Source organism: Cannabis sativa, chromosome 6 (genome assembly GCF_029168945.1).
Source record: "Cannabis sativa cultivar Pink pepper isolate KNU-18-1 chromosome 6, ASM2916894v1, whole genome shotgun sequence".
NCBI classification, from domain to species: domain Eukaryota; kingdom Viridiplantae; phylum Streptophyta; class Magnoliopsida; order Rosales; family Cannabaceae; genus Cannabis; species Cannabis sativa.
In genome coordinates this window covers 12,520,224-12,592,312 of record NC_083606.1, presented here as the reverse complement: position 1 = coordinate 12,592,312, position 72,089 = coordinate 12,520,224, and the positions used below count along the sequence as shown (strand labels likewise).

The following is a 72,089-nucleotide window of genomic DNA, read 5'->3' as shown; positions in this document are numbered from 1 at the left end:
AACTTTCCTTAGACTGAATAAGTACCTTTCCTGCCTTTAACATTCAGTCTCTCTGGTAGACCTAGAGACTTCAGATAGGTTTTTACACTTCTCCAAAATCACTATTCCACCCCCAGAGTAACCACCATCTTATCTGAAAGATTTACTAGCACAAAGGCAAATTTCGAAATCTGATATGGTGTAGTCTAAGAGTTTTAAACATACCCTTATAGACTAACATATAGTTCCTCTTCTTAATCTTAAAATTACTTGATTGTCTTCCAATGTTCTTCTCCTGGATTAATCTGATACCTACTCATTACTCCCACTCAACAGCAGGTGTCTGGTCTAAGGCATACAAAAGCATATCTAAGACCTCTCACTGTTGATATAAGAAATTCTTTCATGGCTTTATCTTTTCTGGAATAGTTGAAACTTTTCCTTAGATAAATAAAATCTATACCTTAGAAGTTGTGAAGCTTCTATAGATTGCCATTAGAAAGAAAATGCTTCAGCATCTTACTAAAGTAAGTTGCTTGCATTAGAGTAAGTAATTACCAGGTATACCACAAGCCATAGGTTTAGATAAACTCAAACCTATAATACTAGGAACAGGAAGTTTGTTAAGTACATTGAATGGACTTATAAACGAAATTTCCTTTTATGTCCTTGTAATAGAAAGCTTTAGGTTATTCCATGTGAATGGATTAAACCATAGTTCTATTGGCTTTCTTCTTATTTTCTTATCTTGACAATCCATTACTTGTTTAAACTCACAATGGATTTTAATCACTAGTGTCTCCCAAGTCATAAGAAGGTGAGTTCCTAGAAACTCTCCCACTACGACAAGGTACCGTGAATTATGTCGAAGAAAACTAAATGGTATTAACCTCTTTGGTTGTGACAAGACAACAGAGGCAGTGGGATCATCATATGTTATATAAGATGATAGAACACTTTTGGAATCAAGAATTAAATATCTCCTTTATTTGCTACTTGTTTTCAGACTTAGTCATTATCTTAGAAAAGTAGTATGTGTTTGAACAAACACTTTCTTATCTATTGACTATGGGATGGTCCACCCCTAATCACTTAGAATAGCTAAGAAACCATGGTTAACAGTTCTAGCTTTTCTTAAGATTTTGATTAGGTCATCCATGAATCTAGTAATGATCTACATTAAGTATACAACCATTACATCATTCTGAAATCGTATTACCATAGAAGGAATTAGGCAACGACTAGTAACTAATCATCAACATGCAACTCAAAATTTCTGGGGAGGTAAGTTTGGATATAATTCAAAAATCAATTTAATGATCTTTGAACTGCATATCTACTAACTATTTCTCCACCCCTATCAGTTCGCAAGATCTTTAACCACTTACCTTAATGGTTTTAACCATTGCTAGAAATTAATGAAATTTTTCAAACATTTCAAATTTCTTGCTAAAGGTATAATCTAGAGTTATCGTTTTAAGAATACAACGAAAAACTCATATCCACCCCTGAATGTACATCCATCTGCGAATGAGATGAACTACTTTCAGTGGATATAGGCATATTAACTCTTTGCAGAGATTGATCTTGTCAAATCCACTATGAACAAGATACAAATGCCATAGATTAAAAAAAATGGTAGTGTCTATTGATGACATAGGTTTAGTTACATGAAAGAGTTCTTAGAATACTTCAAGTGGATCCTGGTCACAGAATACCTAACTCATATTCCATACAGTTTTAATCCATTAATAGAAGATGGATATTAAACACTTGAAAAAGTGTAACTGTATTGTATTCTGGAATTAGAAATATAAGAAAATTTCTATTTGGAATCAAAAATTAAAGTCAAAGACTTAAATTTATACCAAATATAATGAGTAATTCTTTCTTGGGCCACCACTACTAATTTAAACTCTAAGTCAGATTTGCACATACAAGTAGGAGATTTCTAAGATTGAGGATTTATATCAATTGGGAATAGAATTTCGGGATTATAATCATATGCGTCATTTAATTTCTTAAGAGAAAATATAATGACATGAAATGATTTATAGACCATTCATCCAATGATATATTATGGAGCTAATTCGAAATGAATAAGCTAAGAGGAATTAGGATAATTTCGTTTATAAATAAGAATCCAACGATGCTTCGATTAGCGAAAGTCAAAGTAATCTTATTTATACAATCTTCTTGTTTCATATCGTAAAAATACTAGTCTAAGGTGTCATCAATTGATGAACAGCTAGATGTCGCATATACAATATTTATCTTTCGAGATCTAACACTATTATGTATGTCTAATGGTGAAAATCCATTAGGGATTTATCTCATTAGAAAAACAAACATGTTAGACCAACAATGAAGATTCGAAATTAAACTACAACTTAATAACAGAAAGTAACATGGTTCAATATAAATTCATACACAATTCAGAAATTATAAGCATATAGCAAGTAGGAATGACAAGTGAAAATACTAAAACATACAATCCTAAATAATTTCCAAGGTTTTTCAACAAACTGATACAGTGTCCCGTTTAGGCGAGAGTCAAAGCATCATCCATTGAATAGAGTTGTCAGCTCATCTAAAATGATAACCATTCTAGCAACCTTTTATTCGATCAAGATTAGAATTCAGCATTGTCCCGTTTAGGCGAGAGTCAAGGCAATTCTATCTTATGAGCTTCCACCATTGTTTCATAATTTGCAAGTCAAGTATGGTCGCCACCATTAGGGTGATCTATACCATACAAAACACTTACAAACTACTTATCATGCGAGGTTAAACGGTGCGAAATTGCTAATGAACGTTCCTCCATTAGGGAGGATTACTCACTAAAACAAACGCGGTGTAAAACCCACAATGGAGATCAAATATCTTAATAATAAAGCTCATTATTTAAAAAGAGTTGTATTTTCTTTGATTCTCTTTATTTATTCTATTTATTTTAAATATATATTTATTTAATTAAAATTTCCAATTTAGAATGAAAAATTCCAAATATAAATTTTAATTTAATATTTATAAATTTTACTTAGATGGATATGAAAATAACATAAATTATTTCCATCTTAGTAATAATTTCCAATAAATATTTAGAAAAATATTCAATTTAAGTTGTTACAAAATTAATTTAAATTAATTTACAACTCAAATTTAATTTTCTATAAATATATATTGCATTTCGAAAAATTAAAGTATATAAGAATACAATTTTCGAAAAATGCATATTAAAATAAAAAATAAATCCTGGAAAAATTATTCTAATTTAATGTTGGCCCAAAATTAATTTACAACAAAAAATATAATTTTCCTATTTAATTAAATATATAAGAAAAATTTCAAATATTTAAGTATGATGATGAAAATCAACTTAAATATTAATTTTCTATTTAATTAAATACACTAGAAAAATACTTCAAGCAAAAATATCATCTATCTAGATTTTTCTTTGACTAATTAATTCAATTTCTAATAATATACTTTAATTCAATTTATTTTAAATTAATCAATAAATGAAAAAATCATTGATTTAAGTTGATCCAAGAATTAATTAAAATAAATAATTAATTTACAACTTAATCTATTTTTCAAGATAAAATTCGAAATTCTAGCATTTAATAAATGCAATTTCGAAAATTGATTAATAAAATAAAGAAAAAAAATATATTTTGAAAATTATTTAAATTTAGTTGAAAAAATAAATTTCAACTAAAAATAATTTTCTATTTAATTAAATGTCATGAAAAAGAAATATTTAAGTATCATGATGAAAATCAACTTAGATATTTAATTTTTCAAATTAATTAAATGTATTAAATTCAAGAAATAAATAATTAAGTGTAGAGAAGGCTTAATTATTAATTTCTAGTTTAATACTAGGAAAAATATACTTAAAATAAATTGTACCAAAATTAATTAAATAATTAATTAATTAATTTCACAATTTATAATATTTTCCTATTTAATATTAGAAATAATAAGTAGTCTAGAAATAACTATCTAGAAAATATCTTATTTGACTAAGTATCTTTTCCACAAAATTTGAAAAAATATCTAATTTAAGTTGTATTAGAAAAAATCTAGAACCTAAATATTTTTCAAATTTAAATTTAATTAAATATCAAAAATTAAGTTGTAACCACTTAATTTGAAAATATTCCATTTTAAGTTAATATTCGAAAAGATATTAACTTAAAAAATATCTAAAGAATCTTAATAACCAATGCCTAAAATTCCTCAACTTAATTTTGAAATTTTGAATTCAAAAGATATTCAGATTTAAGTTGGTTAGTTGAAGATAACTAAATATCAACTTAAATAGGAATATTTAATGAAAAATTTAAATTAAGTTCCAGAAAGAATCTAGATGGTTATAATTCTATATTTAATTAAATACAAGAAAATACATATAGTTTAGCTTAGAATAAAGAATTCTTTAAACTATAATTTTCTTAAATTAATTTCAAAATAAATGAAATTAATTATGTTGCTAATCAATTTTATTAGGTTAAACTAGTGTAATTAACCTAGTACAGTCATTCAAATCAGGCAAATGGGCCTTCACAATTGGGGTGGTTTGTGTGAGGGAGTCTTGGAGTTCGGTATGTCGTACCCACTTCTATGGCTCCCAACTCTCACACAAGGCCCAAAAGAGAGGAATTTAACCTTAATAAGAACAACTGTTATTAATTGAATAAGCCCAATAACTAAATGGGCCTAAATAAATTCTATCAAGAACTATGATAATTTATTTTAGCAACAACAACCTATATGTATCTATAATCAAATTAAACACATAGGCTCACACAGACACACTTTGGATGGGTCCTATCATGTTGCTAGGTCATACACAGATGAAAGAAGATTGTAAATATACCTGTTACAAATTATTATCTTGACCAAGGGAGCCATCAGATCATTAGATCTGGCAAAAAGTAACCATGGCTATTTGCAATCAAGTAATAATAGGTTTTGAAAACTTACACATAAGCTAAAACACATACTCCTGCAACAAGGTTAGCTGGATAGTTGGATGTAGGATTTATTTAATTTTAAATTAAATATTTAATTTCGAAAAAAATTTAATTAAATAATAATAATAAAAAAAAATTCGAAAAATTTAAAAAAAAATTGAAAAATTCGAAATTTTTAAAAAAATTTAATTTAAAATTAAACCTACAATTTTTGAAAAATTAGGTTTCAACCAACCTAAATATCATTTCAAAAATTTGCTAACTACTTTTAAATTTTAAATGTTATTTTATAAATAAAAATTAAATAAAAAATTAGAAAAGATAAATAAATATCTTTTTCAAATTTTAAATGTAATTTAAATAAATAAAATAACAAAATTTAAAAAATTAGCAAAATATCTTACATCTATTTAAAATTACATGATTATAAATATCTTATTTTAAATTTAAATAAGGTCAAAATATCTAAAAAGATTTAAAAAAAAATCTTAAAAGATAAGATATTATTAAAAAAAATATCTTAAAAGATAAGATATTTTTAAAATATCTTAAAAGATATTATAAATATCTTAGAAAATCTGACCTTAAATTTTAAAAAAATATAATCAAATTTAAAAATAAGATAGATTTTTAAGCAAAAAGATAAATACTAATTCTATTCAAATTCAAATTACACTAATATCTTGAATTAAATTAAAAAAAAATTAAATTAATTCAAAATGATAATTAGAATTGAATTAGGAATAGTAATAGTATATATACAAAACCATACAAAAAATTAGAAATTAATTCCATGAAAAAGTATGAAAAATTGAAGAAAATAGAAAAAATTCGAAACTGTACGGACAGTTCTTCGATCGCAGGAAAATATCAGCACAGCCACGATTTTGTCAAATCTTCAAAAAATCATAACTAATTCAAATAAAATCCAAATTGAGTTCTGTAAAAGGCTAACTTGCTTAATTTTTTCCATACTATCCAATAAAAATAATTCCAGAGATGAAATCGCAATTATTTTTCACGAAAATTTCACAAACATCAATCAATCATCAAATAACACTCAATACAACATGATACCATCCAAAGAACATACAAACAATCGTTTTAAAGTCTAAATTTCTTGCAAGTAAATCAATTACCATGGCTCTGAGGCCAGTTGTTGGAATTTATTTTACCAGGATCTTAGATCTACTCACAAGTATGTTTATTAACATCCTAAATAAGAACTTTCTAAAACGATAAATTAAACACATATAAAGTTAAAGAAACCTTACATTGGGTGCAGCGGAATATAATGACTCCTTCCGTTCAGATATCTAGCCCTTGATTCCTTTCTGTAGCAGAGCATTATCAATATCTGAACCTGGATCTCTTTCTCTGAATCTTTGATGCTGAAACTCCTTCTGTTGAATGTCTTTCTTCACGATCTTCCTCACTATGATTGAGGTATCACTTGATGTGTGTGGGCACTACTCATACACTAAGGATTTCAAAATTCAAGAGGGAAGAGAAAGAAGAAGTGGCAGCTAAAGATAGGGAGAGAGAAAGATCAGGTTTTTCTCTGAAGGAAAAATAGAAAATTTAAGTGTAATTTTCCTGAAGCCTTCACTATCTATTTATAGCATTCCACTAGGGTTAGGTTTGAATTATTTGGCATTAAAATAATGAAAATATCAGTTTAAATTTCCTACAAAAGTGGCAGGCCCTATACTAGTGGATTTGGGCCTCACTTTTTGCAATTTTGCAGTTTTATCTTTTCTGCATCTGATTTTCTCAAAAATGCCAATTTTCTAATTCAACCATTTAAATGCCAATTCTAACTATTTAATAACTATAAATAATATTGTCATTTATCATATTTATTAATTGAACCATACAAAGTATCATAATTAACAAATATGCCCCTAAAAACTCTTTCTTTACAATTTCGCCCTTTACTTAGTGAAAAATTCACAAATAGACATAGTCTAATTTGAGAATTATAATTGATTAATCAAAACCAATTACATGAGTCTTACAAGCAATATTATCTCAACTAGTGGGGGGACCATGGGTCTATATAACCGAGCTTCCAATAAGTAGATCAAGAATTTAGCACTAAAATTCACTAACTTATTAATTCTTCGTTGAATCCACGCATAGAACTTAGAATTGCACTCTCAGTATATAGAATGCTCTATATGTTCCACCATATAGACACATCATTAGTTATCCATTGTTATAATCCTAATGTGATCAATGATCCTCTATATGAATGATCTACACTGTAAAGGGATTAAATTACCGTTACACCCTACAATGTATTTATTCCTTAAAACACTTGACCCCGTATAAATGATATTTCAGCTTATGTGAAATGAGTACTCCACCATTTATGTTCGTTTGGTCAAGCTCGAAGGAGATCATCCTTTGCTTACTATTTGCCAGATAGAAGCTATAGATTCCATGTTTATGATAGCGCTCCCACTCAATTGCACTACCGTGTTCCCAAAAAGTACGTATCACCCTGACCAAAAGGTAGGCTTAACTAACAATTCAAGGAACACGAATAGCCTTTCAAGATTGAGCCTAATCATAACAGGATTAAGATCATTTGATCTAGGATCAACTAGGCGATATTGACTTGAATAGATTTTACGGTAAGTTTAATTAAATCTAAGTCAAAGTTCAATATCGGTCCCTTCCGATGCATACTCCATGCATCCAACCTGAGCTTTACTTTAACCAATGCTCTGGAAAGAACATAGTATTTCTCCAAATACAAGTAAACTCTTGTTGTAGATTATCATATCAGTAAAACCCTGTGTCTGATAAATCTAGGAAACTTTATTCACATAGTCATGTTTACTTTCCAATGTGTTGACGGCACAATAAACATGATCAAGTATGTGAAAAGGGTTTCAGATGAATTTATACATTATGTACATATAATCATGAAATAAATCATGTGAACCATGCAACATTAAATGTTATTTCTGATCTATATTAATAAGTAAATCTGATTATATTGAAATGAGTTTTATTTAGGGCATAAAACCCAACAGTAGGTGGCTGCTCCATCGTACGATATGCCGAGATGACAACTCGTATCGTCTGAAAATCCCTTACGTGTTGCTCAAAGGCTTTTCCTTTTTGAATTTCTCTTGCAAATGGCCGTTGGACCATGGGTAGGTACAATGGTGTGCATGCCTTGTACTATGGCCTGACGTGGGGGACAAAACCTGGCGTCGTACCAAGAAAAGTATGGCTGTCAATCCTGTATTCTGACAGGTATGGACGGAGCTCTCTTGCGACATCGTATAGAGATACAACTCATTCTAAGTCGTTCCGCAACCCATATAGGTGTACCCAAGGAAGCCCCCAACCTCCACATGGTGCTTTACTTCTGCTCCCGAGACTTGGAGTTATCATGTATGTTGACGCTCCATGTGTCCCTGCCTTGAGTGGAGGTATCCTTCGCGAAAGCTCCTCGCGAGAGCTGGGGCTGAAGGCATTAATCAGCTGATGATTATCTCAACTTCCTTGGTTAGGTTCCATGTGTCAAGCTTACAAAAATCTAGACAACATTTACCCTCAAGCTTCCGGGTCGACTCGCAGTCTGGGAGCTTGTAGTGTTTCTTTTCTTTCTCATGATTGGTTTCTAACACGTGGTGTAGCTTCAGATTTTATTGTGTCACACAAATGGTTGTCAACTGGTATGTCATTGACAAAGGATATCATTTGCATTGTAAACTGACAGTGCTTTAAATGTCGACTCTTGTAATTCACGCGCGTGTCAGGTGCGTGTCTCGGGAGACGTCAAAATGGCCGCAAATTGATTGAATAGATTCTTTATTTAATAAACACTCTTCACGAGATATGCCATAATGAATGTTAAATGTTTGGGCTGATACAGTCTTTTTGTCTCCCTATCCGTCAGATCTTCAGATGCCATTTTGGTGAATGATCTAGGTCATTCGCTTCGCGTGGAAGGCACTCCTCCTGGTACATATTAAATACTCATAGCGTTCTCATCTCCTTTGAAGTTTCAAATTTTTTGCATGCTCTCCACACCAGAGCTTTTGCACCTTGTTTCATCCTACTTTTTGCTTTGCAAAGCTCAATCAATCGAACCATCCTCAGTCGTGCACGTATCCGAACACGACACAGTTGGGCCATTCCTCGTAACTGACAAATATACTAATATTTATTTCTAATACCTCCAATTATTTTAGTATAATTGTAAGTAAGGGTCGATCCTACGAGGACTATGTTTTTTTAATTACTCAAAAATTAGTGACAAAAGTTAGAAAATGAGGTTTTTATGTTTAGAAGAAAATAACATAAATAAAAATAAAAACAAATTAAAAGTGAGACTACAATATGAGAAAATAGTTAAAGGTTATTCACCACCCTCAACAATCATTTCTAATTTCTATTAGTGAATGTAATTTTAATTTCCAATCAAACTATTAATCTCGCAGATAAAGCTGAAGCAGTAAATTATTCATATCTCCCTATTACATGTAATCAAGGCGAATCGCTCAATAATTAACTCTTTTATCTAAGCAATAAATCTACAAAGCATGTAATTTATTTAAGTTAGATAAAACTTTGAGATTCATGGAGATAGATTAATTTAGGCAACAAATTCATGAAGCATATAATTCATTTAACCTAGGTTCTATTCTTCATCTCAACTAAAGTACCTTTGACAATATTAAAAATTATAATTTATCACAAACACTTAGAATCCTAGACTATTAGGTGAATTGTAATTCTAAGATAACGGTAGATTAAAGTAAAATCTAATTTAGCGGCTGTCTAAACAAAATTAAAACAATAATCATGACATTGAACATAGAAGAAAAGAAGCAATTTGATATATAATAGAAACTAGAAATTAACATTCAATAATGAAATTAAGAATTCATGTCTCGGGTTTCGAAATAACCCTTAACTAAAAGGAAACTACTCAGAACTAGACATTATAACGATAATCATAATAATTAGTAAGAGTTTCAGGAGAAGAAAAGAACTACAATGAAGGACACTTCGAAGCTGCGATATTCGTCTCTTCCTCGCTCTCTCTAAGTTTCTCTCTCAATTTGATAGCTCTACGGTTGTGAAATTAGCAACCTAAAAGATTCTATTTATAGTGCTTGAAAAGATAGATAAATCCCCTTAGAATTAGGATTTTTTTTTTTTAAAAAAAAGATAAGTACAGTGCTACTGATTAGTATTTTGGCCATAACTTTTTCAATACAACTCAGAATTAGACGATTTGAGATGTTCTGGAAAGCTAACAATGAGATCTAAAACTTTCATGTTGAGCTCCAAGTCCATATCTACATCTAAGGTTGTCAAAAGTTGCAATTAAGCTCTTCCTTGTAAAACCGAGCTCGCCGACTTCTACTATTTTCCACCAAAATATGCTAACATCCCTCTAAATGAAAATAAATGCATAATTAGTCTTTAAAATATTCAAAACAATTCAAATCATACTAATCAATAATTTAATGAATCAATTTAAGAATATTAATACATAAATTAATCATATTTATAAGACAATTATGGACTCATCAAATTCCCCCACACTTGACTCTTGCTCGTCCTCGAGTAAGTTAATGATAATATAAATGATACTTAAACAAATCGGTCATTATAAAAAATAATTGTAGTTTCAAAAATTGTACATCCCTTTATAATTCCAAGAAAATTCAAACTCTTTAATCATTAGAATTTCAATTCAAGATAATTACTTCAAACTCAATTTTTGGTGTGTGTGTGTGTTCAATCAACTCATCATATTACTAACATTCAAATCAATTCATGCATGCCAACAATCAATACTCATCTTAAAAGAAATGTGTATTTCAACGAAAATCTACTCCATTAACTTAATTATCAAACTATTCTCTACTAATGTAATTACACACAATCTAAAGATCGATAGGACTTTATAGGCATATATGTTAGACATTTATTTGTATAAACTGAAACATACATGAATATGAATAAAGTGCGGAATAAATAAATCATATATGCACTATATAACTTAAGGATCGAAATACCTCCAGCCATTGATTCTTGAGCTTTAATCCCACACAAGCTTTGATCTGCAAAGGAAACTGATTGATGTGGGTAATCGGGCTTCCTCGCTCTCTAAACTCTCTTTAGATGGATTTTGCTGTTACGAACAGAATGAGTGAGGAGCTCGGGGACCGAGACCCTATATTTATAGGTGAGATACTCCATCAGTATCTGCGCCACATTAATTTTCAGAATATTTTGACAATTAATTCAGGAAATCAAATCAGGTAATGAATATGAAATCTGACCATATATAGAATATTACATAATTGATTTTGTCCAGATTCAATGAATATAAAATATTCATTTAATAGAAAATCAATTATTTATTTATTTCCTTAAATAGAAATTTATTTCCTTAAATAAAATATTCTTATATTCTCCCACTTGGTCAGCATTTAGACTAAAACATTCAAACCCAAACGTTCCTCATTATATAATAAACATACGAATCATAACGACATGTCCTCATTATGAGTCGAATATTAACTTCTATGTATTACAATACATTTATTATATAACAATGTACTTTATGTGGCAATGTACTTAAGCGAATAAACCCTAACCCTTATGTTTATTCTGGTCCTCTTATGATAATTTTCTCAAACGAAATTAAGGTGCACATAAATATGAGAAAATATCAAAATTAGAGTTTCATTGAATAATTTTTGGTTGTACAAATAAAAGACTGCATATGGGTTAACTGAATCCCATATTTACTTTATGATCCTTGAATTTGTGTTGCAGCATGCCTTTAGTCAAGGATATATGCGATCGCCCAATTCAGTTTGCGTGATTAATGACCACTTATCACACCTTTTTATGACTAAATTCTTAATGTCGATATGCTAGCTTCGACCAGTACTCTTATAATTATTTAGTCATAAATATTGTAGCTGAATTTATCACAAAATTTTCTTAATGGCCTAATGAAACTGTAATTCTGAACTCTAGGCCTACTATGAAACTCTATAATACATCATACAAGATGTATCCTCAAAACAATAAATGAATCTGACTTCTATAAGATTCTCTACAATAGAACTTACTGGTAATCTTAAGGACGTAATAAAATATTGATTTACGTTACAACCAGTGAAGTACGTTAGAATCTAATTGGTTAACTATATTTCCAGATGGTCAATTCATCTTAACAAAATATGTATGAATATAATTTTTAGTATCTTAAAGACACCTCATCACTTTGTATGAAGAATAAAGTGGTCTTAACTTTAGTTATTCTGATACTACTTAACGATCCTGAAACAAATGTAATGCAAAGTCTTATTCAGACTCTTAGGCATACATTAGGCTTCTAAAATAGAAGCAAATGAATGTTCTTAATTTATTCTCATTCCAAATCTTTTTTTCAGATGTTGGTTTGAGTTGAATTTATCACACTTAAAGATAAAAGTTATATCAGATGAATAATATATAATTTTATTTAATCAGAGATGCTGTGGCTACTCTCTAATTAATTAAAATTATATATGTTATCTATATTCATTATCTCAAAATAATAATTTGAGATATAAATTATTTCACCTCATATAGAAAACTTTTATCATCATTTGCAAGTAACATATTGTCTACGTATAAAACAAATATTACTCCCACTAACCTTCTGGTATATAATTATTTCCATAATTATCTTTTCAAACCTAAAGGAAAAGATAATTTAATACCAATTTGTGAGATGTTTGTTTTAATCTATAGGTAGACACCTTAAGCTTGCATATGTTCACCACTATTAGAGAAAAATCTTTATGGCAGTGTGTATACCTTCTCCTCTAGTATACTATTAATGAACTGAAACGAGCAAGTGAGAATGTAAATCTCTTTTGTTATTGATTCTTAGTTCAAAATGAACTTCTTAGCAATGAATATTCTTTTATATCTTTATGTTTCTCAATGATGCCTAATGAATATTATTGGTGAAAAAACCTATTCTTAATTAATGTTCTCCACCCCATTAGGCAACTTTACTAAAGTTAAACTTTATTGCTCTTTAAGATATTCATTTCTTCATTCGTGGCATATTGTACTACAACTTCAATTCTTTATCATCCTATAATTTAATTTGTGTCTCAAATTAATATTGTAGTTGGACTCTTATTGTACAAAATGTAATCACTAGAAAACATTGATCTTATTGTTCTAATAAGTCATCTTAAGGATGGACCAACAAACTCTTAAAAGAGAAAATGGTTCAATATGCATGTTATTTTAGAAATTGTAAGCAATTACTAAATAACATAACTCATTAGAATTTTATCAATGACTTGTAGATTATTAATGATTAGTTATGAATTCTCAATAACCATTAATCTTAAGGGTTGTTGTGAATCATAATTAATCTAACACCTGAGGTGGAAGTTTGAGAAAATATGAATGATCTTTCTCAGAAACTAGGTCCCTAGATTGATCACTCCCACTGATCAAGTCAATTCTTAATTTCACAGTTCTAGTGTTGTGAGATAGATAATAAAATATGTAACCCTTAAACCTTATAGCTTTTCAGATGAAATATGCTCATTTATGGTTTTGGGCCCAGATCTTTTCTTTGATAATTGTACTCTAACTATATATGGGTATTTATAAAATGTGTACATGTCATTCAGTCGGTTTTCAACCTTATCACAACTCAAAATATGTTTGAGAAACAACTTTGGTCAGAACACGAATCGATATGTACACCCCATTGAAGAGTATCAATAGACAAAGATTTAGGAAAGTTTGGAGTTTGTTATGTAGGCTCCACCCCATGTCCAAAAAATGCTTAGTTTCTTAAATCTGTCACACACTATGATTTAGGTGTACCAGGCATATGTATTGGGCAATGAGCCCATACTTTTAAAGAAACTTTACAAATAATGGACTGGGAGTTTATCCATACTCACGAATTTTAATGTAGTATTCTCCATTTTATATTTGATCTTACTATCTTAATATGCAAAATGCACTATTTCTCTACTTAAGATTTAAATGTCTTTGAACCATATAAATCTATACTTTTGTAGAAAAATTATTTATGTGAGTAATCGTTAAAAAAGAGATGCAAAATTTGAGTCCATGTCTTCAAAATTAATTGACTTGTATGATTTCTAATATGATAGAATTCTAATGTGCACCGATTTTGACTTGTTGGAATACAAATTCTTAATGAATTTCACACAAGTTCTAAATAAAGTTAGTAAAATCAAGTGTAATGAATATCCCCACCATTTACTAACACTTATTCTATTTATGGAGATATGTTCCATAATCTTTGGTGCTATAATGTAGAAGAATTCTTATTGATAACACATTTCTTATTGTCAGATTGAACTTGCATATCTTTATGAGTGACATCTTTTTGTAGTAAAGACCTCTAAATGTGTCTAAATCAAGTTTCAATAGAATCTTGGAACATAAAGGTCCTTGTTAATTTTAAAACAAAGCCACTACTATATTGCTTGTTCGTTAAACTTCTAAATGTGAGAACTTATCTTGTCTGTGGATAAGATTGGCTCACAGTTACTGACTTTCTTAGGTGTGACGCCCCGATATTTTGCCTTACTTTACAAAAATACCATTTTAAATGCATAATTTGAAAAGATAAAAAAAAAATCCTTTAAATACAATAATGGATTTTAGAAATCAAAATGCAATAGAGAAGGATCCTTCATTTGAAAAAAAAAAAGATATATTAAGTAAATAATTTTAAATAATACATTTCCATTGTGTTTAGATTTTTCAACTGCTTAAAATAAAACAGGCACCACCGGCGTTCTAGATCGTTTGCCCGTCTATAGCCACTCACAGTATACGTACCAGAACTGACCCTGCTCACTATACATATTTTCCTGTCTAATACCTGTAGGGGGAAAGTAAGGGGGTGAGCTAAAAGCTCAGTAAGGAAATGCTTATCATAAAATACCATATAATATCACACATACCATTACTGTATTTATTAAGTTTTAGCAATATCATACACTTTATTTTATAACCATAACCAAATAACTGTATACATAGAAACCTTTATCATATAGATCCATAAAAATTGTTCACACCATACATATATACAGAGATCATAACTCCAGTATCACATTCATAACATAATCATATCAATACTATAAATAATAATGCCATTACCATAATATTGGCATATCATAGCCATTACTTACATAACCCGGGCCTAGCTTGGCCCTACAATATCCTGGGCCTAATCTGCCCATATAATAACTTGGGCCTATGCAGCCCTACTATTGTTATAGGATAGGGTATCTCTATATTCAACAGTAACATCACTGTATCATACCCACCATAACAATCTCATACACGACTCAGTAAAATGTAGGGTAGGGTATCTCTACATTCAACAGCCTTTTCCCGTATCATACCCCACCATGGTCCCTCACTTTACCTGAAACGTTAGCATACAACATATAACATACAACATACACCATACACCACACACCATACACCATACACCATACAACATACAATACACATCATACAACATACAACTTTATACAAGTCATAACAACCATAATTTATATATCAATTTACGAACATTGTGTCCATACCACACATTCTCAGTACCATATATAGACTTATAATAACAAATCATAACTCATATTTCTTTTTGAATAATCATAACTCATATTTCAGTACACAAAGAATCCAAATTTATGCAGATAAACACATATAAAACTATCTAATTTCCTTACCTCAAATCCCGCTGCTTAAACTTGTTATCTCGTCACTACAGACCTATAATAACACATGGGTCAAGGCCCTAACATTAAAATTCACACTCTTACAGTACAGCAGAAAGAATACTATTTTTAACTAATAAATACACGAATTCAGTAAAAGTTTCCTTCATAAAAATTATAGAAAATTCAATTATCTTTCCAATGATATATAGAGCATTAAAAATGGATTAAAACTGAGGGAGTTATGATAGTTTTACTGAAACTATTTCTGAGAAGGAATATGGAGTAACGAATCACAGTAGACATCGGAAATCCAAAGTTTTGATACTGAAATATTCCAAATCAGAGAATACTATCTTCATAAAAGTTTTAGAAAATCGAATTTCCTTTCTAATGACACTAAAATATTTAAAATCGGAGTTATAACGTAAGAGATATAGATATTATACCGAAACAGTTTTCTACAAATCCTGAAACAAATGAATTTCGAACTACAGCAATAAAACAATAATTTGACTTAGAATAATCAATAATTAGTGAATGAATTCTTCATAAAACATTTAGAAAATTGAATTATCTTTTCAACGATACTAAGATCGCTAGAATCGGGTTATTATTCAGGGAGATATTTGAATTTTACTGAGCAACTTATATAGAAAATATGAAAAACGATTTACAACAAACAGCGTAGAAATAGTTATTTTTGACATAGATAAATTTCGACTCAGTAAAACCTTTCTTCATAAAAATTATGGGAAATTCAATAAGCTTTCTATAGACACCAAGATTGCAAGAATCGGATGAGTATTTAAAGAGATATGGCAGTTTTACTGAGACATGTTTCATTCTGAAAAATAAGAAAAGGAGACCTACGAATATTCTCCTATTGTGATCAATAAATAAGTAAATGTAGAGTTTCTTACCTCAAATACATCAAGCTTCTTGGATCGATAGACATAAGATGATGGTGATCAAAGATGAGAGTGAAGAGTGGTACAGATTTGGCTAAGGATGTAATGGAAAGATGACTTGAAAATTTTAGGGTTAGTCTTGCTCAGGTGGGAAGAATAGAACGATATAATTTTAGGGTTAATGAAACCTATACTATTCTGACTCTTAGTAGGTTTAGTTTTATGAATAATAATAATATTAACATAATAGCAATAACAATATGATAAATTATTAAATAAACAAATATCTTACTTTTAAATTTAAATTGTAACCTCTAAATCTCGTAACTTTAGGGCTTAGTTTTCACCTAAATAAATTACGAATTATGATATGGTTATTTCTACAAAATTTATAGATCTTTGAATTATCTTTCCAACGCCACTGGAATCACCTCAATCGGAGTTATAAAACTCCATATGGTCATTTTAGTAAAACAGTTTCTAAACGTGCGAATTTCTCCAAACTTACGATTTTTCTAACATTAATCAAATAATAATATTATTTAATACCACTTATACAATTAATTAAATCTAATAAATATATTATAAAAACCTAATGGTCTTTCATATCGGGCTTTAATTAAACGATTACCTACTTATGAAAATATCATAATATTTTACTTTCGTAGTTAATACAACTTTAACTTTCTTTAAAAAAAAATGGTACAACTACTCTAAGCAATAATATCAACCCACTAACAACACAAATAAATGAAATAATTATCCTCGCACAATTAATATCCAAACGAAAAATTAAATACTATTTTAAACTGGATATTACATTCTACCCTCCTTAAAAGAAATTTCGTCCTCGAAATTTAACTTACCAACACTCGGGGTGTTGAGTCTTCATGTCTTTCACCACTTACCGCATTACCTCCTTATCTACTATATGGAGCCAACAAATATATATTTAACCTATATCTTGTCGATCAATCCATAACACACATAATACAAATAAATTATTAATTAAGCATTATTATTTCTCTATACATTACTTAAATATCAAAACGTACTCTATCATAATAAATTACATATACATGCTTTAAATGCATAAGTTTTGCAATAGCATGCTCGTAATATTATAAAAAAAATTCTTCTCTTATGACCATCCTTACATGACATTAAGAGTGAAACTATTTATTCTTCTATGAGCATCCTTACATGCCATTAAGAGTAAAACTATTTATTCTCTAAATGAACATCCTTACATGTCACTTGAGAACACATTATACAATACAAAATCATAAACACAAGGAGTAGGGTAGAAGACCTTATGGAAACTTCTCTTTAATCATTCCCATTCTTTAGTTAAATGTTATTACGTATAAAAATCTTACTTCTCTACTTGATTTTCTACTGTAAGGCTACAATGTCATTCTTTCAATTTCATAGATGTTACTCACTCATCGATAGACACTTGTTCCATGACACTTGGAAATAAACATGTAAGCTCTAAAAAAAAGGTCTTCTATATATAAATATTTTAATGATCCATTTCGACCACTTTTTTGTCTAACATTCACTTCTTGATATTCTTTATCCATGTATTCATTGCACTTGTCACGCCTTCCCATTTTCCTAGGTAACTGCTGTTGGTTTCTTTTGTAGTCACTTTCTTGTATCACTCTATTGTATTTTCTTCTCTAATCTCTCCTATGGTTCTTGGTCCTCCATTACTCCTTTCAATCAAGTTGACTTGATTATGAGATTATCTAGTTTTCCCCATTAACTTTTGTCTGCTAGGCGAACATGAGATAACAAATTCAGTCTTTCACTAAGATTTCAAATAGCTATGTCGAACTCAAGTTGATTATGTTTCGCCTCTTCCTCGGAGAAAGACGATCAAACAATTCCCAATCATGGTCCTCGCGGATCAGATCATCCATATAATATACAAAAAGAAACTCCAGATATTTGGTATCCTTCTCTTTGAATGAGATCTCAATTCCAGCGACAGTTTCATTAGATATCGCCCATAAGCATCTAAATTTCATTATATCATTTATTAACTAAATATTAACTAAGAAATGAACCTAATCCAGAATATGAACCATAAAAAAAAATACCAAGTAAACCGATCACCAGAACACCAGTTACAGTATCTATTATCCAAAGAGGAATCCTTCCAGTAGTATCGGCCATTTGTCCTACTTTCCTCCACATTTCATCAGGTGGTGTTACATTGCTATACTGATGAAGTCTAAATCTGCAATGCTGATAGATTTGTGTAATTGTGTTCAATGATTGTTTCTTCTATTATACTAACCTTCTGGGTATCACATCACTTTCATATTTATAATACCATATATTTTTCTAACCATATTTATGTCTTACATATTGTAGACCTCTATAGTTCACAAAATAAATCCCAACTTCTTAATTGCACTGTTAAGACCTCCAAAATCTAAAACCAGCTTACATTCGAGTACAAACCATCTACTTTTAGTTAAGTAAGATCATATATGCTAAAATATCGTAAGTGTATTAGTAACCCTTTAAAACGAGTTCAACCTTAACATAGGTTAGGTAGCCCAATTATTTATTTATCATTTACTATTTAACCATAGGTTAATCATGTAATCTCATAATATATCAATCAACCAAGTTGTCGGGGTAAGGATACTATATACATAATAGGCAAATCATGCCGAACAGACCTTACTCTGTTCATCGTTACTATACCTCCTACACCCCACTTGTATCTGATTTTCTACTAGAGACTCACTTTTTATAATTATTTAGCCAGGGCTCTTTGACTCATACTTTCTAAACTACCCTAAAAAAATAAGTCCATACTTCACTTAATCATCTTCATTCCATATATGAATGCAATCATATACATCCATTTCTCTTTCCTTATAAGTTCCTCACTTCCAATTAGATAAATTTTAGTTATTTTCCAAACAATGGCTATTGTCTCATTCCATCTTAGTATGTTCCTCTAAGATATTGCTCCATTACTAGCCCTCTGGGTCGAGAAAGTTTCAAATATTTGTCTAAATTCTTAGCTCTTGACAACTTTAACTTTTGGCTGATCTGATGTCATTCTTTCCTCTAACACTATATAGCATAGAAATGCCATCTCTCTTGACCAAAATTAACACTTTTGTAAGTTTTTTTTTTCTTATTTGCTTCTATTCACTTAAACATACTCATACTATTGTCCACAAAGCAAATCATGAGTGGATAGTAGTATCATTTGCATACTCTGTGCCTTTTATGTTGCTTGATCATTTTATAATCCCAACACTTCACAAAAACTCGTATGGTCCTTGTCGTTCCATGAAATTCTTCTAGATGTATCACTTTAGTCCTAGTTGTGTCTCACTTGTCTCTTGCCTTTGAGTGAGGCTTTCCTAACCTCTTCTGCTTGAGTTATGATCTACACCATCGTTGTATCGATGGGTATTTAGAATCTAGGAATGTCACCCTTGAATATTAATTTCCCCTCTTCCTCAAGTCTTGAATTTATGATCTACTTTCTATAGTTGTTTATTTTTTTTTTCATCCTTTACGAAGCTATATCTATGATCTCCAAGTTGACCAGTTTGAATTGTTCTGTATAATTGTCCTCTGTGTTGCCTCTCATTCATGTTGTACCCAAATTGTTAGCCCTAAATCTTCTTTTTCTTCCTCCTTTGAAATTGTCTTTATCGAAACCATGCGCATTTTACTTTATTGTCTCCTCACAAAGTAGCTGACCTTGAGTTTGAAGCTTGCAATTTTCCTTCGGTAATCTAATATTTGTTGATGGTCTACTTATCTCTTGGTGTTCAAGATACCTTCATAAGTCATTACTTTAAAAAAAATTATATCAGGTTTCTTTCTAACTTCTTATTCTAGATTATGTTCAGTACGGTACACTCCTTTCTACGTGATGGCATAGTCCTCTTTGGACTAATTTGTATAATAGACTTTTCTCTAAAGTCTTCATATACAATATTCATACTTCTTACCATCTAACTTAGGGGTGTGTATCCATAGAATATCCATCAAGACAGTACTTGCTCCTTATAGGTCTATTCTTTCATCTTTCTTAATAAGTGAGTTTCATAAAATACCATATCTAGTCTAGTATAGCATCCACTATCTTAAATCATTCCCTACTCCCTAATAGGTTGGGCTTCCTTTCATAACTAGGTGTAGAGACTTCATCTTTAACCATTTGTAGACAGGTGCAATTCTATGCATCGATACTTAGTTGGCTATTGGTACATTTTATTATGTGCTTCAAGTTCCACTACTAGTGTTGGTGATCTATTGCGCTGAGCCTGTGAAAACTCTTCAGCAAATCGTCTTAGTCATGCTCACATTCCTTCCAATGCCTCCATTAGATCGTTAGCCTTAACTACTATTGGGTTCGATCTGGAACATCAACCATTTGTGGGTCAGCGGAACACACATCCTTAGCCCCCACCTCTACTGGTCGTTCTTTTCACATTGATTCTAACTGATCTTCTAGTTGCATGTGTGAGCTCTTACAAGAAAGGTTGATTTAATAGAAACAAAAGAGTTCAATTATTGGAAGAGAAAATTCTATGAACATATCTAAACTTAATGTTGTCAAGCTTAACTAGTAATATTCTATTCATCAAACAAAATCTTATGAATTCCTAATATAATTTATTCTAAATTTTCAAGAAAGGAACACTGTCCTTCCTAGTTTCAATTCAAGGCAATAAAGAAATATAAAACCTATTCATCTTCTTCGTAAAATGTGTAATCAATCATAAGAGGTAATATACTCTTAAATGCATAATTTGAAAAGATAAAAAAAAAATCCTTTAAATACAATAATGGATTTTAGAAATCAAAATGCAATAGAGAAGGATCCTTCATTTGAAAAAAAAAAAGATATATTAAGTAAATAATTTTAAGTAATACATTTCCATTGTGTTTAGATTTTTCAACTGCTTAAAATAAAACAGGCACCACCGGCGTTCTAGATCGTTTGCCCGTCCGTAGCCACTCACAGTATACGTACCAGAACTGACCCTGCTCACTATACATATTTCCCTGTCTAATACCTGTAGGGGGAAAGTAAGGGGGTGAGCTAAAAGCTCAGTAAGGAAATGCTTATCATAAAATACCATATAATATCACACATACCATTACTGTATTTATTAAGTTTTAGCAATATCATACACTTTATTTTATAACCATAACCAAATAACTGTATACATAGAAACCTTTATCATATAGATCCATAAAAATTGTTCACACCATACATATATACAGAGATCATAACTCCAGTATCACATTCATAACATAATCATATCAATACTATAAATAATAATGCCATTACCATAATATTGGCATATCATAGCCATTACTTACATAGGCCGGGCCTAGCTTGGCCCTACAATATCCTGGGCCTAATCTGCCCATATAATAACCTGGGCCTATGCAGCCCTACTATTGTTATAGGATAGGGTATCTCTATATTCAACAGTAACATCACTGTATCATACCCACCATAACAATCTCATACACGACTCAGTAAAATGTAGGGTAGGGTATCTCTACATTCAACGGCCTTATCCCGTATCATACCCCACCATGGTCCCTCACTTTACCTGAAACGTTAGCATACAACATATAACATACAACATACACCATACACCACACACCATACACCATACACCATACAACATACAATACACATCATACAACATACAACATTATACAAGTCATAACAACCATAATTTATATATCAATTTACGAACATTGTGTCCATACCACACATTCTCAGTACCATATATAGACTTATAATAACAAATCATAACTCATATTTCTTTTTGAATAATCATAACTCATATTTCAGTACACAAAGAATCCAAATTTATGCAGATAAACACATATAAAACTATCTAATTTCCTTACCTCAAATCCCGCTGCTTAAACTTGTTATCTCGTCACTACAGACCTATAATAACACATGGGTCAACGCCCTAACATTAAAATTCACACTCTTACAGTACAGCAGAAAGAATACTATTTTTGACCAATAAATACACGAATTCAGTAAAAGTTTTCTTCATAAAAATTATAGGAAATTCAATTATCTTTCCAACGATATATAGAGCATTAAAAATGGATTAAAACTGAGGGAGTTATGTTAGTTTTACTGAAACTATTTCTGAGAAGGAATATGGAGTAACGAATCACAGTAGACATCGGAAATCCAAAGTTTTGATACTGAAATATTCCAAATCAGAGAATACTATCATCATAAAAGTTTTAGAAAATCGAATTCCCTTTCTAATGACACTAAAATCTTTAAAATCGGAGTTATAACGTAAGAGATATAGATATTATACCGAAACAGTTTTCTAGAAATCCTGAAACAAATGGATTTCGAACTACAGCAATAAAACAATAATTTGACTTAGAATAATCAATAATTAGTGAATGGTTTCTTCATAAAACATTTAGAAAATTGAATTATCTTTTCAACGGTACTAAGATCGCTAGAATCGGGTTATTATTCAGGGAGATATTTAAATTTTACTGAGCAACTTATGTAGAAAATATGAAAAACGATTTACAACAAACAGCGTAGAAATAGTTATTTTTGACATAGAGAAATTTCGATTCAGTAAAACCTTTCTTCATAAGAATTATGGGAAATTCAATAAGCTTTCTATAGACACCAAGATTGCGAGAATTGGATGCGTATTTAAAGAGATATGGTAGTTTTACTGAGACATGTTTCATTCTGAAAAATAAGAAAAGGAGACCTACGAATATTCTCCTATTGTGATCAATAAATAAGTAAATGTAGAGTTTCTTACCTCAAATACATCAAGCTTCTTGGATCGATAGACATAAGATGATGGTGATCAAAGATGAGAGTGAAGAGTGGTACAGATTTGGCTAAGGATGTAATGGAAAGATGACTTGAAAATTTTAGGGTTAGTCTTGCTCAGGTGGGAAGAATAGAACGATATAATTTTAGGGTTAATGAAACCTATACTATTCTGACTCTTATTAGGTTAAGTTTTATGAATAATAATAATATTAACATAATAGCAATAACAATATGATAAATTATTAAATAAACAAATATCTTACTTTTAAATTTAAATTGTAACCTCTAAATCTCGTAACTTTAGGGCTTAGTTTTCACCTAAATAAATTACGAATTATGATATGGTTATTTCTACAAAAGTTATAGATCTTTGAATTATCTTTCCAACGTCACTGGAATCACCTCAATCGGAGTTATAAAACTCCAGATATGGTCATTTTAGTAAAACAGTTTCTAAACGTGCGAATTTCTCCAAACTTACGATTTTTCTAACATTAATCAAATAATAATATTATTTAATACCACTTATACAATTAATTAAATCTAATAAATATATTATAAAAACCTAATGGTCTTTCATATCAGGCTTTAATTAAACGATTACCTACTTATGAAAATATCATAATATTTTACTTTCGTAGTTAATACAACTTTAACTTTCTTTAAAAAAAAATGGTACAACTACTCTAAGCAATAATATCAACTCACTAACAACACAAATAATTGAAATAATTATCCTCGCACAATTAATATCCAAACGAAAAATTAAATACTATTTTAAACTGGATATTACATTAGGTTTATTTGTAAACCTTGCAAGAAATTATGAATGTGGAATAACAATCTAAAATAATCCACTATGTGTTAATCATCACATTAACTATATTAGAATGAATTCATACACAATAAATTGAAAATTTATTGGTGATAATAAAGTGTGATTTATTTTTCTTAATTATACAGTAAAAACTGTACATTTTGGAAGAAGTTATCAGAATAAATTTTGGAAATTTCTACTGGTATGGTAAAAATTTATGAATAGTGATGTAATAAAATTACATATATAGTTTTGAGGTTTAAATGAATCATGTTTTTACCAATGAATAAACATGCTTAAATATGAAATCTTATTAAACGAAAATTGTCTGTGGGTTAAATTTTTAATTTAATAAGATTAGATTTAGATGTAGATTATGATAGATTTACACAATTTATGAAAAACTTAAAGTTTAATATTTCTATCTCAAGGAAAGGTATGAAACACTTAATTATTTATAAATGTTTCAAAATTTAATACTTTATGATAAAATTATTAAATTAAATCTACATAATTCCCTGTGGGATAAATTAAGAGAATTTAATTTAATATATTAATTATGTAAATATAATAAAATCCGTGTATGGTAAGATTATTATGTTCATATAATTCATGTCCATTATGTGATCTTGATCCACTTAATATATATAATTTTATATAATTAAGGATGTTGTGGCTACTCCCTAATTATTTAAAATTATGTGGTTCACTAGGCACCAAAGTATAAACTCATGAAGATTAAAATTTTACTAAATCTAAAATTGCATGTGGGCTAAATTTTAAATTTAATAAAATTAAATGAACCTTATGATAGATTTAATTAAACAATTAGTTTAGGAAAATGAAGGTTTATTATCTATCTTTAATTAAATTTGTGATAACACTATTAAATTAAATCTCCATAACTCCAGGTGGGGTAAATTAAGAGAATTTAATTTAACATATCATCCATATGAATTATACAAATATAATAAAATCCATGTGGGGTAAAATTATTATACCTATATAATTAATTACAAGTTATGTCCATTAAGGTGAATTTTAATTAATATATAATTTTATACAAACAAGGATGCTGTGGCTACTCCCTAATTATATAAAATTATTATATTTTCACTTTGACATTAGGTATTGGGCTCTACCTAAAAGTAATTTCGTTATTAACATAATAGACAATCACTGAGAGTAGTGCTCCTAGTGTGGTCGTCCGAAGATCATTAAAAATCGTTCTAGATATGAGCAGTTGTCCCAGGTTCATGTTTTGTTATGTCAAACCACAAAATTACTTACATTTTATTCATATTTTATTCATTTTATAAAGTTTTATGAATATTTTATGCAGAATTTTATGAAGTTTTATGAAACTTAATGTGCTAAATAAAATATTAAACATATCTTAATGTTTGAATATTTTTAAATATATCTAGCACTATAAAAGGAATTTATGTATAACATTTAAATCATACAAATCTAAATTAATTGCATTAAACACAAATTTGTCAAATAAATACAAATCAATACAATTAATGTATGATAATAAATTAAATGCTTAATTTCATAATATGTAATTAATTATGCATTTATAACCATATAATATCTTAAATATTTGTACTAATAATTAATTTGTATAAATAAGGTAAATATACAAATTAGTGCAATGAATTATATGATATGAATTAAATGCAAAATTAAAGAATATACTTAATAGCAGATTTTTCAAATTTTATTAATTTAAACAATAAATTACATAAATTTGGTAATAAATAATTAGATGCACAATTATACAAATTGCACAATTATTACATGCCTAAATAAATCATGTAATTAATTACCAAATTAAAACAAATTTCTATTTTCAATTTATACTAGATATATATATTAAACAAAAATAGAAAATTGACTAAATGCAATTTATGTACTAAATTAACACAAAATAGGAAAATAATTAATATTCCAAATAAATAAGAAATTTGGAATTTTCTCTCTCTCTCTCTCTCTCTCTCTCTCTCTCTCTCTCTCTCTCTCTCTCTCTCTCTCTCTCTCTCTCTCTCTCTCTCTCTCTCTCTCTCTCTCTCTCTCTCTCTCTCTCTCTCTCTCTCTCTCTCTCTCTCTCTCTCTCTATTTTTTTTTTAAAAATGCACTGCCTATAAACGACATGTCGTTTTTTGCAAAACGCAAAACGACACGTCGTTTTATCAATTCCGAAGGGGCTGAATATGTATGCAAAAATGACACGTCGTTTTTCTACAAGGGGAAAAACGACACGTCGTTTCTCTCCTAAAGGGCTGCCTCAGCAGACTAAAAACGACATGTCGTTTGCAACAAACGACAGATGCAGTATATGAAAAACGACATGTCGTTTTTCCACACTGTGAAAAACAACACGTCGTTTGGGGTTGTCTTCTTCAGCCAACCGGGTCATTTTGACCCGTTTTTCTACACGTGGGTCCGACGGACCCGACCCAAACCCGATCGAAAAAGACAATTCCGACGACCAAAAAGGCCCAAATCAATTCCAAATGAATCTTAATGCAAAAATTAAGACATTCATATAGATTTTATGCATCGAAAATACATAAAACAAAGACTTTAAAAATCACCAAAATTTTGAGGTCTGAAAAATAATTTAGAGATTTCTTTATTTTTTCAAAGTAGATTTTCATGCTTAGAACAATCTATATTAATATATGAATGTATTAATACATATACAATGCATATATAAACATATATACATATATATACTGAAAAATATATATTATACCGTATATAATATATATATAATTGAAATGTATATATGTATATATATGTATTTAGCATTTATGTAAACTATAATATAAAATGATGAATATGAATATAAACAAATATATTAAAATGTATATATATATAAACGATATATATAAAACTATATATAACCGAAAACTCAATCGTATACGTATATATATAAACACATGAATAAATGTATATATATATATATGAACGTGAATGAACTGAATGTATATAAGTATATACGTATGAAAATGTATATATATAATATGAATGTATATACGAACCCGAAAACGAATATATAATATATATATATATGAACACCGTATATACGTATATATAAATATGAAACTCAAAACAAAATCAAGGCAGAGATAAAAACCGCTCTGATACCAACTGTTAGATATTTATTTGTATAAACTGAAACATACATGAATATGAATAAAGTGCGGAATAAATAAATCATATATGCACTATATAACTTAAGGATCTAAATACCTCCAGCCATTGATTCTTGAGCTTTAATCCCACACAAGCTTTGATCTGCAAAGGAAACTGATTGATCTGGGTAATCGGGCTTCCTCGCTCTCTCAACTCTTTTTAGATGGATTTTGCTGTTACGAACAGAATGAGTGAGGAGCTCGGGGACCGAGACCCTATATTTATAGGTGAGATACTCCATCAGTATCTGCGCCACATTAATTTTCAAAATATTTTGACAATTAATTCAGGAAATCAAATCAGGTAATGAATATGAAATCTGATCATATATAGAATATTACATAATTGATTTTGTCCAGATTCAATGAATATAAAATATTCATTTAACAGAAAATCAGTTATTTATTTATTTCCTTAAATAAAATATTCTTATAATATAATGTAAGGCTAGGGTGAAAAGTAGATAAAGAAGGTTAATTTGGACTCAAATCACACCATAGCATACATCTACAACATTCTCTCAAATAATTTCTATTTGTATTCCCAAATCACTTCCCTCAACAATTCAATATTGTATCTTTTTTTTTTCATAAAATTTACTATTCCCCCACACTTAAATTGTTGCAAGTATTCATTTGTTTTTCATTAATTTTTTTTGATAAAATACTTACAACTTACAAACATTCATTTTAAGGGAATAATAACTATTTTCTTCATCACCACACAACCATGAATATTTTTCCCTTAACAAAATTCTCACACCTTTATAAATACATAAAACATTAATATACTATGGTGTGAAAAAGGATGAATAATGATTTTTTTAGGCTCAAAGGTTAGTGTATAGGGTTAAAAGAAAAACAAAATGTCAACATTTAGGTTAAATTGGGTAAAACTAGGGAATTAACAAATAGGGTAGGCTTGAAAAGCTTAATCGATCCAAAACAAAAACCTATATCATATCTCAAAACTATGTGTAATTTATCGATTTCGCCTCAAATGATTATCAAACAAGTTTTAGAGTGGTTGAGACTTTAAATCAAAAGCCAAACATGCATTCATCTTTCCAAACATTAGCAAATATGATATTTCAACTGATGTGCAAAAGTTTTAAAAAAAAAATCAAGCTTGAGCAATAATTAATCATGAGTTAAGCACATGAATCATGAGAATATATCATTTTCCTAGAATTATGACTATCACACAATCAAGAATTTCACCATCAACAAAATTATTTTCCAAAAGATCATGCATAAGACATCAAAATAAAAATACATATCAAACACGAGCAATCATTGTCAACAGAATTTCATTTAACCCATGCTCACTAAAATTAAAGAAAAAAAATATAAACTATAAAAACGATTAAACAAAATAAATAACTAAACAACTAAGGAAAAAATACTGGATAGACACGACAGTTAATCTCCCCCCACACTTAATATAAGCATTGTTCTCAAGGCTCAATCAAATAAAATCAATGCAAAATAAAAAGAAAAGGGTAAGAAAAACTCCCGTAAGTTTGCTTTGTTTTAACGTCGTTAGCTCGACTGCATGTTATGCTCATGTGGTCTTCACGTCGGGTCTTCTAACAAAGACTCATTCTTTATGTACCTATCAATGGAATCTAACACATTGAATTTGAGTGTTTCACCATTAAATTTCATTCTAAGTATCCATGCTTTCGTATCCAACTTCTTACTTGCAGTGAGTAAGAAGGGTTTCCCAAATAAAGTTAATGTAGGATTGTGATCACCCTCATCTTCCATCTCAATTATGTGGAAATCACCTGGAATGACAAGTCCATAAGTCTACACAAAAATATCTTCAACTATCCCTAAAGGATAAGCATTAGTTTGATTAGTCAATTGAATTAAAACCTGAGTTTCTCTTAATGGACCAAGATTTAAAGAAGTAAAATTAGAATAAGACATATTATTAAGAACTGCTCCTAAATCTATCATGCAATGATCAAACCTGGTTTTACTAATTGTGCATTAAATTGTACTTGTCTTAGGCAACAACTTTCGTTGGAGAACAATAGAAACATTCTCCCCCACACTTATTTTCACCTCCATTCAACTTTTTCTCATTTGGACACAACTCCTTAAGAATGTTAGCACAATGAGACTCTTCTTTGATTACCTCAAGACATGGAATTTTTACCTCAAATTTTAAAAGAGTTGTAGGGATCTCCTTGATGGGCTCCTCTTTCTTAGATTTTTTCAATCTACTTGGAAAAGGTGGAGGAGTGACATAAGTTGGTACAATTAGTTTGTTTGGCTTTTTTAGTGGTGGTGGACCAACTAAAGTAGGAGATTCAAATTTTGGTGGAGATAACTCTTCAAGGGATGAATTGTTGACTCCTTTAGTTGGAATCAACATATGTACTTCTTTGTGTGATGGTAATTCAAGTTGTGCACTACTTTGAAGTGTTATGGCCTTGACATTCTCCATTGGATTACATTCTATTTGTGCAGGTAAAGTATTTGAACTTTGAATTTCATCATAGATGTTTCCATTGACTTCGCAAGATTCTCTAACTTTTGTAGAGATTGTTGAAGGCTCTGCATAGTTTCATGAACGTTTTGCTGAAATGGCAAGGTATTAGCTGCTAATATTTTAATCAGCTCAGCACTAGTTGGCTTTTTACTGTATGGTGCAACATGAGTAGGTTGTTGAAACTGTGCATTATTCTCTTGTGGTGCTACAAGAGAATAGTAAGAAGTTGGTTGAACATATTGATTGATCCCACTCTAGGAAGTGTTAGAATAATCTCCACGTTGTTGATTGCATGTGTAAGTGTTGTAGTATGGATCATATTGATACACTTGTGGTGAGATATAATATAGATCACAATATTGTTGATTATACATCATCATGTTTCTAAAGAAAGATCTGAAAATTAAAACCACAACTTGAAGAACAAGTTAGTAAAGAAAAAAATTAAATATGAATAATAAAATAAAACAACAACAGTCCCAAAAATTTGATGCGTGTCGTAAGCCACAACAAATTTACTAAGATTTATCTCTAATACCTCCAATTATTTTAGTATAATTGTAAGTAAGGGTTGATCCCACGAGGGCTATGTTTATTTAATTACTCAAAAATTAGTGACAACAGTTAGAAAATGAGGTTTTTATGTTTAGAAGAAAATAACATAAATAAAAATAAAAATAAATTAAAAAAGAGACTACGATATGAGAAACTAGTTAAAGGTTATTCACCACCCTCTACAATCATTCCTAATTCTTATTAATGAATGTAATTTCAATTTCCAATCAAACTACTAATCCCGCAGAAGCAGTCATTATCCCAATCTCCCTATTACATGTAATCAAGGTGAAGCACTGAATAATTAACTCTTTTATCTAAGCAGTAAGTCCACAAAACATGCAATTTATTTAACTTAGATAAGGCTTTGAGATTTTTGGAAATAGATTAATCTAGGCAATAAATTAATGAAGCATATAATTTATTTAACTTAGGTTTTATTCTTCATCACAACTAAAATACCTTTGACAATATTAAAAATTGCAATTTATCACAAACACTTAGAACCCTAGACTATTAGGTGAATATTAATCCTAAGATGACGGTAGATTAAAGTAAAACTTAATTAAGCGGCCGTCTAAACAAGATTAAAACAATAATCATGACATTGAACATAGAAGAAAAGAAACAATTTGATATATAATAGAAACTAGAAATTAACATTCAATAAGGAAATTAAGAATTAACATCTCGGGTTTTGACATAACCCTTAACTAAAAGGAAACTACTCAGAACTAGGCATTATAACGACAATCATAATAATTAGTAAGAGTTTAAGGAGAAGAAAAGAACTAGAATGAAGAATACTTCGAAGCTGCGATCTACATCTCTTCCTTGCTCTCTCTCTAAGTTTCTCTCTCAATTTGGTAGCTCTAGGGTTTTAAATTTTGCATCCTAAAAGGTTATATTTATAGTGCTTGAAAAGATATATGAATCCCCTTAAAATTAAGATTTTTTTTTTTTAAAAAAAAAAAAAGATAAGTAGGAGGCTACTGATTAGTATTTTGGCCATCACTTCTTCAATACAACTCGGAATCAGACGATTCAAGATGTTCCAGAAAGATAAGAACGAGATCTAAAACTTTCATGTCAAACTTCAAGTCCATTTCTCCTTCTAAGGTCGTCAAAATTTACAATTAAGCTCCATTTATAAAACTGAGCTCGCTTACTTCCACAATTTTCTACCAAAATATGCTAACATCCCTCCAAATGACTCTAAATGCATGATTAGTCTTTAAAATATCCAAAATAATTAAAATCAAACTAATCAATAATTTAAATCAATTTAAGAATGTTAATACATTAATTGATCATATTTATAAGACAAATATGGACTCATCAGTAACACCCTTATATATCATTCGGTAAGTGTTTTTCGTTACTTGCATAAATATTTGTTATTGACGAATGTATTTTGAATAAATTCAAAAATCATAACTTGTATAAATATTTGTACAAAAATATATTTGACACTCAGTGCCCCAGAACAGTTCAAAAAAATATACAGATTAAGTTTTCAATTTTTCAAATAATTAATTTGTAAATTATAAACAATTAGAATATGTCTAATATTATTCAACACATATAAAATCAAGTCCAATAATCAAATTGAGTCCCTACCTTTCCCAAGTTGTTAAACTTTGTTCAAAAAGACGATCCTAAGCTCTCAAGTCTCAAGCTCCAATTGTTTAGTTCAATCTTAGACATCACTCCCATATATACCATCAAATGAATAAATAATTATCATCATTGCATTCTACATTCAAAACCGAGTCCAACGACATATAACATGACTATATTATTTAGAGTTCCGAAACCTCACCTAAATGATGTACATTGACTATTGGTGGCGGTAGAAATTGGTGTACTGAAAATATCACCGAAAATAGGGGTAGTATAAATCAAAACAACTACCTCGACGAGTAGATCATACTCATGCCAACTATTTTTCAAAATGGTACACGATATCGCTAGAAAGTCATCAGAAAGGAGCAGAGCTGCAAAAACATCACCGAAAAAAGTAGCGGGCTGGGTATAATGGCTTAGTGTAGATTGTTCTCCTCAACGAATTGAGTCTAGTGGTGAAGACGACTCGTCAAACAGACACCAGAGGTGGTCAGAAAATCTGTTCAAAGTTTGAACCTCCAAACTTTGACTTGCGATCTCGAGCTAACGTTGGCGAAAGGGGCAGTGCTACTTGTGATTAAGATCATCGGCGCCTGGGGTCGGATGGTGGCAGGAGAGTGGTCTTCGGAGTTACGCCAACGATTAGATTTATGGGTTTTTTTTTTGTGGACTGGAGAGAGAGAGAGAGAGAGAGAGAGAGAGAGAGAGAGAGAGAGAGAGAGAGAGAGAGAGAGAGAGAGAGAGAGAGAGAGAGAGGAGTCTGTTTCTTCCTTATTATTATATTATATATATTTTGTTTCTTTTAACTTGGTCAAAACTAAGTCTTTACAGTACTCTGGACCAAGTTTAAGGGTTTTAAAAGTAAACTAATGTGAACAATTTTTTTTTTTTTTGTAAAAAATATCTTGGTTATATAAAACTATGGACTAATTTTGGAAATTAAAAATTTGAGAAAGAAAAATGTTTGAGAAGAAAAATTATATAGTATACATACCCATATTAAAATGTGACCCCTTAAATAAAAGAGTTCATTAAAAATTTTCTAAAATGCAATCAAGACCCATAACTACTTTAGATGAATATATATGTATTTATGTATATATGAAAATAATAATAATAATAATAAAATTATTAAATTAACAAACAAAGAGGCTAAAATGTAAAAAAATAAAGAAATTAACCTTATGATATTTTACTATATTTTATAAAGTTATCTAAATTCTTTTTAAGCAATGTGATGAAATATCACACCAACAAATATATATACATATTATTTTATAGAAGTTTGAATTTTAATTAAATTACTATTCTTATTAATTAATTACTCAATCAATATTTATAAACCTATTCAAAAAGTAAAAAATGAGAAAATTATGAAAAAAAAAATATTTAAATCAATATTAAACTACTATGTCACTGTCTTATACTTTAACTTTATATATATATAGATTCTTACGTACTATTTGTAGAATATTCTTTGAGTATTCGCTATTCTAAGTGAGTATTCACATATTTATTTTCAAGTGTTCAAATGATCTTTGAATATTCGCATAGTTTTGGTATTGTCTAAATTCCTCCGATAACAGCCTCATTTCATTGCTATCAGTTTAACTTAAATACTTCTGGTAAGTATTATAGAAATATTGTTTTACTTTGGGATGGTTAAACTTCACCCACAAATCTTTGTTCGAAAATTATGAGTAACGTTACTGGTATATCTCTCAATAAATAATATTATTATAATGTGAAAGTTTCGGTGCCACCATATTCAGTTACCGAAACTATGATTATCGCAAGTAAAATTCTAGCTGATGTCAGAAATTTATATCGTATGCCAGTTATTAACATTATATATTAATTTATTTCTACATGACGGGCTCTCACCCAAGCCTACATCTAGAACTTATATAAATTATAGAAAATTTACGGTAAAAGTCTCTAAAAAATTCACTATGATGTAGATTAGTCCACAACCTCGAAAAATAGCAGTGATAGTCCTCAAAGTCACATTTTTTATAGGTCCGTCAGTCCTAAATTTGACGGATCCGTTAAATTATTCATATCTGGCACGTGTTGAGCCATTATTGGTCCAAATAATAATTTTAATGAAAAATAATTAAAAACTAAAAAACTAAAAAATTAAAAAATTAAAAAAATATTTTAATTTTTTTTTTTTTTTTTCCTTCCTCTTTTATTTCCAGGCACACCCGTCTTCTTCACCTTTTTTTTTATCAAACAAAATCCTCCCATAGCCATGGAAGAAGTGTGTAATGACAAACCTTTAAGCCTTGACTCCAACTCTAAAGCCCCAAATCTTTCTCGGGGCTCGATATTTTTTCACCATTGACTTCGCCATCAAAAATAGAGGCCAACACGGACGTCGTTCTCTGGAGTCAAGGCCACCATGGCCTTTGTCGAGTTTCAAACCACAAGCTCCGAGGTTCCTGTAGCTCCCTTCGTCGTTCAGTCGCCGTTAAAAGATCATCACAGTAAAAAAATTTGGGTCAAATTTAGTTGTATCCAAGATCCATTTAATAAAACGACTTTCAAAAATGTATTCTATTCGTAAAGATCTTTTAGATCTCGTCGATAGTTTCTGCAAGCTTCGCCGTCGACTGTAGACGACCACTGTCCACGGTGGAACTCCGGTTAGCTCGGGGACAAGAGTGTGGCTGGAGATGGGGGTGGGTCGAGGTCGGGGTATGGCTGGAGGAAGAAGACAAAATCAGGTGGTTTGGTTGGAGAAAGAAAAGGATGTGGGGGTGGTGGGGGTGGACTACTGGAGGTAGAAGATGAAAAGAAAAAGAAAAAAAAAGAAAAAAAAAGAGAAAAATATATATTTTAATATTTCTTAATTTTTAATTATTTTTTATTGAAATTATTATTTGGACCAATAATGGTTCAACACGTAGCAATTATAAATAACTTAACGGATCCGTTAAATTTAAGACTAACGGACTTACAAAAAGTGTGACCTTGAGGTCGATTGCCGTTATTTTTCAAGTTTGGGGACTAATCTGTAACAAAGTGAATATTTTGGAGACTTTTACCGTAAATTTTCCTATATTATATATGGAGAATGTTTAGATAATTACATTAAATATGTAACCATGATAGTTACTTAGTTGTTGGATCATTATTAAACTATAAAATTAATTTAGAAATTAGTTAAATTTATTTTATTTTCTTTAAAAAAATATAATAAAAATATTTCTAAATATTAATTATTAAAAAATATTATTAAATATTTAAATTAAAAAATAAATTTATTTTATAATTAATTTTAATTATATAATTAATTATAATTAATTTAAGTTTAAAAATAGAATTTTTACCTCACTCATATATATATATATATATATATACTAGGTAGATGTTACGTGGGCGAGACACGTATTGTTAGTTTTATTTAAGGTTTTTTTTTTTAAAAAAAAAAAACTGCTAAATAGGTAATATAATTATTTGAGCAATTTATTTTAAAAAAGTATACTGTGAGTACTGTGTTTATAAACATATGATATGTAAATTATTATTAATAAAAAAAAGTACGTTAATCTTAATATATAAACGTAGAACTTTATTTTAATTTTTCATCAATTCAGCAGTTTGAATGGTGATATATTTGTACTCATCCTTCGATCTGGATCTGCATACAGCTAGATTGTTTGTGCTTCACGAAAAATATTATCCTATTGGATAATAGCATTCAAATAAAGAAAAAAAAATATAAGAAATAGCCAATTACTCATCTAAATATTAAATGACTGATATATTATGAGATAAAAAGCAGAGTATATTAAACACATAAAAAATTTTGTACTTATACATGAAAAACATTGTCTAATGGCCCATAGTCACATAACAATATCAATTGACACTGAAATTCTAGATATGATGGCTGGCAACGAACAACAATTTTCTAATCGTTACTACTACGTGAATTTAGTAGATGATTGATAAATAACCTATTGAATAAACATTAATCAAATATCAATCCAATAAATAAAAGTTAAATCATATTTAAATGAATAATATTAAAGATATTGTGATTTGTGTGTGTGTGTTTTTTTATTCTGATAGAACAAAAAAGCAAAGAAAAGCTATATAAGAAAAATATTTGATGTAGACTTGTAAAGATGAGTAAGATGTAAAGATTAAAAATATAATGATTCAAATGAACTTTTTAATTTGGTGTTTTAAGTTTAAACTTGTATCCATGGAAGGTGAGAGCAATCATAAATTAGTGGGTTAAAAGATCTTGTTTTTACTAATTCGATACTAAGAAAAAGATCCCATTTATGATATATAAAATGATTACACAAAATTGAAGTTGACATTCATAAAGGCAATTCCATTGGGGTGAAATTTTGAAAAACATATATTAGGAAAACATTAGGTTTCTTGCATATACTCATAACACAATTGGCAACAAAAAAAATCAACATTGGAAAAGATTGGGAGGCATAGAAGATTAACCACAAAGCTAATGTATTTACATATAGAAAATTGGGGAATTGTAAGTACCAGATTGCCATGGATTTTGAGTCTATTTTTGAGTTCTCTACAAAGCAGAATGTGGCCTTCTTCACCATCACTAACAAATCAGTGCTAGGATCACAAATACTCCAACCACCATAAGAAGGTTCTTCAAGGCATTATCAGCATTCGAACCCCGATTAGCTGGCTAGGGAAAGCCATGATGAGCATGACCACCATGAAAGGAATGGAATCCATAAGGAAAACCAGAAGTTATGCCATAAACAGTAGCATCAGGGAAACCATGAAAGTGCATGTTAAACAATGATGGTATTGATCCACCAAAGGCAGTAGCCAAAGTGAAGTTTCCCATTCTTGCAGTTGCCATGGGGACAAACCCTCCCATAAATCCAAACCCATTATTTGTAAACTGATTTGCATCTGACGGAGGAGTTGTTGGAGGTCTCTCGCCGGCGGGGCGATGAGGAATATCGATACCCGAATAAGATTTCGATCTTGGGTCAGACTGAGTTTTGTCGCGGCCATATAGGGGGGCCAACTTCTCCTCTTGAATAAGAGCCTTACAAACAGGAAATTCATGTGATTGTGAGTGGTGATGAAGCCATTTGTATAAACAAGGCCAACAAAAGAGGTAGCCACAAAGAGTAACGATAGGGTCTTGAGCTAATTCAAAAATATACATATATATATATACGTATATCAACTTAAAAGGAAGACGCAATTCAATGCGAATATCAAGAAATCAATTATATCAGGCAGAGGAAACAAAAACTGCTTCAAATTCAAATACATAAGATCATAACCAATAAATTAAAATACAAAAACAAATCAAAGCAATTAACAATTAATTAAAAAAAGAAGAAGAAGAAGAAGGAAAGCAGAGTAGCCACGTACCAGTTGAACAAAACTACGGAGTATGAAAATTGAATATGAAGATGGAAGAAGGAAATTATGGAGAGAAAATATGGACCCAAAGATGTGTATGTATGAATTTTCTCAAATTCAGAAATTAAATTAGATAAAAAGAAATATTAGAAATTAAAAGAGAGAAAAGAGATTAAGAGAGGGAAAAGGGAAACGAACCACATTCTTCTTGGCCTCAATTCTTTCACGAATGTCTGAAATATGAAATCACATTGGATCAGAACCCTCTTCCTCTAATCTTAATCGTTGATGTGTGAGAATTGGATTTGCTGCAATTTTCGGGCGATATCGATTTGGATCTCTTCTTGCAATAAAATCTAGCGACATCAATTGGGATTTCTTCTTTCCCAAGAGTTGGGTTTAATTTTTTTTGGTTTAATCGTTTAAAAAAAGATTGTTTAATTTTTTGAGTTAATTATTTATATATTTTTGAAAGTTAACGGAAGGCTAAATTTAACAGAATATTCTTTTATTTTTAAAGTATATTCTGTTAAACCAAGAAATGCCGTTAGATAGGCACTTTTAATATATAAAGATATACATAATATAACACAAATGTTTTCAAGAAGATGCGTTTGTGCTTCAATTGAAGTGCTATGATATTTATACATTAATAATAACTAATGATTCGCTCACATTCTTTTATACTCTAAGAAGCATTAAATATCATTTTAGTTCATGTTAATCAAATCTTAAACTAAAATATTTTCGAGAATTTTATTTAGGCCTAAAAATTTATAAAAATATTTTATTTTAATAATTTTATTTTATATAAGGTATATATCCTTAATTTATACTATGTTTTTTTTTTTTTTTTTATATATATATTCTTAAAAAAATATGCTTATCAAATAAAAAGAAATTAAAAAATTATATAAAATTTTATTATAAAAAATTATATAGATTTAAAAAAAATTATGAAAATAAAATTAAAATAAATATTGACATCAACACAAAATAATGTGAAGAGAAAAATTAAAAAGAAAATTAAAAGCGATTTTTAAAATTTATTTTAAGGTTTTTTTTTAATATTGGGATAATTTAGTGAAGTGCAAATATATTATAGGGTGATTCTACAATGCATCCCCGATACACCCTTGACTTATTTTTTTTCATATTCATGTACGTTATAACTATTTAAGATAACTTACAAAATTTTGAGAAATTCCGAATAATTTACAATATAGAAAATAATGTTCAAACTGAGAAATTCCGAATAATTTACAATATAGAAAATAATGTTCAAACAGTCACGTATAAAATAAAATAGTCACGCGTGCATTACACTGTTTGAACGTAGTTTTCAGCGTGTTAAAACTTTTCTAAATTTCTTAAAATTTTGTAGGATATCTTAAATAACTATAAGAGACCATGAGAAAAAATTTGACTAAAAAATTATTTCGGGTGCTAAAACAGATGAGAGTGCATCAATGTAACTATTTTAAGAAGGTGCATTGTAGAATTTCCCTATATTATATTCTCCTAACATAATTTGAAAAATCTAATAAATCAATTTTACACCATTATATATTTTCCAACTAGATAGTTATAAACTCTGGATTATTAAAAAAAAAAACGCACACCACAGTACGTAAGTAATGAACATTTCGACTCCAATTTAACTAAATAATTATATATATGATATATGTATACATTTACATACTATACATACAGTGGCGGAACTATGTTATGGTATGGGGTGGCCATGGCCCCCCCTAATATTTTGGGAAATTAGTTTTAATATATATATATAATTTATAAAAATTAAATTTAATTATTAAAGAAATATAGTTAGTTTAGTTTACCTCAATGTACATAAATAGATGTGTATTATTATATATGGGTTGTATAGGTGTATTCTATTTCTTATATTTATTTAAAGGCTATGTGTAGGAATTGTCCCTCAAATTAATACGATTATCAAATCGTCTTTTGAAATATTTATTTACTATTCCCTTCGAACTATGTCACAATGCTGAAATATAAGACTTCTAATAAGTTTTATCCAATGTGGCTAATAAAATAGTAATGGGACTTGTGTGTCATTGTTACATAAGTGCCACATGTATAATTTAAATAAAAATAATTTCTTTTCTTATCAATAATTGATAAGAAAATTTAAGATTAATTTATTTTTATTCATATAATTTAGGGTAAATACCATTTTGAATCCTGTATTTTGCAAAAGTTACTAATTGGAATCTATGTTTTATTAATCACAAAATGTACCATGTATTTTCGAAAAATGTACAAATAGGACCCTGAATTGATTTTTTGTCAAAATATAATTTAATAATAATTTTATCTAAAGATGTTATAACAAATCTAGTTACATTTTCTGTATCTGTTCGTGTTAGAAATTATCTTAAAGTTAGTTATATTAAAAAATAAAAATGTTAAAAATTGAGTTTAGGATCCTATTTTTATACTATTTTGGAAAATATAGGGTCCATTTTGTCATTTAACAAAACAGAGGGTCTAATTGATAACTTTTACAAAGTAGAGGGTCCAAAATAGTATTTATCCTATAATTTATAGTTAATAAGAAAATATTTTTTAAAATTTTAAATTAAATATGTGGCCCTGACAATAACACATCAACTACATTGACATGTTTTAGCAGAAAAAATTTCAAGGGGTACGATACGATCATTGTAATAGTTTAAGGTTATAAAATTTTTAAATAGCCTAATTTTATTAATATTTTTTAAAAAGAAATAGGTAAAAATACAATTCGCTTGACCTTCCTATTTGGCCCCTCCTCGGGTTTTTGTCTGGTTCCGCCACTGTATACATACATCAATCGATATAATTATTATTATATTTTCTCTTCATTTAAAAAATCAATATGTACACTTCTGCAATATATAAATATATATATTTATTTACTTATATAAGTTTTGAGCAACCTGTACGTAGTGGCGTGCTTCTCGGCCTTTTTTTTGTTTTTTTTTCTTAATCTAACTTTTCATTTTTCAAAAAGGTAATTGGCATTTCAGTTAGCAAATATAGCGATTATAATTTATATATCAAAGCTAATATATATTAAATGAATGATGATTAAAAATAACCTTTTAATAAAATTAATAAATAATAAAGGTTAATTTTAAGAGGATTTTTTTTTAAAATTTGAATGGTACGTAAAAATAGGCTGTAGAGTTTTGAATCAGTTTAAGTTTAAAAATATCTATGAACAAACATTTTCAAAAAATAATAAACTAATTTTTAAATTTATAGGAATACGAATACAACTCTCTATAAAAACTGTGTTATCACTTTCACTTTTCATAGTTAGTAAAAAACAAAAACAAAAGCAAAATGAAGATATTATCAATGTTTGTAGCTTTTTTGCTATGTTTATCATGGGTAAATCCCATTCTAGGAATTAGATGGCCTAATTTTCCTGGGATTGGTTCTCCAGGAGGATCATCACCAAGTCCACCATCATTCCCATCATGGCCACATCCCTTTTTTCCAAGTCCAAGTCCTCCTTCTGGAGGCTCTTCTCCAAGCCCACCTACTTTCCAATGGCCACCACACTTTCCAAGCCCACCATCTGGAGGATCATCACCAAGTCCACCTGCTTTCCAATGGCCGCCACACTTTCCACACCCAAGCCCACCTTCTGATGGTTCGTCGCCAAGCCCACCAGCTTTCCAATGGCCGCCACACTTTCCACACCCAAGCCCACCTTCTGGAGGCTCATCGCCAAGCCCACCAGCTTTCCAGTGGCCTCCACACTTTCCACACCCAAGCCCACCTTCTGGAGGCTCATCGCCAAGCCCACCTTCTGGAGGCTCATCGCCAAGCCCACCAGCTTTCCAATGGCCGCCACACTTTCCACACCCAAGCCCACCTTCAGGAGGCTCATCACCAAGCCCACCAGCTTTCCAATGGCCGCCACACTTTCCGTTTCCAAGTCCACCTTCTGGAGGCTCATCACCAAGCCCCCCTGCTGCTGGAGGTTCACCTTCCTTCCATTGGCCACGCTTTCCATTCCCAAGCCCACCTTCCGGAGGGTCATCGCCAAGCCCACCTTCTGGAGGCTCATCACCAAGCCCACCTGCTTTCCATTGGCCACCACACTTTCCGTTTCCAAGCCCACCTTCTGGAGGCTCATCGCCAAGCCCACCTTCTGGAGGCTCATCACCAAGCCCACCTGCTTTCCATTGGCCACCACATTTTCCGTTTCCAAGCCCACCTTCTGGAGGCTCATCGCCAAGCCCACCTTCTGGAGGCTCATCACCAAGCCCACCTGCTTTCCATTGGCCACCACACTTTCCATTTCCAAGTCCACCTTCTGGAGACACATCACCAAGCCCCCCTGCTGCTGGAGGTTCACCTTCCTTCCATTGGCCACGCTTTCCATTCCCAAGCCCACCTTCCGGAGGGTCATCACCAAGTCCTCCCGGAGGATCACCTTCTTTCCAATGGCCCCCACATTTTCCATTTCCTAGTCCACCTTCAGGAGGATCATCACCAAGCACTCCAGCATTCCAGTTTCCAATTCCGAGAATTCCAGGGTTCCCGGGCACACCACCAAGGGCTAATTCAGCTCCTCCAACTAAGGCTTAATTATTAATTGGTTTAAGTTTATATTTCGTTTCTTATTTATTTATGTTTATTTTCGTTTGTTAGATGCTTTTAGTTGTCGTTAGTCTGTTAATGTTATCATTAGTTCACATACTGTGAACTATTATCAATAAAGTTATTTTTAGTAATATCTATAAATGTCTGCGCATACGTACTTATATTATAATATATATATATATATATATATATAGATATTAATCATCAATACATACCTTAAACCCAAGAAAAGAAAAGGTTACGTACCATAATGAAACCTATAAATACTCAATCTTAAGAGTAATACAGAAACTCAAACAAGTATCGATTATTACCTGTGTATAGCCACCACTGCCATTAAGTTTTTCAGTATTTATGATAAAAAAAAACTGTTCGAAAAAGTATGTCTTTGCCATTTTTATCCCTGGTATTTTTTTATGTAGAAGTTTAATAATGTAAATGCATTTATTCATATATGGATTTATTTTAATTTTTGTATATAAATGTGATTTATTTTTATTTTTGTATATAAATGTAAGTGAACATTTATTAGAGGCTGCCTTTCGCTTTATATTAGATTAATTAGCATGGCACATTTTTAACTGAAACTACAACGCAGTTCTTCCAAAAATATACATTAATTGACAGTTTGACAGAGCACCAAATAATTTTACTTTTATACAAAAAAAAAACAAAAATAACAAAAGAAAAATACAAAATGATTATATGAAAATTTAAATATTTGTAATGCTGTTTGATGTTATTTTTATGATATTTTCGTGTGGTTTTCAGTTGTTAATAACAGTAATTTTTTTTAAAAATAGTAATTTATGTAATTTTTCTTATTATTTTTTTTTGAGATATTTTTGTATATATTTTATTTTTCTTGTTATTTTTTGTTCAAAATTTTCACTTTAGGATTTCCTCCATACGATTGTTTTGGGATAGCTGGTTGTTAAAGATTTGAAAGGGAAGTTTAAATAAATAAAATATACATTACATTCAAAATATATACAAAAATATCTCAGAAAAATAATTAAATAATGTGCCACATAGCATTTTTATAACTGATTCAAACTTTTTTTTTTTTAAAAGATTTGAAAGGGAAGTTTGAACAAATAAAATATACATTACATTCAAAATATATACAAAAATATCTCAAAAAAATAATTAAATAATGTGCCACATAGCATTTTTATAACTGATTCAAACAATTTTTTTAAGGATACCTAATTCAAATTTAATTATACCTAAATCTGAAAAATCTCGGTTCCATTTTTTTTTCTTTTTTTGTTATTGTAAGTATTCCACATACACTTTTTACTTTTTAGTTATTAATGATATTACTTATTTTCTTAAAAGCCACTAAGACTAGCTAGTGATGAGAAAAAAAAAAGTTATAAGTTCGAACCCAAAATTTTTAAGCTATTAATGGATTATAAAATACCATTACACTACACTAAGGGGGTGTTTGGAATAAGGGAATGGTAATGTTAAACATTACCTTGTTACCTTTGAGGAGGGTAATGTTCATACATTAAAAAAAGGGTGGAATTAGTTATTCCCTTCCATTATATTAATTTGAATAACATTTTTCAATTAATAAATAAATTTAAATACCATTAATATTATGATTTATTATAAATAAAATATTACGATATATATATTTAGTCTGTAAAATCGATTTTTTTATAACTGAATTATTTTTATGTTATTAGCAATAACATATATATACATTATACATAAATTTTATGAGAATGGTGTATATAAATGACACAGCGAACAAAAATAAATAACATAATGATATATAGAAATATTTATTTTAATTAATAAAAAATACAATAAAATTTATTATTTTCTAATTAATAAATATATTTCTTTAATGAATAATTATTTTATTTTTATGTATAATTAACCTTCTATAAATACAATAAAAAAATATTTTAATTTTATTTTTTAAAATAATATATAAGATTCCTGTACTCAACCAAACAGTATAATTCAATTAACGGGAATATGATTACATATTACCCTACACAACCAAACACAGTTTACACATTTCTCTAAAATCATATTCTCCTTCATAATATTCCCTATAATCAAATTATTTTGAACACCTCATACCAAACGCCCCCTAAAAAAACTAATTATTTATATATATATAAAAACCTTATTTCTAAATAAATTTGTATATTGATTACATTTATATATATAGGGCAAGACTATGGTATGACTTAGCTTCCCTAACTTTTTTGATCATGATTTTAGATCATGTGGTTATTAAGATATAAGGTGTATACTTTTACGATAAGACTACTGGTATGCAATTAAAACTTTATGCATATTATAATTATATTCAATTATATATTTATTTTAAAAATAAAATAATATTAATTATTAAAAAAATTATTAATTTTTAATTTAAATTGTTGTTATTTTTTAAGTTAACTCTGATGTAAATCTTCACAGTTTTTGCACTAATATTACTATTGCTTTAATTTTTTTTTCTCACTCGATATATTAAACTAGCGTGTCCTCCTTTTTTTTTTCTTTCGATTTTTTTTTTCTTTTTTTGTTGGGAATTTTTTTTTTAATTCATCAATGAATTGTAGGGGTTTTTTTTATCAATTTTAATTGTTATATTACGTTGTATTATTATTATTATTATTATTATTATTATTATTATTATTATTATTATTATTATTATTATTATTATTATTATTATTATTATTATTATTATTATTGTTTTGGATTACTCAAGAATTTACAATAAAAACATCAGTATTTGGAGCAAAAACCTCTATTTTTCTTTTATTTTATTGATTAATGGATTTTATGAGTTTCTAGATTAGCATTTTTTTTTTGTTGTCTTTATATATAAATAAGTATTTTCTTTGTATTTTTTTATTTAAATATTTGTTTTTTTTTTAGTAATATTTTATTTTATATATAAGAATTTATGTTTAATATTAATCTATTTTTTTTCTCCTAGATTAGTGTTAATTATTTTTTTTACATGCCATATACCAATTAAACAGTTAAATAAAATAAAATGAGTTTTTACACTATATACTGACTTTTTCATTTTTTTTTTTCATTTTTAATGTAGCACGGGTATTATTACAATTTACTGTCTTATTTAAATACTATGTACATTTTTTTAAAAAAAATGTTTTCTTTACATTTTTTGTTGCTATGTGTCTCCCAATACATTTATATTGTATGAAAAAGTATAAAAATAATTGAGGTGATAGGTTATGTCACGCCTAAGGTAATTTTTTTTTTTTAATGATGATTAAAACTGAGGTTTACCTCTCTTACTCATTTTGCATTTTATATGTGTGGATATATTAGCTTTTTTTCCATTCTCCTTCCCTGTTTATCTTCTTCTTCATTTTTCTTTTTTATTTTCTTATATTTTATGTTTAAGAAATCACACATGTTTCTAATTTTTTTTTTCTTTGTATCTTCCATTTTTGTTTGAGTTTCTTCTTCTTCTTCCTTTTTTTTTTTCTCTTGTTTTTGTTAGTGTTAACGCAAATTTTCATTAACCAAGAATAAACTTTTTTCGTAATAAATTTAACACAGAAATTATAAGAAATTAATAAACTATAATAAGTATAGTAATAACACCAGATAATTTACGTGGTTTTGCAGTTAAATCTGCATACTCCACGAGTCTATCTTATTCGAGATCTTTTTGAGTATTTAATACAATATACAATTGATAGTATTTCTGTATTTCTCTCAAAGATCCTTCGTCCCCCTCTTTAATAGTGAGATCTGCCCCTATTTATAGGAATATAGGTTGGCAGTTATTTATATTTAAATTCAAAATACATAACCGTTTCATGAAACGTGAGAATTGATCACGTTTCATTTAAACACGTGTGGATGACAATTGATAATCGCATAACTGTTTATTGTTCTTATCTTCAAAGATGGTAGATGTTGATTTGGATAATAGCACCTTGCTTAGCTTGTAGATGATCAATACTGATTTGGACAATTATATACCTTCCAGCAATGGCATGATCACTAGTGTACTGAGCAAACTTAAGAACTGATCTTTGACCAAAAGGCCTCGCAGATTGGACAATCATGTCTTTTGCATATTTCCAAGTTGTTGTACTTAGTTATTGTAATGTGGAAAATACGCTAAGTGTTTAACAACTGATTTGCCTCATTAATCTTTCTTATGAATAGCGAGGTGGATGCCTCACTACATATTGTCTGCGGTTGCTTTGAGTAACTTCACTTATTTCTTTAAAATAAATGAATCTTGTCTTTGGATTTGTGTATTCTGAGGCAGGTTGGTGTCTCGTCAATACATGTATCAATAGTTTTATATTCTTGTCTCGCTTAAGACTATACAGTCAGCGAGTTATAAATATACCTTACTAATTCTATATTTAATGAGTTATTCCTTTTTGCATCAAATGATATAACGTTATTATACCAAGTGGTTCATATTCCACTAATTGACATGTGTCACCCTCTAAAGTGTAGCCAAATTTTGGGTATAACAATTGCCCCTTAAAAAGTTTTTTTAAATAAAAAGAAATTTTTAAATATTACAAGGGTATATTTGTCTTAACTCAATTTTAAAAATTGCATGCTTTTGAATTTTGGCGGTTCATGATTTCGAGGCACATCATTAGCATTAACTGCCCATCTTTTCCAATTCTCTCTTGTTCTTAGCCGTTGGATCTTTACTTTTTTAATCTAACAGTGATCATCCTTAAAGTATAAAACTTGAGAGTAAATCACCATTTCTACCCTCAAAATCTTTGAGCTTTTCTGCAATAAATCCTTTTTTTTTTATTTCTCAAAATCTTGCATGCCCTCTTTGTCATTGACTTACTTCATGGTGAATTTCTTCAGATTTCGTCTTCAATCTAAGAAGTTCTCAGGGTTCACTTAGTCATTCCTTTCATCCTCAGTTACAATGTTCTTCCTTGTGCAAACGTTCATCTCTAACGAGTAAGTTGTTCATTCTTTTCTTCCCTGGTATATATTTTTTTTATAACTAATTGCATCATTGTTCTCTCCGCTTGGTTTTAGTAATTTCAAAATTTTTAACCAGAGAGAAAGAAAAACTATACAGTCAGTGAGTAATTTCTAGGTTAATGTCTTAAAACTATACAATCAGTGAGTTATGAATATACTCTATTAATTCTATATTTAAAGAGTCATTCCTCTTTGCATTAAAATGATATAACGTTATTATACCAAGTGGTTCATATTCCGCTAATTGACACGTGTCACCCTCTAAAGTGTAGCTAAATTTTAGGAGCAATTTCTCCTTAAAAAGTTCTTTATCAATAAAGAGAGCTTTTTAAATGATTACAAGGGTACTTTTGTCTTAACCCAATTTAAAAAATTGCATGCTTTGAATTTTAGCGATTCATGATTTCGAGGCACATCATTAGCATTAATTGTCCATCTTTTCCAATTCTCTCTTGTTCCTAACCGTTAGATTTTTACTCTTTTGATCTAACGGTGATCAACTTAAAAGTATAAAACTTGAGAGAAAATCACAATTTCTCTATTTCTGCCTTCAAAACCTTCGAACTTTTCTGCGAAAAACCTTTTTTCTAATTTCTCAAAATCTTGAATACCCTCTTTGTCGTTGACTTATTTTCTGCAATTTTCTTCACATTTAATCTTTAACCTTAGAAGTTCTCAGGTTTCATTTAGTCATTCATCTCAACCCTAGTTACAGAGTTCCTCCTTGTGCAAACGTCCATCTCTAACCAGTAAGTTATTCATTTTTTTTCTTTCCCGGTATATATTATATTTTTTTTATAACTAATTGCATCATTGTTCTCTTCGCTTGGTTTTTGTAATTTCGATTTGATTTTTGGTCTAGGGTTTTAATTAGAGAGAAACTTAGGTTTATCACTGTTCATAAGTTTTTGGTTTTAAAAAATTTCTTCAAGAAATTGGGGTTCTTCTTTTGTGAAAATGTCCCAATCTGGTTTTGAAATTTATTCTCCATAATTCTTAGAAATAAAATGTCCTAAGGAATTGGCCCTCCCATTCAAACCCAAAATTCAAAAACCTCAATCCAAACTTGAGATAAATGATGCAAAGATTAGGGACCATTTAACAAAAACCAATCATGATGAAGTTGCTAGTCGCTATAGGCATTTTCTACAAGAGATAACTGAGGGAAAATATCGTTACTTACGAGATGCAGCCTGGCCTAAACCTCAATTATATATATATATAAATAAATAATAATATATATTAATATTAAAGAGAAAAGTACGAGAAAAACAATAATACTACCTAAAGATGGCGGGGGTGGTGGTCTGGCAAAGTCTCAGGCGGTGGAGATCAGTAGTGGTAGTCCGACATTAGAGAGGGTCGGACGATGAAGAAGGTCCGACAATAAATTTTAGGTTTTGGTTTTCTTTGGATATGGAGGATGAAGAAAATGGTATGGTGATATAGAGAGGGGATTTGATATTTTTTTTAGATGAAAAAGATGAAGAAAGTGATAAGGTGATAGGGTTTTTTTTTTTTTAGAAAAAGGGTTTCAAAAATGAGAAAATGAAAATAAGAGTAATTTGATGGGGTTAGGGGCTCGAGCATCCTTTTTTTTTTCACCCAATACATTGCCAGTGGCAACCACTGACGACATTGTCGTCAATGGTTCACTGACCTTGCAGTGTGTCAATCAACCACTAATGACAATGTCGTCAGTGGTTGTCGGTGGCAATGTATTTGGTGAAAATTCCAGCCTCATTTCAACGGTTACAATTAAAGAAAAAAAAAACAATTCCTGTTAATTCTATTTTTAGTATATTTAATTGATAAAAATATTTTATTATTTATTGTATATTTCGGCTGGTATGTTTAATTTGGTTTCCCTATTGTGTGCATCCAAACTTGGAAGGAAAGTTGTCTAGCTTTCTTATTTATGGAAATTGTGGTAAAAATGGTAAGTTTGATTACACAATTAACTCTTATCTAAACAGCTATTTATTCTGATCTTGTGTGAGTTTCCATTTTCTTATATCAGATTTCTTGAAGAGAAAACTGGAGCTAAACTTTCCTTTTCTATAAAAGGAAACTTGTACTTACTGCCCACGATTCTGTAGGTACAGAAATGGAAATTCCTGGGCTGATTGAAGATTTATTTTAGGGAAGTTTCTAGTGGGTTGGGGTCTTGTACAGACCGTGTGTAAGGTGTCAATAAGGTGTATATTGATTATAAATACACCTTATAGCAGCTAGGTTTAGTATCTCTTTCATAAACTTAAAATTGTATTCATATCTTAAGGAAAGAGTGTCTTTGTTTTGTAGAGAAGAGTTGTTCGACTCTTACTCTGTTTATTTGTAGTTTGTATTATCTTGAATCTGTATTCAAGTCTACAACGAAGAAGAACATCAGTGCAGCCTTCAGGAGAAGGTTTCACAAAGCTTTCGGGAGATTGCATTTCAAGTCTTGTATCGGGAGGATTCAAGCACTCAACCTTCGGGAGAAGGTTTCCCAAAGCTTTCTGGAGATTGATTTTTAAGTATTGCATCGAGAGGATTCAAGCACTCTTCAAGGTGATCGAAGGGATTTCGAGCTCTTGGAGTTTTATCAAGATTCGGTTAGTAGGTGGAATATATCAAGCTTGCGGCATACAATACGAGGGCGTTTATTTATGCATTAGTCAATTACTTTATATTTTTTAGACCGATCTAATGAATCTTATCTTTGGGCGTGGCCCCGTGGACTAGTAACAATCTGAAAGGATTGTTGAAATCACGTACAAAAACCTTGTGTGTTTTTTTAATTTTATGCACTGTTTGTTTTTCTGGTTTCTTCTGGAGTTACGGAGTTGTATTCTGTAACTACGGAAAAACTGTTTTCAGTACCAGTTTCATTATTCCGCATTTAATTAAACAGTTAATTAAATAATTAAACTGGGAATATTAAACTATGGAATTTCAATTCCCAACGACATTGTCGTTGTTGATGTGTTTATAAATAACGATAATGTCATTGGCACCTATAATGTCGTTATTGATTGAGATTCTGACAAAAAAAATTAAATGAATGCAAACTCCCAACGACATTGAAGTGTCGTTATTGATATTATCATTTTTAATGAGGACTTTTTAGCGTTAGTAATAATGGCGTTAGTAAAACTCATTATTCTTGTAGTGTAGATCAAAGAAAAAGAACGCAGAACATCTATAACAAAAAAGAAAAAAAATGCTTAAATAACTGAAAAATAACATAAACACCTTCAGCACTATGGGTATCTCAAAATCTTTATCATCAAGTTCGAAATCAGAGTTTTAATCTTCAATGATCGGTTTCGAACGTTTTGATTTTCTCTTTTTTAGAGAACTAACAACTAATTTCTCTTTGGAAGCTATAGAAGATGTAGGGCTATGGGGGATTTTTTTTGAAAATTTTCTTACCCATTACTAATTTGCTAACAAAACAAGAGAAAATGGAAGAAGAAGAAGAAGAAGAAGAAGAAGAAGAAGAAGAAGAAGAAGAAGAAGAAGAAGAAGAAGAAACTCAAACAAAAATGGAAGATAGAAAGAAAAAAATAAAAAAACAAAAACTAGAAACATGTGTGATTTTTTAAACACAAAATATAATAAAAAAGAAAAATGAAGAAGAAGATGAACAGGGAAGGAGAATGGAAAATTAGAATGAAAAAAAAAGTTAATATATCCACACATATAAAATGCAAAATGAGTAAGAGAGGTAAACATCAGTTTTAATCATCATTTAAAAAAAAAACAAAAGCTACCACAGACGTGATATAACCCATCACCTCAATTATTTTTATACTTTTTCATATAATATAAATGTATTGAGAGACCCATAGCAACAAAAAATGCAAAGGAAAAGTTTTTTTTTAAAAAAAAATGTACATAGTATTTAAATAAGGCAGTAAAATTGTAATAATACCCGTGCTACATTAAAAATGAAAAAAAAAATTGAAAAACTCAGTATATAGTGTAAAAACTCATTTTATTTTATTTAATTGTTTAATTGGTATATGACATGTAAAAAAATAATTAACACTAATTTAGGAGAAAAAAGAAATAGATTGATATTAAACATAAATTTTTATATATATAATAAAATACTAAAAAAAATAAATATTTAAATAAAAACAATACAAAGAAAATACTTATTTATCTATAAAGACAGTAAAAAAAAAAAATGCTAATCTAGAAACCATAAAATCCATTAATCAATAAAATGAAAGAAAAATAGAGGCATCTGCTCCAAATGCTGGTGTTTTTATTGTAAGTTTTTGAGTAATCCAAATTACTTTGTCAAAATAATAATAATAATAATAATAATAATAATAATAATAATAATAATAATAATAATAATACAACGTAATATAACAATCAAAATTGATAAAAAATGACTTGATAAAAAAAATCTTGAAATTCATTGATGAATAAAAGAAAAAAAAAATCCCAACATAAAAATAAAATAAAATAAAATAAAAAAGAAAAAAAAAGGAGAACACACTAGTTTAATATATTGAGTGAGAAAAAAATTAGAGCAACAATAATATTTGTAATGAGATTATATATATACTAATTTTATTATCATTTATACTACTATTGATGGATATATGTGAACATTTATAATTTCTGCAAAATATCTTGTTCTTGTAATTTTAGCTCGGTGGCGATAGAAAATACGACGAAGGATATTTTAGTCACATGGGTAAACATAGAGCCTTTTAGTGATAGAAAATATGTTATGTGAGCTCAATCGTTGGTGTTGGGGGGGTTGTGGTACTGTACCATTTTACCCCTAAGTCGTTCCTTGTGTTTGGTTTAAATGTAAGGGTAGATTAGTAAAGGCTAATTAGGATTTTGGTCCCCTGAACTTTGACATGTACCAAATCATGCCCCCTGAACTTTTAAGATCGTTAAAAATGCCCCCTAAACTATTGAAATTGTTGGATTTAAGGACTTTTGTCAAATTTCATTCAGTTTTATTATTTCAAAAATTGTTTATGTATTAAATTATGCTCCCAAACTTTGATATCTACCAAATCATGTCCCTTAAACTTTGATATGTACTAAATTATGCCCTCTGAACTATCATCCATGTTAGACGTTTTTACTAAAATTAGAAAAAAGTCCTTAAATCCAACAATCTCAATAGTTCATGGGGCATTTTTAACGACCTTAAAAGTTTAGGGGGCAAAAATCCTAATTAGCCATTAGTAAATTGGTTTTTTTTGGATAGGTGTCCCCACCTTTGGTTGACAGCTGCCATTTAATTAAAGTAAGGTTATCTAATTAACCTTTTATCCAACAATTCAAGAAGAAAAGAAAAAAAAAATTAGAAATTAGATAAATGGAGGAAAAAACTTAGATTTTCTATCCTTCTTCTTCTTCCATCTTCGAACTAGAGGTGCAACAATGAAATTGTGTGGTTTATCTTGAAGATTCAGTTTAGGTTTGAAGCCTTTGATTGAAGGTATGACCCTTGAAACCCTACTCTAGATATTCTTAAGGTTTTGGTTGGTTAAGTGTTGAATTTTGGGAGTTTCGGTTCTGTTTGATTGAGTTTTGATTAAGAGTAGTTTTAATAGGTTTTACTTGATGATTTAGGGTTGTTTGTGCTGCTGTAATTGTCTATTTTGAGGTTGAGCAAGTTTGAACTCAAACTTGACTCAACAATGGCATGGTGAATTTATTGTGTTTTCTTACTACTATTGTGTGGGAATTGTTCTAGAATATATGTATAGGTGTTCTGGAAAGTTTCATTTCATTTGGGGAAGATTTGGCCAAGTTGCGCAATTTTTGGAGTTTGTTGGTGCAAACCAGTCGACCGGTTTTACAGGGTATGTAAAACCGATTAATCGGTTTACAAGCAAGGCCCCCAAAATTGCAACTTTCCAAATCCGTGCTATTTTTCGAGCTTGGTTTTCCTTGGTATTTGGGGTAGCTGTATATTGTATGTGTCATTAAGATTACCCTTAGTTATGAGCTAGGGTTTCGAGACGATTTATTCGAGTTATTTACCCAATTGTGTAATGTGACTTAGGACCTCCGTTCAGCTCGAAGATTTTCCATTCAGGTCGACCGGCACACTTGAATTTGGAACGAGGTAAGAAAACATAAAGTATGTATATGTGATTGAGTGTTTCTTATTATTTGTTACACTACTAACGCCTAAATGAGTTAGTTTTAAGGGTGTTAGTACAGTGTTGGGCATTAGGGTAGTTACAGTTTTACCAACACGAGTACCAAGGGCTATGGAGTTCATGTGGTACAAGACTTAGTAACTCCCAAAAGTACAATAAAGGCCATACTAACACGAGTACGGAGTCTGTACTCTAGTGAATATGATACAGTGGTCGTACTTTCTTTGAGAACGTTCTTAGCCATTTGGTGAGCTTGGTAATTGGGCTTAGGACGACTTAGGCATTAAGCTGGTATCACATTGCTTATATAAATGTTATGAATATCTTACTGAGTTTGCGTCGACTCATCAGTTTGCTACCTTGTGTAGGTAAGGGTAAGGCTAAGCTGGAGGAGCTCGACAAAGATTGTACATTCGCGGCAGAGCAACCTGGTGGGTCTTGGTCATACTACATTTTGAATTACATTTTGTTGTTGCCTGTTGTTTGTAAAAAAAATTAATATGTAACTATATATGTATAGAATATGTATTTTAAGCCATTGTTTTATACTCAGGATCTCGACCAATGAGTTTGTAAATATAATAAGATAAGTTTAAATTAGAATTAGCAAATTTTCAAATACGGGCTTTACAGTTTGGTATCAGAGCCACCAGGTTGTTCACTGAAGAAGGTCAAGATATGTACAATCAAGGCCAATGTTGAGCTCAACTCACGGTTCCGTAAGCTTTTACCTTTTTGCAAACTGTTTAAATTGTATTGCATATATGTGTGAAATGTTACATAACTCTAAATGCAGTCTTGGAAATATATTGACCACTGTCTACCTGCATGCCTTGTGGGTTCGCAGGCTAAGTCCTAAATAATGGGCGCCCAGCGAAACGTAAGAGGTCAGTGTGAAATGGTTGAGACTGGAGGTTGTCGGGGTTTTAAAAATCCCCAAAACCCATGTGGTCGCGGTCGTGCTTAAAGAGGTGGCCAAGAGAATCCGCCTTAGGCTGCTATTGATTGGGAACAGAGGTTTGCTGAGATGCAAGCCCGAATCACTCACCAAGAAGAAGAGATTCGAAGGCTTGAGCCTCCCCCGCAACCACATGTTATGGTTCTTGCAGTGCCAGCAGAACAACCTATTGCTAGTAACCGTATGGAGCCTTTGTACAAGCGGTTTAGAAAGCTAGCACCTCCAATTTTCTTGGGAGGTCCTAATGTTCTTAAAGCAGAGCAGTGGTTAACTGTGATCGAAAGGATACTGAATTACATGGGAGTTACCAGAAATGATAGGGTGGCATGTGCCACGTTTCAACTCCAAGAAGATGCCCTGGTGTGTGGGAGATGGTGTCCCTCACAAAATATGTCACTAGAATGACCTGGGAAGAATTTCGGGACTTGCTTAATGCTTAATATTACAATGAGGCGGTCCACAATGCAAAACGGAAAGAGTTTGGTGAGCTGGTACAAGGTGAGAATATGCATGTGGCTGAGTATACGACGACCAAGTTTGATCGCTTGGCCAAGCTGGCCTCCGAAATTGTGCCCACAGATTTTAGCAAAAGGGAAAAGTACTTGGCGAGGTTGAATGCCAAGATCAAGCATGATCTAGTTATTACCACCAATGATACCACAACCTATGTTGAAATGGTTAACAAGGCTCTTCGAGCTGAAGGAGCAGTAAAGTTTCTGCAAGAAACCCGAGAGGCTCCTGGTGTTGGTGGGACTGCCACTCTCCCTATCTCTGGTCCTGGCAGGGAGAGTGGTGATTCCACTATTTAACAAAATAAGAGAACTTTCCCACCTGCAGGGAGTTCAGTGCAAAGCAAGAAGTTTCACAAAAGTCAGGGTAAAGGGGGACGTCAGACCTACTCCTATCCTATGTGTCCACGCTGCAAGAAACATCACCCTGGAACATGTAACACGAGAGCTTGTTTTAAGTGTGGATCAGTTGGGCACCTCAAGAAAGATTGTCCCCAGCTGAAGAAAGAGGAACCCAAGCTGGAAGCTAAACCTGCACCACTGTGAGTATTTGCTATCACTCAGGCGGATGCTGCCGCCAGTCCTTCAGTATTTGTAGGTCAGCTTCTTATTAACGACTTTACTTATACTATGTTATTTGATTTGGGAGCTACACGCTCATATGTAGCAACAAGAGTGCTTAGTCAGTTTGATAGGCCTAGTGATATTTTTGAAATGGGATTTGGAACCCCGTTGCCTAATGGGGAGTTAATTATTTCAAGAAAGTGGATTAGATCAGTTCTAATCAGAATTGAGGGCAGAGAACTAAGTGCCGATCTTGTGGAGTTACCTTTGTCCAAGTTATTATACTTGGAATGGACTTCCTGTCCAAATACTCTGCTAGTATCGACAATAAACGAAAAATGGTAACTTTTCAGCTAGAAAATTAAGAACTATTTGTTTTTGTGCGATTGGTTCAAGGTTCTCGTGTCCCAAGAATTTTAGCATAGAAGGCTATGGATTTTCTACGCAGTGGATGTGTAGGGTTTCTAGTGATTGTAATTGATTCCATGAAACCTGTGTTACTCAGACCTGGGGAGGTCAAAGTGGTTAAGAAATTCCTGGATGTGTTTCCCAAGGAATTACCGGGAATACCTCCACAACGAGAGATAGATTTTATTATTGACCTGATACTTGGGGCAGAACCTATTTCAAAGGCACCCTACCGTATGGCTCCTACAAAATTGAAAGAGCTAAAGATACAACTTTAGCGGATGCTGGATCTTGGGTTCACTCGACCTAGTGTGTTGCCCTAGGGAGCTCCAATTTTATTTGTAAAGAAAAAGGATGGGACTCTTCGAATATGTATTGACTATCGGGAATTGAATAAGTTAACAATTAAAAACAAGTACCTTTTGCCTAGAATTGATGATCTGTTTGATCAACTTCAGGGTAAGACGATATTCTGTAAGATTGATTTGAGATCTAGTTATCATCAACTAAGAATGTGAGAAGAAGACATACCGAAGATAGCTTTTCGAACTATGTATGGTCATTATGAGTTCCTAGTTATGTCATTCAGGTTAACGAATGCTCCAACAGCCTTTATGGATCTCATGAATAGGGTATCCAAGGATTTCCTCGATAACTTTATAATTATGTTTATCGATGATATTCTTGTATACTCTCGATCGAAAGCAGAACATGAGCAACATCTTCGTATGGTTCTGCAACAACTCACAGATCATAAACGTTATGCAAAGTTTAAAAAGTGTGAGTTCTAGCCGCCACGTGTGTCTTTTTCAGGACATATTGTCAGGAAAGACAGGATTATGGTAGACCCAGGGAAGATTGAAGCAGTGAAGAATTGGCCTAGGCTGAAAAAACAGTTACTGAGGTGCGGAGTTTTCTTGGTTTAAAGGGTTATTATCGGCATTTTGTGGAAGGTTTCTCCAGGATTGCAATGCCATTATATGAGCTAACAAAAAAGAATCAGCGATTTGTGTGGTCAAACAAGTGTGAAAACAGTTTCCAAGAGTTGAAACAACGATTAATCACAGCTCTAGTGTTAGCCCTGCCAACTAACCAAGAAAAGTTTGTGGTATATTGTGATACATTCAGACAGGGCTTAGGCTGTGTATTAATGCAAGCGAATAAAGTCATAGCTTGTGCTTCACGAAAATTGAAAGATTACGAGCAGTGTTATCCAACACATGATCTGGAACTTGCAACAGTGGTGTTTGCCTTGAAGATTTGGCGACACTACTTATATGGTGAATGGTGTGAAATCTATACTGACCACAAAAATCACAAGTACTTTTTCACTCATAAGGATCTAAACATGAGGCAAAGGCGATGGTTAGAATTGGTTAAAGACTATGACTGTGAAAATTTGTATCACCTCAGGAAAGCAAATGTCGTAGCAGATGCCTTGAGTCGGAAGGGGCCCAACCCGACTTTTAATGCAGTAATGATTTCTCCTCAGTTAGCCTCGGATATGTCTAGGGAAAATATTGAATTTGTAATTGGAGAATTGCATAACCTGACACTTTAGTCAGACTTGTTGGAAAGGATCACAGTAGCACAACTAGAAGACCCTGAGTTGGTTAAAACTCGAGAAGATGTCTTAGCAGGCAAATAAAGACTTCTCAATTTGGAACAATGGAATGATATTGTTTAAGACTCGGGTGTGTGTCCCAAGTGATCATAAGCTTAAGAAAGAAATTCTGAATGAAGCACACACTACCCCTTACTCATTGCATCTGGGTACCACCAAGATGTATCAAAATTAAAAGCCCTACTATTGGTGGTACGGAATGAAAAGAGATGTAGTGGATTATGTAACTAGATGCTTAACCTGCCAGCAAATCAAAGCAGAACATCAGCGACCAGTAGGACTACTTCAGCCATTAACACTTCCAAAATGGATGTGGGAAGACATTGCAATGGATTTTGTTGTTGGATTTCTCATGACCACAGTGATGTACGACTCAGTTTAGGTCATAGTGGATCGCTTTACAAAGTCAGCACATTTCTTACCTGTGAAAGTAACATATACGGTGGATCAGTATGTTGACTTGTATGTGAAAGAAATTGTTTGCCTTCATGGGGTACCCTAAATTCACATCGAAGTTCTCGGTGAGTTTGCAGGAGGCCATGGGTACTAGTTTGAAGTTTAGTACAACCTTTCATCCTCAAACGGATGGGCACTCTGAACGGACTATTCAGATACTTGAGGATTTATTGCGAGCTTGTGTCATGGACTTTGGAGGTTCATGAAGTAAGTATTTGCCTCTGATTGAATTCTCCTATAATAACAGTTATCAAAGTACCATATGAATGGCTCCCTACGACCTGCTCTATGGCAGAAAATATCGCTCCCTAATTCATTGGGACGAAACTGGAGAACGAAAATATTTGGACCCTAATTTAGTCCAAAAGACAAATGAGGCAATAGACAAGATTAAAGCTCGAATGCTTGCTTCGCAAAGCAGGCAGAAAAGTTACCAGATCCTAAGCGTCAGGATGTTACATTTCAGAAAGGAGATCATGTATTCATGCGTGTATCACTAATGAAGGGTGTCAAGCATTTTGGAAAGAAAGGCAAGTTAAGTCCAAGGTTTATTGGACCTTTTGAAATACTTGAAAGGATCGGACAGGTAGCATACCGGTTGGCCTTGCCACCAACATTGTCAGTTGTGCACAATGTATTTCATGTCTCAATGTTGAGAAAGTACGTATCTGATCCAATGCATATTCTGAGTTACAAAGCCTTGGAGTTGCAACCAGACATGTCTTATGATGAGCAACCAGTACAAATTCTGGATAGAAAGGAGAGAGTCCTTCGAACCAAAACCATAGCATTGGTTAAAGTACTCTGGAAGAATAGTAAAGTAGAAGAAGCCACTTGGGAGTTGGAATCTGACATGAGGACTCAGTATCCAGAGCTATTCAGGTTAGATTTTGGGGACGAAATCCTTTTAATGGGGAGATAATTGTAATGACTGCATGATTTAGATATGGATTAGTGAGATTATAAATACTAATTTATTATTATTTATACTACTATTGATGGATATCTGTGAACATTTATAATTTTTACAAAATATCTGGTTCTTGTAATTTTAGCTCGGTGGCGATGGAAAATGCGACGGAGGATATTTTAGTCACATGGCATAAAGCTTTTTAGTGATTAAAAATATGTTATGTGAGCTCAATGGTTGGTGTTGGCGGGGTTGTGGTACTGGACCATTTTACCCCTAATTTGTTCCTTGTGTTTGGTTTAAATGTAAGGGTAGATTAGTAAAATGGTTTTTTTTTTAGAAAGGTGTCCCCACCTTTGGTTGACAGCTGCCATTTAAAGTAAGGTTATATAATTAACCTTTTATCCAATAATTCAAGAAGAAAAGAAAGAAAATAAGAAATTAGAGAAATGGAGAAAAAAATCTAGATTTCCTATTCTTCTTCTTCCATCTTCGAACCAGAGGTGGAGCTCTGAAAATTGTGTAATTTATCCTGAAGATTCAGTTTAGGTTTGAAGCCTTTGATTGAAGGTATGACCCTTGAAACCCTACTCTAGATATTCTTAAGGTTTTGGTTGGTTAAGTGTTGAATTTTGGAGTTTTGGTTCTGTTGTTTGAGTTTTGATTAAGAGTAGTTATAATAGGTTTTACTTGATGATTTAGGGCTGTTTGTGTTACTGTAATTGTCTATTTTGAGGTTGAGCAAGTTTGAGCTCATGGAACTCAAACTTGACTCAAAAATGGCATGTTGAATTTTATTGAGTTTTTCTTGCTACTGTTGTGTGGGAATTGTTCTAGAATATGTGTACAGGTGTTCTGGAGAGTTTGATTGCATTTGGGGAAGATTTGGCTGAGTTATGCAATTTTTGGAGTTTGTTGGTGCAAACCGACAGACCGGTTTTACAGGGTTTGTAAAATCGGTTAAACAGTTTACAAGCAGGACCCCCCAAAATTGCAACTTTTCCAAATCTGTGCTATTTTCCAAGCATATTTTGGTTTTCCTTGGTATTTGGGGTAGCTGTATATTGTATGTGTCATTAAGATTATCCATATATGAGCTAGGGTTTCGAAACGGTTTATTCGAGTTATTACCCAATTGTGTAATGTGACTTAGGACCTTCGTTCAACTTGAAGATTTTCCATTCAAGTCGACCGGCATGCTTGAATCTGGAATGAGGTAAGATAGCATAAAGTATTTATATGTAATTGAGTGTTTCTTATTATTTATTACACTACTAACGCCTAAATGAGTTACTTTTAAGGGTGTTAGTACAGTGTAGGGCATTAGGATAGTTACAGTGTTACCAATATGAGTACCAAGGGATATGGAGTGCATGTGGTACAACACTCAGTAACTTTCAGAAGTACAATAAAGGCCCTACCAACACGAGTACGGAGTTGGTACTCTAGTGCATATAGTACAGTGGTTGTACTTTCGTTGAGAACGTTCTTAACCATTTGGTGAGCTTGGTAATTGGGCTCAAGACGGCTTAGGCATTAAGCCGGTATCATAATGCTTATATAAATGTTATGCATATCTTACTGAGTCTGTCGACTCATTAGTTTGCTACCTTGTGTAGGTAAGGGTAAGGCTAAGCTGGAGGAGCAATGAGTTGGAGCTCGACAACGATTGTACGTATCGCGACAGTGCAACCTGGAGGATCTCGGTCATACTACATTTTGAATTACATTTTGTTGTTGCCTATTGTTTGTAAAAAAAATAATATGTAACTATATATGCATATAATATGTATTTTCAGCCCTTTTTTTAAACTCATGATCTCGACCTATGAGTTTCGAAATATAACAAGATAAGTTTAAATTGGAATTAGCAAATTTTAAAAATTTTAAATACGTGCTCTACAATATTAGTGCAAAAATTGTGAAGATTTGCATTAAAAAATAATAATAATTTAAATTAAAAATTAATAAATTTTTTAATTATTAATATTATTTTATTTTTAAAATAAATATATAACTAAATATTATTATAATATGTATAAAGTTTTAATTGTATACAAGCAGTCTTATTGTAAGAGTATACACCTTATATCTTAATAACTACATGATCTAAAATCAACGATAAAAAAAGTTTCCCTACCCGTAGGAAACTTATGCTAAGTCCTACCATATAAAGGTAATCAATATACAAATTTATTTAGAAATAAGGTTATTATATATATAAAAAAAAGTAACTAGTTTTTTTTTTTTTTTTTTGTAAGTGTAGCGTAATGATATTTTACAATCAATTAATAGTTCAAAGGTCTTGGGTTCGAACCTATAACCTCTTTCTTTTTCCCATCCCTCTCTCACCACTAAGCTAGTTTATATAACTTTTAGGGAAGTTTTGGGGTGTATAAAATAAATATCCTTTTGTTAAATAAAGTGGGGTGTAATTATAATAAAAAATATTTTTAATTAAATGATTGGGGTAAATTTAGTAATGGAGTGTAATTATAACTTTGGGGTGTAAATAAAACTTCTCTATTTTTAAATATGTATACATTTTTGTAAGAGTAACATTATATTAGTTTTTGTTTTTTTAAAAAAAGTAACATATATGTTACAAAATATAATTTTTGTGGTAATTTTTACGATAATATTAAATAAAAGAATATTATCATATATCTAAATTCTCTCTCAAACGTTAATAATAGGGAAAAAAAATTAAAGTTTTTTCTTATTAAATTTATAGCTATCGGAGAATTTTTTTTTTTTTTTGTTAAAACAGCCTCGCTGGCCTTCTGTTGGGCTTAATTATGCGTGACTTGGTCGGGGCTATATTTTCCTACGTACTGTTATTAGCCTTGTCTTTGTGATAAGATTTTGAGTTTTAGTCTTGTCTGTGTGACATGGTTTTGTTTTGTTTTATTTTGTTGTTGGTTCTTCTTTGTTCTTCAATTACTCGCCACTAAATTGTTGTTATTGGTTAGGAATGAAAAGTTCTTTGTGACTGAAGGTGTTATTAGTAGTGCCGTTACGTACTTTATGCAATAGTTGAGTGCTCAAACTACGAGGTTGAATGAACCTACTGTAAAACTTTCTACTGTTATGTCTTTCGAGAGGTGGATGAAGCAAAATATATATGTTTTTAAAGTTAATTGTGGTGCTGCAATCTTTTCTATTACCATTAATTAATAAAATTCTATTATTTATTAAAACATTTATACATTTTTGTTTTGGGAAGAGAAGAGGGACAACATTCATTTGTTTGTTTGTTTTAAAATAAGAAAAAGCGTGTAATGTATTTTTATTTTAAAATCATATATATTGACACCAAATAATAAATTATATATATAATGATATATTTCACTTTCTTGATGTTTTCCCAAATAATCATTAACATCTACTGATTTTTGGAAAAAATAAAGGGAATTTTACAAAAATACTGCTTTTGGACCAAAACTTTATATTTATACTGGGACACGGCAAAAACAACATTTATACTGCCCCAGCCCAATTTCATTACTTTTGTACTGCCCAAGCCCAACATCATTTCATTTCTACTGTGAACAGTAAAACACACGGGAAACAATCTTGTTCGTGTGTGGGGAGACGCCGGAGACGGAAATCACCAAGAAAAAACCATTAAATCCGGCAAGAATAAACAAAAGCAGTAAAATCGACGTCAATAAATAATCATGGCAAAACAACACTAAAACAATCAAACAAAACAAAAGAAAAAAATGATTAAAAAAAACAAACAATCTGCTGCACAACCTCAACACCAGATGCAAAATCAACTATATTTGCAAGTCTATACCTAGAAAATTATAAAAAAAAAAACTACTAAAACAACACTGAAACAACACAAAAACAAATGAAGCAAATATAACTACTTAGAAAAATATAAAAGAAACACACACCTCAAAACTCTCTTGTGAGTGAGCTCGTCAAATATATTTATAGGAGAACCAAAAGAAAAAAACCACAAAAATAGCCAAAGAGAACGAAGAAGAAATGTATTTATAGCCTCCATCTTCCACACTCACAGACATAACCATCACAACAACACGAGAACACCCAGAAAATACCTATTAATTCCAGCGAGATGGAGCAAGGGCAGTGAAATCGGCATCAAATAAATAAATCATGAAAAACAACAGTAAAACAATACTAAAACAAATAAAACAATAAAAGAAAAAAATGATAAAAAATTAACTATGTTGTGCACATCCCCAATACTAAATGCACTATATTTGCAAGAAAGTTCTAGAAAATTAGAACAAAAAAAAAAACCCACACTAACTCTTATATTTTAAAAAAAAAAACGTAACTAAGAACTTCAAAAAATTTAAAAAAAAAAAAAAAAAAAAAAAAAAAAAAAAAAGAAGAAGAAAAGAAAAAAAGATGAAGAAGAAGAACTGAACATGAAAAAAAAATAAAAATCATGAAAAACAACAGTAAAACAATACTAAAACAATACTAAAACAAATAAAACAATAAAAGAAAAAAATGATCAAAAATTAACTATGTTGTGCACATCCTCAATACTAAATGCACTATATTTGCAAGAAAGATCTGGAAAATTAGAACAAAAAAAAACCACACTAACTCTTATATTTTAAAAAAAACGTAACTAAGAACTTCAAAAAATTAAAAAAAAAAAAAAAAAAAAAGAAGAAGAAAAGAAAAGAAGATGAAGAAGAAGAACTGAACATGAAAAAAAAAATAAAAAAGTTATATGTTGATGGAGAGAAATAGTGAGAACTTGAGGAAGTAGAGAGTGAAAAAAATAAAGAAGATGATGAATAGTAAGAGAGGATAATGGAGAAGAGAGATTAGAGTGAAAGAAATAAGTTTGAAATATTTTAGGTGACATATTTTTATCATCAATTTCAATTAAAAAAATAATAAAAAAAAAATATATGTCACTAAAGTGACAACACAAGTCACATCACACCTTTATACCTTTAAAATATTATATAATTTTAATTAAAAGAAAATTAAAAAAAAAAAAAGAAAACCCCCCACACGTTTTTTAAGATTATAATATATATATATATATTATGTAAAAAGTTTGCAACTGCCAAAAAAAGAAAAATTGTTTTAAAAAAAAAACGTTTAATGTTGTTTAAAAGGCAGTAAACTGCCAAAAAAAAAAACAGTATAAATGTTGTTTTTGCCGTGGAACAGTATAAATGTAATAAAATGGGAAAAATCAGTAGTGGGTGTAAATTTCCCAAAATAAATAACAAGTATCCTACTAATACGTGCTTAAATTAAAAAAAAAAAGTTATTCGTTTATATTAAAAAACTAAAGCTTAAAACTAAATTTTTTGAAGTACAGTGTATTTGGTAATATTTTTTTAATAAGTATTTTGTTTTTAAAATTAAAAAAAGTAAAAATATTTTCTAAAAACATATTCTATAAAACTTGTTTTCACTTTTTTAATTTTTTAATTGAGAATCAAAATTTTTAAATTTTGAAAACAAAAAAAAAATCACTTTCAATATTTTTTTAAACAATTTTTTTTAATCAATATTTTAGACTCCAACCCCAACCCGAACCTTGGGGCTCAGACTTCGGCCCCGACCCTAGTCCCAGACTCGAACTACAATCGGTCTCAAATTCGAACTTGGACCCGACTTAAATAAAATTAAGAAATCAAAATGAAAATAAATTTTATAGAACATACATTTGTTTTCTGTTTTTAAAATTCAAAAAAAAAAAAAAAACGTGTAGTTATTGAACACATTTTTGTTTTTTAAAAATACAAATTTTACTTTATTTTTATGATTAAAAATTAAAAAGTAAAAGTGTTATCAAACACCCCCTTAATTTACTTGAAACTAATATTAAGGGTGCGTTTGGAAAGCCATAATTGGATTTGTGTGTAATTAGAGGTAATTACACAATTTGGCATGTTTGTCTGACCATGTAATTACACTGTAACTTTATAATTAGAAATGATTGTAGGGTTCCAATTACACTTTCCAATTCTCATGGCCCTTATGAGAATTGAATGTAATTACACTGTGTAATTACTTAAAACTTTCCATATTATACATTAGCTACTAAAAAATATTATTTTCCCTATTTTGCCAAACAAAATATTAGGAATTCATATGTAATTACCCAGTGGCGGACCCAGAATTTAAAGTGAGGGGGCGTAAATAAATTTAAAAAAAAAATATAAAGTGTAGTTAGTGTGGTTTGAACCTTTACCCTCTAACTTATTTACCAACTACCTTAACCATTACACCAAGGTTACTATTATGTCTATAAATATCATCTTTTAATACAAATATATGTTGTAACTAATTAAAATACATATACATTTTTATCTCGATTTTTTTTTTTCAGGGGGGGCGACTGCCCCCCCTCGCTACAAGGTGGGTCCGCCCCTGTAATTACCACCTTATATCTAAATACATCTTGCATTTTAAAATATAGTGTAATTACTAAACTATGTAATTACTACCATAATAATTATCTTACCTAATAATTACACTGTTACTTCCAAACACATTCTAAAACATCTTTTGTTAGTTTTAAGTTATGTTATTTCTACAAATTCACAAAGAATAGTCTAGAAGATAGATTTATTATTTCAACAAGAAAAGAATTTATTTACTTTATTTTCTTCTTTTTTTTTGGAGGGGCTAACTCTTTATTCTCTTTTTTATACCTATAAAAGATATATAAAATACAAATAACCGACTTCAACTCTTAGTAAAAGAAATAAGTACTCAATCCAAAAAAAAAAAACATATCAAACTTAATATTTCTACAAATTCACAAAGAATAGTCTAGAAGATGGATTTATTATTTTAAAAACACAAATTTCACTTTATTTTATGATTAAAAATTTTATAAACAAAATGTTACCAAACACCCTTTTAATTTGCTTGAAACTAATATTAAAGCATCTTTCGTTCAATTTTAATATTTCTACAAATTCACAAAGAATAGTCTAGAAGATGGATTTATTATTTCAACAAGAAAAGAATTTATTTACTTTATTTTTTTTTTTTTGGGGGGGGGGGCTAACTCTTTATTCTCTTTTTATACCTATAAAAGATATATAAAATACAAATAACCGACTACAACTCGTAGTAAAAGAAATAAGTACTCAATTAAAAAAAACATATCAAACTTAAGCTCTTCGGAGTTCATTTTTATTTATTTATTTCCAAGTTTGGTGGCCAACTTTTGATCCATCGGTAAGCTTTTGATTTTTTTATTCAGTTTCTCACTTGTAGTTGTAATACATATACAATTTCTTTCTTTGTTTCTAATTTATATTTGTTATATATATAAAGCATACATAACTGAGTGATTAATGCATGTGTTTTATCATTTCACCCTTTATTAAACAAATATAAACATGTAATTTCTCATTCATTTTTTTAGGTCATTTTTTTAGGCCCCGTTTGGGAAAACTTTTTAAAAAGCTAAAATCACTTTTGAAAAAGTAAAAGTTATGAGTTAATATGTATTTAGTAAAATTTAAAAAATAGTTTTTTTAAAAATTTCACTTGACTCAATTGCCCTCATCTAATTTTAAATTTCCTATTTACCAATTAATTTTAGGGCTTCTTACATTCTTTCAATCTCATTCTTATTCAAAAAAAAAAAAAACCCTTCTCTAATCAAAAACTACTCAACAGTCATCTTATTATTATTATTAGTAAAAGTTTAATTTATTATTTTATTATATAAATATTTAAAAGAATTAAATATTATAAGAAAAAAATATCGTAATTTATAATATAATAAATAATATTTATAAATATATTAATATGTATAAAATTATTTAAATAAATTAGATAACAAATGTCATACCTATTTTAGTAATTATATATTTAACAGCTATTTAATCATTTAGCTTACGAAACTAGAGATGGAAATTGGTCGGTTAATGTACGGGGAATGCAATCCCCGCCCCCATCTCCGCTACCTGTTTATAACCCTATCCCCGCCCCATCCCCGTCTAATAACCAACGGATTCGGGGTAGGGGAATACCCATCGGTTATGGAGAACCCATCGGGTATCCATTAAGGTAAAATAAAAAAACAAATTAATTTAAAATAATTGAAAAAAATAAAACTAATATTCTCGCAAATATTTATTATGCATTCATAATTCATAGAAGATAAAAAATAAACCTACTTACAAAAAAGCATAACCTAATAGAAAATAAAAACTAAATATGTGTCAAAGTTTGAAAAAAAAACAAAAAAAATTATATATATCTATATCGGGGTCGGATATGGTGCGGATAGTATTATCCCCGCCCTCGCCCCATCCCCGCTTCGGGTATTGAAATTGTCTTCTACCACCGCCCCCATTAACCACTAAGATGGGGAATCCCCACCCCATTAGGGGCGGGTCCCCGCGGTTACCCATCCCCGCGGTATAAAGTTCCATCTCTATACGAAACACTTATATACAACTTTTTTAACTCACAGCTGTTTTAAAATTATATTTACCAAACACTCAGTAGCTTTTTCTCACAGCACAGCTGCAGCTGCTTTTTCTCACAGCACAGCTACAACTACTTTTTCCCACAGCACAGCTGGCCCTTAGTATATTTAAGTAGGAAGCAGATCCTCTATCTAGAGAGTGCGTATAATTCCTTGTCTAACATATAGTATTGGGACATGTGTCAATATAATTAATATACTGTAAGATATTGTTTGTTTGGTAAAATTGTTTAATAAAAAAAAAAGCTTGGAAAGGAAAAAAAAAACATTAATACTCTAAAATAAAAATAATGTAAATAAAATAAAATCAACATATAATTATTCATATTTCCAAATAAATAAACAATAAAGTTACAACTTTTATATTATTTTTTCTTATTTGCTAATTATAATAGTTTAGGAAAACTAATAGGGTGATTCTATAATGCACCCCCTTAAAAGAGATGTACTGATGCACCTTTTACTTATTTCGGTATACGGAAGAATTTTTTAGTCTGATATTTTTTATATTCATGTATGTTATAGCTATTTAAGATATCCTACAAAATTTTAAAAAATTCAGAATAATTTACAATATAGAAAATAATATTCAAACAATCTATTTTACACGCGTATAAAATAAAATAGTCACGCGTACAACACACTGTTTGAAAGCATTTTTCGGTGTGTTAAAATTTTTTCAAATTTCATAAAATTTTGCAGAATGTCTTAAATAACTATAATTTATATAATCATGAGAAAAAACTTGACTAAAAAATTATTTCGGATACAAAAATTGATAGAGATATATCGGTGCATCTATTTTAAGGGGGTGCATTAAAGAATTTTACAGGGTGATTCTACAGTGCACCCCCTTAAAAGGGATGTACTGATGCACGCTTTACTTATTTCGGTATATGGAAGAATTTTTTAGTCTGATTTTTTTTCATATTCGTGTACGTTATAACTATTTAAGATATCCTACAAAATTTTGAAAATTCAGAATATTTTACAATATAGAAAATAATATTCAAACAATCTATTTTACACGGGTATAAAATAAAATAGTCACGCGTACAACACACTGTTTGAAAACAGTTTTCGGTGTGTTAAATTTTTCTGAATTTCATAAAATTTTGCAGGATGTCTTAAATAACTATAATTTATATAATCATGAGAAAAAAATTAGATGAGTAACGCTGCCTTTTATTATTTAAGAATAAAATCCTTATTAAATTAAAAAGTATAATTAAATTACACTAATTTTAAAGCAAAATGATCTTAATGAAGCGTTTACATTTTGATTTTTTAAAAAAAAAAAAGAAAACTCTTATTTTCAACCTAGACTTTTGTGACAAAAAAAAAAAAAAAAAAAAAAAGAAGAATACTGCAAAATTATTTATAAAGTAAAGTAGTTATATTGTATCCTTTCCTTATATATATAATATATTTTTTTATAGCAATATTTATATATGTGTTATGAATTGTTTTGTTTACATAAATATTTTGATGCATTTATGTTTTTTTTTTTGTGATTCACTTTTTTTTTTATCCTTTCAAAGTTATTTAATTAAATTTATTTCCATCAAAATATTTTATAGTACATTAATTATATTGACACATGTCCTAATACATATGTTAGACAGAGAATTCGACACACTCTAGACAGAAGATCCTCTTCCATTTAAGTATTTTAACATCTTTATATTATTGTTTCTTGCTATAAATAGATGGATGATCAGAAAATTCAACATGTCTGCAATCAACAACATAATTTGCACCTAATTAAGGATAGTGAAATCAACATTACTGATCAAATTAGTTGTCAACTATGTAAGTCTTCTGTGAAACAATCTCCTTATTATGTTTGTGATTCATGCAAATATTATATCCACAAGTCATGTGAAGAACTACCAAAGCAAATCGATCACTCTTTTCATCCTCGCCATCCTCTCATTCTTACATCAAGATCTGTCTGGTGCGAATCTTGTTTCAAAACCCCCCAAAAGAGACTCATGTTCTGTTGTAAAGAATGTGGATTTGACATGGACATTGAATGTGCCTTAATGTCAAATTCCATAACAACATGTCTTAATGAAGGCCAACATTACATCCAACATTCTAGTCATCCTCATTTGCTACTACTTGTTGACACAACAGATACTATCTATAAAGATGTCAATGTTAGATGTTTTGCATGTCAATCAACATCAGATGTTAGTGGAGTATATTATGGTTGCAATAGATGCAAGTATTTTCTTCATAAACATTGCATTGATCAATTACCACAAAAAATCCAAACCTCCCACCAACCTAATCACAACCACCTCTCCCTTCATATGAAAAGGTATAATTGTAAATGTAATACTTGTGGATATTCAACCAAACCTGCTTTATATTTTGAATGTCCTCAATGTGATTACCAATTGTGTTTAGAATGTGGAATGACACGAAGAGCCATTACATATGAAGATCATCCACACATTCTTTCCTTTCTAGAAAAGAACATTCAATGTGATCGATGCAATGTGTACGACACTTGTTTGAAGTAATCAGTCAACATGTCCAATTCCAATGAATTCCATAAAACTCATTCCTCCATATTTAGATGTTTGGATTGTGATTTTAAACTCCATTTATTATGTGGTCCATTGCCTTCTACCATAAAGCATGAGAGCCATATACATTGTCTAAATCTTATTGATTCGTGCATTGAGGATACATTTGGTGACTATTATTGTGACATTTGTGAAGAAGAAAGAAATCCACGAGTTCGTGTTTATTATTGTGCTGAGTGCAAATATGTTGCTCACGTACATTGTGTACTCTCTGAGGTATGTCATGATTCTTATTATTAATTTAGATATTTCATATAATATTTTATTACTTTTGTAAGAATATTTGCTATACTACATTTATTACTTTTTCACAACAGATGGTTGCTAGTATTTTATTACTAAAAAGAAATATATTTTTGTTTTTATTAACTTGTATAACAATTATCCTTAATACAAAAGTTCTGCTCGTATAAATAATACTTATGTATATATTAATATGTTTGAATTTAAGTATGTTCACCAATAATTTTTCTATATATTTTATTTCATATTTAAGATCATTAGAATTATGTTTTTGTTCCATTCAAAAATGAAACATGTTGTTTTTATAAATTTGTAGAATTATTATCGACAAGTACTACACATATAAATATTGTAATATTTCAATTAATTGAGTAATCTTTTATCTATATTTTTTGTTTTGAAGAGAAATACAATTTTAGCATATATATTTATGCTTTTTAATATGTTTTGAATTTAAGTATACATCTATATTTTGTTAAATAATGTATTCTTTACTTTTCAATACTCTTATATAATATTTATAGATGGTTTGTTTTCTTTGGTGTTTCTATGTGTATATAGATTATAAAAGTATTAAAAGGAGACCTTAGAGATGTGAAGCTGAAGACTTTGGGATCAGATCTTTTCTATAATTCTGCTGATGATCAACACACAATTCAAGCCACATCATCTCTTTTCACATTTAGAGAGTTCATACGTAAATTACCTGTAAACGACCTAAGAATTCTTAAAGGTCAGTTTTATTGGGATGATAATGATGATGATGAGGAGGACATGATGAGTAAGAGAGAAGATGCTCATGATGAGATTATCGTAATTGAGGAGCTTATCAAATATTCTACTCTTGCAAAACATGACTTTGTGGAGTTTATCTTCAAAGAGTTTCGTTCTAGCTATGGCAAAAAGAAGTTGAAACTAAAAGGGAGTGATCTAGCATTGAAAATTGTGGATGTTGAAGGCTATTCCATGCCTTTAAATTTGATCTCTGCCATGAAAGACTTGTTTCACAAACATGGAGACATGAGTACACAATCAAGTTATTCCAAAGAGTTCAAGAGCATTTGCTTTTATTTAATATGTAAAGTGGTAAAAGAATTGCATACTACTTTGGTCACTGACATCACTAAACATCTTCTTCAACAATGGTATCACTACATACACTTTGTAAAGGACTTTACTTACTTTGAGGTGGACTTTGTGTGGGAATGTCTAAAGAAGATCACAGGAGATTTCTATTATCAACAAATGAATAAGCTGTTGTGTACAGATGTCCCAACAATACTAAAAAAGAGGATTGATGAGTTGCAGAAGAATATAAGTGAGTACCAGAGATTGTGTGAGTCTTCTTCAACAGAGCAATCCATGAAAGAAGGACTGGAAGAGGCAATGTATTCCAAGTGGAAGCTCGCAAGTCAAATTGGATTTTGAATAATAAACTTAATTTTATAAGCTTTAGGCATGCATATGCATGTATGAATAATTATAACTATGTATTTCTTTTTCTTTATTAATTTTCAAGTTATTTAGTTATAAAATATTTATACATCTCATGTATATTTTACAATTATAAAAGTTTTTTTTTTGGTGTTGATATTTGACATGATTATAAAAGTAATGGAGTTTATATTTTAATGAAACAAATTTGTCATGATTTATATTTTGATATGATTATTGAAGTCCTTTAGTATAATAATATATAGGAAGAAACTTAAAAAAAATTTATAGTCAATAAAGTTAAAGGAAAAATACAATCTATATATCTATATAGGGAAATTTGATTTTTTATACTTAAAAAAACTAAAATATTTTATTCTTAAACCAATACATTTTAAACTCAAAAAAATATGATACTTTTTTTAAAACCCCAAAAATACCCCTCTCATAACTCAAACCCTTTCTCTCTCCTTCCCTCAAACTCTCTCTGCATCTCTCTTTCTCTCTCTATCTCGGCATCCCACAACCGCCCCACTCAAACCATCCCACAACCGCCCCACCCAACCCATCCCACCTCCGAC

At 30.2% G+C, this 72,089-nt stretch overlaps 5 protein-coding genes across 5 annotated transcripts; 3 read left to right on the top strand and 2 right to left on the bottom strand.

Moving 5' to 3' along the window:
• Window positions 1-36,558: 36,558 nt before the first annotated feature.
• On the bottom strand, window positions 36,559-37,972 carry LOC115695320 (uncharacterized). The gene has a single exon (XM_061117070.1). The coding sequence runs from the start codon at window positions 37,378-37,380 to the stop codon at window positions 36,886-36,888; it is 495 nt and encodes a 164-aa protein (XP_060973053.1). The 5' UTR covers window positions 37,381-37,972; the 3' UTR covers window positions 36,559-36,885.
• Window positions 37,973-40,900: 2,928 nt separating this feature from the next.
• On the bottom strand, window positions 40,901-46,294 carry LOC115695322 (uncharacterized). The gene is made up of 3 exons (XM_030622396.2): window positions 46,209-46,294; window positions 42,459-42,469; window positions 40,901-42,186 (listed from the first exon to the last, which is right to left on the bottom strand). The coding sequence occupies exons 1-3, from the start codon at window positions 46,292-46,294 to the stop codon at window positions 40,901-40,903; spliced, it is 1,383 nt and encodes a 460-aa protein (XP_030478256.2).
• An 11,689-nt stretch (window positions 46,295-57,983) lies between these two features.
• Window positions 57,984-59,984, top strand: LOC115695323 (uncharacterized). Its single transcript, XM_030622397.1, has 3 exons — window positions 57,984-58,061; window positions 58,276-58,736; window positions 59,918-59,984. The coding sequence occupies exons 1-3, from the start codon at window positions 57,984-57,986 to the stop codon at window positions 59,982-59,984; spliced, it is 606 nt and encodes a 201-aa protein (XP_030478257.1).
• Window positions 59,985-65,793: 5,809 nt separating this feature from the next.
• Window positions 65,794-69,765, top strand: LOC115724644 (protein VACUOLELESS GAMETOPHYTES). Its single transcript, XM_030653979.2, has 2 exons — window positions 65,794-65,970; window positions 68,944-69,765. Exon 2 carries the CDS (start codon window positions 68,944-68,946, stop codon window positions 69,763-69,765), a length of 822 nt encoding a protein of 273 aa, XP_030509839.1. The 5' UTR covers window positions 65,794-65,970.
• Window positions 69,766-69,774: 9 nt separating this feature from the next.
• Window positions 69,775-71,665, top strand: LOC115724643 (uncharacterized). The gene is made up of 2 exons (XM_030653978.2): window positions 69,775-70,047; window positions 70,636-71,665. The coding sequence occupies exons 1-2, from the start codon at window positions 69,775-69,777 to the stop codon at window positions 71,500-71,502; spliced, it is 1,140 nt and encodes a 379-aa protein (XP_030509838.1). The 3' UTR covers window positions 71,503-71,665.
• Window positions 71,666-72,089: the final 424 nt, after the last annotated feature.

What these genes read in the sequence shown, in the direction of transcription:
- LOC115695320 (XM_061117070.1), bottom strand. Translation starts at nt 37,380, where the DNA reads ATGTATATTTTTGAATTAGCTCAAGACCCTATCGTTACTCTTTGTGGC.
- LOC115695322 (XM_030622396.2), bottom strand. Translation starts at nt 46,294, where the DNA reads ATGATTGTCCAATCTGCGAGGCCTTTTGGTCAAAGATCAGTTCTTAAG.
- LOC115695323 (XM_030622397.1), top strand. Translation starts at nt 57,984, where the DNA reads ATGGGCACTCTGAACGGACTATTCAGATACTTGAGGATTTATTGCGAG. An exon ending in GGACTTTGGAGGTTCATGAA is followed by an intron (nt 58,062 to 58,275) that starts GTAAGTATTTGC and finishes TTCGCAAAGCAG; the next exon opens with GCAGAAAAGTTACCAGATCC. An exon ending in CAGTATCCAGAGCTATTCAG is followed by an intron (nt 58,737 to 59,917) that starts GTTAGATTTTGG and finishes AATGTGACTTAG; the next exon opens with GACCTTCGTTCAACTTGAAG.
- LOC115724644 (XM_030653979.2), top strand. Translation starts at nt 68,944, where the DNA reads ATGGATGATCAGAAAATTCAACATGTCTGCAATCAACAACATAATTTG.
- LOC115724643 (XM_030653978.2), top strand. Translation starts at nt 69,775, where the DNA reads ATGTCCAATTCCAATGAATTCCATAAAACTCATTCCTCCATATTTAGA. An exon ending in TACATTGTGTACTCTCTGAG is followed by an intron (nt 70,048 to 70,635) that starts GTATGTCATGAT and finishes ATGTGTATATAG; the next exon opens with ATTATAAAAGTATTAAAAGG.